Source organism: Trichosurus vulpecula, chromosome 9 (assembly GCF_011100635.1).
Source record: "Trichosurus vulpecula isolate mTriVul1 chromosome 9, mTriVul1.pri, whole genome shotgun sequence".
Taxonomy (NCBI): domain Eukaryota; kingdom Metazoa; phylum Chordata; class Mammalia; order Diprotodontia; family Phalangeridae; genus Trichosurus; species Trichosurus vulpecula.
Genome location: NC_050581.1, coordinates 51952672 through 52024760, shown reverse-complemented (window position 1 = coordinate 52024760; position 72089 = coordinate 51952672). Strand labels below are relative to the sequence as shown.

Below are 72089 nucleotides of genomic sequence, written 5' to 3'. Positions count from 1 at the left end.
AACAACACATTAAAAAGGAGCAGAAATGTAGGTAATTGGAGGAGGAACTTACCTGGAAGTATGGTGGTGAAAGCCCATAGAGTTAGAATGAAGGATGGCTGACTGGGATGTTCCTCAAAATGAAGATTCCAAGAACTCAGCAGTGGGAGAAGAAGGTAGAGGTATAGAGGGATGTTCCAGGCAGAGAAGGGGGAAGAAAAGGTAAGGAAATAAGCATTTATTAAGCACCTAACATTTACCATGCATTGTACTAAGCATTTTACAAATATTATCTCATTTGATCCTTACAAAAAACCTGAGAAAAAGGTGCTATTATTATCTCAATTTATAGTCAAGGAAACTGAGTCAAACAGTGGTTAAGTGACTTGCCCAAGGTCACACAGCTAGTATGCATCTGAGGTCAAATTGGAACTCAGGCCTTTGTGACTCTAGGCCCAGAGCTTTATCCAATATGGCACCTACCTACCATCTAAAAGGCCACAGGGACCGAGAAAACTACCTAAAGTCTAAGGTAGCATTCCAGGGACCCATGGGGGAAATGAAAAGGGAAGAAGTCCAGAACGCTACAAGTATAATACAAAAAAATTCCCTCACACCCTAATGTGAATGATTTTTATCAGGTGCTTTCCTAAGAACAGAGAAGCTCTGGGCTGTAGGAGAACCCTGAGTCCTGGAGGTGAGACAGAGGGAAAAGGAATAGAAACAAGGAGGGTGTGGAAAGGGTAGAGTAGAGAAAGGAAAGTAAGAACTTCACTAACCTAACAATTAGGGCCTGAGGTCCTAACTAGTCAATGACCCCCAACCTTGTCTATTCCTAGGATAGAATTGGTCAATTCATCAATAGTCATTGTGGACTGGTAGTACCAAAGGTGACTGTGAAATACTGTCCATATAGAGGCGTTGATGCCCAGAGGAATCAGAAAGGGGCTGTCAGAGAAGCCACTGGAGGTGGAGGCCCTTAATGGTGCTAGATAACTAAGGAGTGGCCAATGATGCATTTACCCTTGAGGAGTGGAAAATGGACTTCAGAGCAGCAATGAAAATTAGGCCATTTATTGATAGAAGAGCTGAGATAGTACAAGCAAGTGGCTATGTAGTCCCTTACTCCACTCCTGGACAATTCTCAAATTGAAAGACCTGTCCCCAGATAAGGACTCATTCATTCATTTATTAATTTACTTATTCGCTCATTTATTCATTCATTTGTTCATTCTTTCATCCATCCGTTCATTTGCTCACTCAATGGAGTGGATTCAAGCAGTTGATGGCTTCATCTTCTTGTCATTGGCGGAAGTGAAAAGCAACCCAGAATGGTACTAGTAGGTGTTCCTCAGTCCTGTAGAACAGAGCTCACTCAAAAAAATGGAGGAACATTAAGAATTCTCTTACCGTAATTATATATAACCAATTCCCTCTACTACAACCCCACCCCCCCAAAAAAAACAGCAGCAGCTGTTTTCCAGTTGACTGTTGTTGCTGTTTCTCCCCAACCTCTGGGTTTCTGGAAACAATCTTAGCTTCCCAATTAAAAATGAGCAAAGGTATTGCCCCAGAAAAACTCCCCAATGTCTGCTTTTCTTTTACACCTCCCAACTGTGCCAGCCTTCCTCTGTTAGGGAGCTGGAGAGCTTGCATCCCAAAGGAGGCCTGAGTCATTTGCTATTTATTGTTACAGGCGGCTGGATTACCAGCGGGACTGAAAGACATTTCGAACAACACATGCATCACCAAGGGAACATGCCCTTTTGCAAATACATCTTTTCCTCTCAGCCCTGCCCCCGGCACTGGCACCCCAGGGCATCCTCTTTATCAGAGACTGCAGACACCTGTTATGCAGGGGATTAAAAAATTCCAGAACCTCTGTTACTTTCTACTCCACCTGCCAACTCACCTCTCAGTTTCCTAAGGGCTCTGTCACACTGAATCATGGCTCATCAGGAGCCGGAAACCTTAGCTGGAAATTTACTCAGGTCCTAGAGCTCCTACCCTAGTGAGGTCCCTTTCACTCCCTTCTTAGTCACACAAGGGTAACTGTGGTCATGTAGAGTGATTTTAAGAAGCTTGATTGTGGAAGACAGGGATAGAGAATTACTCTGAGTTCAGGGAAAGATTGGGCAATTTGATAGAGCCCTTAAGATCTCACCAACATGCCCAGGTTCACACCCCATTCCCTATAGTTCATCTGCCAAAGCCAATGTTCCTTTTTTTTTTTTTGCCAATCCCCAGGAAACCAGATCAAGTATCTGGCCACACAACTAATAACATTGACCTTCATCTGGCTCTGGACATCACTGTTCATAAATTAAAAAGAGAGCCATTCTCCAAGTGGTTCTCTCCAGACCTCCTCTATCATGCCTCAGCTCTTCATCCTAAAGACCCACACCATCCATGGAATTCACACCTCAGCAGTCCTATCTCAGCCCCTTGGGCCTCTGTGCACCCCCTACACACACACATACACACACACACACACCCCACTCTGACCGATGGCTCCCAGAACCTCCATTTAAGGAGAGTGTCCTGACTAGCCATGTCTCATTTCTCTCCATGGCACCTTTAGAATTTCTTTCACCACAGACCCTTCTGCTACCCCACCCTTTTTGGTTTCCATTTATGTGCCACTTTTCCACCATTATAATGTAAGCTCCTTAAGGGTAGGGACTATCTTTGTTTCTGCTTGTATTTATATTCTTAATCACTTAGCATTAGAAATATGTCTGCCCCACAGTAACTGCTTAATGTTGTTGTTTGTCCTGCATTCTGGAAAAGGACCATACATCAGGGAGGTGGCACCATGATACGCAAATGAATTGGATTTAAGTGAGGGAGGGCCTTTCAAAGTCACCAACCTCACTTTCTCCTCTAGAACTGATGAAGTTAGGGGTTTAGGGGACCCCAAAATACAGACGCACCAAGTCCTGCTCGAATGAATTCGACTCAAACCTTCTTTCAGCCAAAGAGAAAAACAAAGTTTATTAAAGGTTTGCCATATTGGGTAGAGTCTTAAGAAATCTCACCATTTGTGACCTTGTCTTCCAGTGGGGGAGACTCAAAGGCTACTTGGAGATGACAAACAACAGGGTAACAGACTTGACTATAGATATTTTGATAGGATCAAGGGTGGGAAATGGCCAGAAGGCGACCTGGAGATAACCAGACAATGGAAGGCTAGGTTAGGCTATTTGATCATGAAAAGCCAGATCAAGTGGGAAGATTCAGGGTGGGGTTCAAGGGGGTTCTCTATGTCTAAACCCCATCATTACCATCAAAGTCCAGTGGGGAGATGTAGATCTGGGCGACTGGAGATGGCATTGGATGCAGTGGGAGACCTGGGTCTTTTTAAGCTGAGGTCTTTAACAAGTTTCAGTCTGACCAAGGCAAGGCCCATTCAGTGATTAAGGCTAGCCGGAAACCCAAATCACTCTGGCTCTCACTGATTGGCCAAAATAGGTCCAAGCCCAGCCCCACTTGGTCATTATTTGGGCCCAGATTGGCTCAGGATGAATGTAAATAGCAATTGTTTCTGTTTTGGCCAGAAACCCTGAGGGTCTTTCCCTCCCAGATCGATTTTTTTTTTGACAAGGTAAAGAGATGTTCTGCTAAAATAGCCTTGAAGAACCCAGAGTACAACACATGATGCACTTTTACAGCCTATTTACCATTATTTATACTAACAAGTAGGATCAAAACATTAACTAGACTTAGATTTTTCAATGCATGCAATCAAACTTTATAGTCAAAATGTAGTAAACAATACAAATACCCCTTTCTAAAAACAAGCCACTAACTTGAGACTTAGAGGTCAGTCTGGGTGTTCATAACAAATTTCCTCCTCTGCCCAGGCAGAAGCTTGTGGGATCATCAGGCAAGTCTCTGCCAATCAGCACTCAAATGAACATGGGGATGTTTCAGCCCCAAATCCAGGAAACCCAGAAGCCAAGCTCCATCTTGCCCCAGGAGCAGGGTGAAGACTGAGGCACCTGACAATATTCTTATAGGTTTTAGCTAATTTGTTTACCACACAGTTTCATAGTTTATCATAAAAATTACCGATGAAATTGTTTTAATGGTTTTCTCATGGTGGTCTGTTCTATCAGTTGCTTAACAACATACATGTTGTCTATTACCTCACACCGCACAAGTGCTTTATCTTATTATTGAAAAAACTTAGACCCACACAATCACAAAATGAAGGCTTGGAACACATTGGAGTTAGTTATGCTAAGTTGACAAACTTATTCCTACTATTCTTATAAAGACAATAAAACTAGTTCCTGCTATACAAGTTCGCCTCCATATCTCAATGAGAGGCAGCAATGGAAAAGACAATGGTTTTAGAAAATACACAGACACAATTCTGGTTCACAATTGTTTATTAGAAGTCATTTTTGTTTCTGTTGTTTTAAGACACAACCTTTGACCTAAAAGAAACAAATGGAACATATTTCCCCTTTCTTGATAAAGAATTGGAAGTCCAGAAGAGCTCACATGCTGTCTGACGCTGTCATAGTTCCTGTTGGTTTTACTTATCTATATTCCTTCATTGATCTAGAGCTAGAAAGGTCATCTGGTCTGACCTCCCTCATTTTGAGAGATGAGGCCCCAAGAGGTTGAGTGATTTGTCAAAAATCACAGAGATGGAGAACTCAAACCCTCCAACTCTAAACCCTGTGTGTTCTTCATGGAACCACACTGCTTTGTTCTTTCTTCTTTTTTTTTTTGGTGAAATCAGGGTTAATTGACTTAACCCAGGGTCACACAGCTAGTAAGTGTCTGAGGCTGGATTTAAACTCAGGTCCTCCTGACTCCAGCGCTGGTGCTCTGTGCCACCTGGCTGCCCCACGTTGCACTGTTACAAGAGATGATTTTATTGGGGAAAAGGTAAGTTGGAAAATGAAAGGCACCAATAAATCTTTGAAAATAAAATAAAATACAGGGCATGGTTTTCTGTTCAGAAAAAAAAAGGATGCTTTATTTCAGTTTAAAGTTCAATTAGTGTGCCTTCTTGCTTTTGATTCACAATTTAGCTTTGCTGCCTCTGAAAATGGGATCCCACATTCAGTGGTCCTTTATCCGGGAGTACAATAAAGGCTTTGGGGAAAATATGACAATGACTACAACAATCTAAGCAAAGTCAATATGGAGACGCAGCAAAACTTTTGTCACAGATCAACAATCAATTCTAGTACCACGCTACCAAAGTTACTGGGTGTATCTTTCCTTTCTGTTAACAATCAATAAGCTGTTTGAGGAGAATACGCGTTGTGGGAGGAAAGATCACTTCAAACATTTGCGGGGAAAGTGTTTGTTGAGTAAAAAAGAAAATGTGCCAGTCCTTTCTTTTTTTTAAAGCAGTAAGTCTAGCAGCCAGATTGCAGAGGGTTAATTGGCAAGAGGCAAAATAGGGGCAACAGATATAGATTGCTTTTTCTAAGAGTTTGTCTGTTAAAGAGGAGAAACACACAGTTCGATATCTTGAGGAGACAACAAAGTCAGGTGAAGAGTTTTTTTGTTCCCTTGTCTTCTATAGAACAACAGAGACACAGACATGTTTGTAGGCGGCAGGGGAGGAGTCAGTAGATGGGAAGAGATTGGGAATTAGGAAGGGGAGAGAAGGATGAGTGAGGTAGCAAGCTACCAGAAGAGATAGGAAGGGATGGGATCATGGACACAAGTAGATGGAGTGGTATTGGCAAAGAGAAGGACTACTTCATAAAGGGCTAGAGTCAAATAGGAGACAATGGGGATGAGAGTGAGAGGTTTTTAAATATTGAATAAAGGAGAAGTGGATGTGACAATGCACACCTGTAATCTTCAACTACCTCGTAGGATAAGGATAATAGATTTCTTGAGCTCAGGAGTTCTGAGCTCTAATGAGCTTTGCATATCATATGTCCAGATGAAATTCAGCATCATTTTGGAGAAACTTCCAAGGGATGGGAACAAGAGGACCAACCAGTTGCCTAAGGAGAGGCAAACCAACCCAGGTCAGTAATGCTGTCCCAAGTTCCCAAAGGGTGATGGGATCAGGCATGAGTAGGCACTGCCCTTCCAACCCAGGCAAGATGGGGAGACTTATTCTTAAAAAAAAACACACACAGACTAAGGAAGAAGGAGAGAACAGATGGCCTCTATTTTCTCAACAGAGTAGAAGGCAAAGTCCTCTGCTAAGAGGGAGGAGATGAGTAATCTAAAAAGTTTGAGGAGAGGGAAAAGTTTAGAACAGCTGCTGTGGGGATTTTAATAGAGAATCAACTGGAGAAGAATAAAAGGATTGTTGCTGAGCAGCAATGGCTCAGTTGAGATTAGATAACATAAATTTACAGAGGACCCAGTAAGCACCATTGTTAGGCTTCCTCCAACATTGTTTAAAAAGCATGAAGAAGGCAGATTGTGGTGTATACCAAGGTTGGGGTTTGTTAAATCATGCATTCTGATATGGCAAGAGGGCAGGACAAGGGATTTGAATGTTGAATACAATGTTCAGTTGAACTAGTTAGATAAATAGTTGTGGTTAGGAAGCCAGGAAAGTGTGGCCAGAACAGGAGTGAGGGCCTGAGAGAGCAAAAAGGAGTGGCGTGAATGATGATCACAGTGAGACCAAAGAATAGGTTTCCGAGGGTTGGGGCACAAGGAGAGGTGAAAAGATAAGAGATTATGGCCAAATGGACAAATTTTAGAGTTCTAGACCACGGAAGTGAGATATTTGTAGAGGGCAAGATGAAGGGCCTAATAATCCATCCCTGTGTGAGAGTGAAGTAAAAGGAAGGTATGACTCATGAGACTTGAAGAGACTGAGGAATTGGGAAACCAGGTTATTTTAGGGATACATCAACATGCATATATTGAAGTCCTCCAGTGTAATGGCATGTATTGAAGCAGAGAGAAAGATAATGAACCAGATGCTAAACACCTTAAGAAAAGAGGGAGAATCCCTTTGACCCAACAATACCACTTCTAGGGCTGTATCCCAGAGAGATCACACAAGTAGGAAATGGACCCATATGTACAACAATATTTATAGCAGCTCTTTTTGTGGTGGCAAAGAATTAGAAATCAAGGGGGTGCCCGCCAATTGGAGAATGGCTAAACACGCTGTGGTATATGAATGTAATGGAATACTATTGTGCTATAAGAAATGAGGAGCAGACGGACTTCATAATAACCTGGAAAGACCTATGTGATCTGATGCTGAGTGAGGGGAGCAGAACCAGGAGAACATTATCCATGATTACAGACACACAGTGTCTGTGATGACTAACTTTGATAGACTTAGCTCTTCTCAGCAATAAAAGATTCAAAGACAGCTCCAAAAGACTCATGATGGAAAAAGCTATCCACATCCAGAGAAAGAATTTCGGAGTCTGAATGCAGATTGAGGCAAACTATTTGTTCTCTTCTTTTCTCTTCTTTTTTGGTTTTATTTCTTCTTTCTCATGGTTCATTCCATTGGTTATAATTCTTCTTTACAACTTGACTATTGTGTAAATAAGTTTAATGTGAAGGTATATGTAGAACCTATATTGGATTATATGCCATCTTGCGGGGGAGGGGAGAGGAGAGGGAGGGGGAGAAAATTTGGAACTCAAAAACTTGTGGAACTGAGTATTGTAAACTAAAAATAAAAAAGAAATTTTAAAAAAAGAGGGAGAATGACCTGGGGTATAATTGATTGTTTCCACCAGGATTGGCATAGGGCATATGGATATTGTCTGTCTTTCATACTCAAAGTGGACCAAATGATATCATAATGTTGGGGTCAAGGTACAATGTGTTTGGCTGTGGCTGATAAGTCCAATATGAACTCAGAAGGCTTTACCACAGGTTGGTGACAAATAGTCCATTTGAACATTTCGGAGAGAGATGTCTCTAGATGTGCGCATTTCATGTTTCTTTTGTGCTACTGCGATTCTGCTTTGCTTATAAAGCACAGCACCTTCTCTAATGTGGACTCACCATGCTAAGCGGTCCTATGCCAGCATCTCCCATGTCTCACACTCAGTATTAAAGTTCTTCAGAGATACCTTGGGAGTGTCCTTGTACTGCTTCTTCTGACTTCTGTGTGAGCCTTGCCTTGTGTGAGTTCTCCATAAAATAGTCTTTTAGATAAATATCTGTTTGGCACCAAGACTACATGGCCACCCCATCAGAGTTGCACTCTCAACATTCAAAGAGGGAAGACTGCTGGGATAGAGAGAGTTTGGAGGTAGCAGTGAGGAAATAAAGAAACAAGCATTGAGATGCCTACTATGTGCCAGATACTTAACAAATATAATCTCAACTGATGCTCACAATAACCCTTGGAGGTAAAATGAGGATTATTACCTCCATTTTACAGTTGAGGAAACTGAGGCAAACAAACATCAAGTAACTTGCTTAGGGTCTCACAGCTAGTAAGTCTCTGAGGCTGGATTTGAACTCAGGTCTTCCTGGCTCTAAGCCCAGCACTCAACCCACTGTGCCAAGTAGGTCTAGGTTAGGAGCAACAAATTTGTCTATCCTCTGGCCCAGTGTATGAAGTAGAAACTGTGTGTGAGGGAGTCAAGAGGAAGGTGAGGAGGAGGAGGAGGAGAGAATGTGAGAGAAGTGAGGGGGAAGGGTGAGCTAAGTTTCTGTGAGTGCAAGAATATACAAGGAGTTTAAAAGAAAAAGATCTAAGAAGACCAGAAGTTTGTTAATACTGGAATGAGTGCTCCAAAAAGCACAATGGAAGAGGGGGCAGAGCCTGATGGTAATTCAGGAGGGCCATGGCAGATAAAGAAGCATAAGCAAGACAACGAAGGTTTTGTCTAAGCAACTAGTGAACACAAATCAAAAAGACTGGGAGAGGAACGGGAAGAGTGAGAGCTTCCTGGCCACAGGGTGGAAATGTTGATGGTTTGACTAGGGCTCCCATCCGCAAGAGTCCAACGGCGGCAGAAAAGCAGCATCAGTTAGACTCTCTTTCTCTCAAACACCAGTGAAGAAGGAAGATGGACCCAGCATCAGATTCTCCACTTCTAGACAAGGCCATGACAGCAAGACGCATGGTGAATAAGCCTATGGCCTTGGCCTGGGTACAGAAAATTGCCCCAACTCAGTGGTAATGGAGAGTGTAGTGAATGGTAGAGGGTGAAAATTGAGCCCAACTTTCCTGGCTCACAGCTCAAAGCTTTTCTTTCCATATCCCTAGTGTTTAGCATAGTGCCTTGCATATTGTAAGCACTTAATAAATGCTTGCTGATTGACTACGCCAAAGTGACTTTTAGAAGCTAAGTATAGGGGCAACTAGGTGGTACATTAGATAAAGCACTGGCCCTGGAGTCAGGAGGATCTGAGTTCAAATCCAGCCTCAGACATTAAATAGCTGTGTGACCCTGGGCAAGTCACTTAACCCCAATTGTCTCCCCCCGCCAAAAAAAAAAAAAGAAGAAGAAGAAGCTGACTGAAAATGTGGCAAAAGTAGACAGCCATGAAAGGTCACAATGCATAAATACCTCTCAAATACGAGGGATGTAAGGCTGTGAGCCCCTTGAGAACAGTCGCTGTCTTTGGCTTTTCTTTGTATCCCCAGTGCTAAGCAATGTACCTAGTACATAGTAGGCCCTGAATAAATGTTTACTGACTGACTGACATGGTCTCCAAACACCATGGAAGTTAAGGGATATTCAGGTAGCTTCTCCTCTGCCTAAAAAAAAAATAATAATCTTTTAATTGATAAAGGCCCAGCAGGTTTGTGAATCAATCAACAAGTATTTGTAAAAATGTGCGAGGCACTATATTAGGCATTGAGCATACAAACACAAAAGTGAGGTGGCCTCTGACCTCAGGAGTTTATATTCTATCAAAGGAGAAAATATGTGGAGAGAGAGAGACAGAGAGACAGACAGACACAGAGAGAGAGAGAGAGAGAGAGAGAGAGAGAGAGAGAGAGAGAGAGATTCTTATGGAGTGTAATACCCCTGCAGACCAGGGATCTGAAACTAACTCTTTGTAAAATTCCTCACTCCTTACTTCCCCTTACCTCTTTTCCCTCAAAACTTCCCACTCATTATGCTCAGGTAGGAAACCAGGTTTGAGAATGGAAACATCATTTATGCCATCTGCTCCTGAAGGGAAAGAGACTTCAACTGTCTCTGGGGGGTTGAGTTTGTCAAGAAATCTACCCCCTTCCCCATTAAATTTATCATTTCTTGTATAGGTCTCAGTGTTGGATTGCACAGTGCCTGATTACTTCCACCCTCCCACCTACTTTTCCAAATGAGAAGCATCTATCATAGGAAAAAAAATTTATGACCCCAAAGGCTTTTTTCTGGTCCTGATTCATTAGATCCCAAAGTGTTCTGGAAATTAAAAGACACCCCCATGTGAGGCAGTCCTCTCTCTCTCTCTCTCTCTCTCTCTCTCTCTCTCTCTCTCTCTCTCTCTCTCCCACCCATATGTCTGAGAGAGGAGATTCACTTGTAAATATTTGAAAAAGAGCAGACTGTTGTTGGAATAAGGCGAGAATTATGAATCCTTTGGAAATGTTCACCAAGGCCTAGTATTCACAATATTCCAGCTGTGGAATGTCATGGGCAGAGGATATGATGTGGAGAAATTCTTGGTGAGAAGCAGAACCTCTGGGTTCTTCTCTTGTCCTGTAGGGGCTGAAGCCAATGTGTTTTGCCAACCTTAGAGCCTATATAAATGTTAGCTATTTTTAGCAAAGCAGGGAGGGTGGCAGGGGCAGGGGGAGCAGAGCATGCCACCAGGAGGTGTGAAGCAAGGTAAAAATGTAGGCCATGTCACTAGAGAAGACATCCAGCAGTTTAGGAAAATAAGACCTCCCTCTTTTCAGGATTTCTTTTTCAGAGCTTAAAGGGACTTTGGAAGCCCTGTTTATAAATGAGGAAATGCAGGCCCAGTGAAATTAAATGACTTTTCCAAGGTCACATAGGTAGTAAATGTTGGAGGCCAGATTTGAATCCAGGTCCTCTGACTCCAAACCAGTATTTTTCCATGGAACAATCCTGCCATGTTTCTTCCTTTTTATACACACACACACACAGACACACACACACAGACACACACACACACTCACACACACACACACACATATCCCTCCCATTGTATCTTTTGTCCCAGAACATAAAACAAGGCTTTTCTACAGGGAGAAAAAGAAGAGGGAGAGGTGAAGGGGGAGAAGGTATAAGAACAAACTGTATGTTTGCTGTGTGGTGGGGAAAGGAGGGGGGTGATTTTAAAAGACAAATATGCTGGGTAAATTACGTAGAGGCAGTGCTGGAGTCATCAAGTATATTTCAAACGTCTCTGCTTTCCAAGCCTGCAGATTCCCAGCTCCCATCCACCACCTCATATACCCCTAAATCTCTTTCTCTTCTCTGAACCTAAGCTCTTTACCCTGGGGGGGTCAAACTCCCATACCTCACTTCTCTCCCCAACCCAGAATTCTGCTCCTCTATTCCATCATTATTCAGGGATAGATAAGAGCCTTAGAGATAGAAAGAGGCAAGAAAGCATAGGATGTGTGTGGCGGAAAGGGAGAATTCCCAGTTTTGCTCCATTGTAATGTGTATTGTAGTAAATATGTGAGATGAGGCAAAAAAAGTCAGGGGGTCCAGATTATGGAGGGCTAAGACATTTGGGCTTTTATTAGGTAAACTGGGGAATTACTGATGAGTTTTGAGCAGAAAAGTGACCCATCCAAAGCTAAACATAGGAAAGACTAATCTGGCATTAGGGTGTCTGGTTTTTTAGTAGCGTTGTAGGAGGCAGAAATTAGAAGACTAGTTAGGAGGTTATTACAAGACCAGACAAGAAGTAACAAAGGCCTGAACTGGGGTGATCACATTGGGAATGTGAAAAGGAAAGAGACCAGATTTAAGGACCATGTTCTAAAAAAGTGCTATCCAGCATCTTTAAACATCAAATTCAAAATCTTATGTCATTATTATATAGTTTCACATAATTTCTTACCCAGAAAACTAATCCCCCTCTTAAATACGGAATCAACGAGAGGCTTTCAGGCCACCTACATGTCCACACCCCCACCAACCTCCACAAAATCTCTCCCCATATACACACACGGTACAAATGGAATAAAGACTCAAAGACATGGGGCCCCTGAATCAACAGCCCAAGAGCCCTGAATAATTTTCATAAATTCCTTGTTTTTGCTCATTGCATTCCTTTACACTAGAGTGACCCACCCTGCCCAAATTCTGCCCATCCTTCACATCCTATTAGTTCTCTTTCCTCTGGCTGGACAATAGCATTTATTCTCCCTACTTTTTCTTTAACTAGATTATAAAACTCTTTGAAGATGGGAACTGTAAATTAAACTTCTTTCTCCTCCACACAGCACTTATGTCTATGCAAGCAGTCAATGGACCAATAACTAGGTAGTTTTATTGCTCTAGTTACAAATCGTGACCATCAGGTGGCAGCAAAGACCATCCATTCCATGATTCAACTGTCTCGCATACCATTAAGTATCTTATCCCACGGCATCATTGGTATTGGTCTGTCAACAGGGTTGTCAACAGGCCCTTGGGATCTTGGGAGCGAACTACACTGTTTGCGCTTTTTGAGGGAAGAAAGAAGCACTGATGACCCAAGTCTCCAGACACTGAGTTAGTGGTTCAGCTTCCTGAGAATGTGCCCCTTCTTATTTATGAACTTTATTAGAGGCACCGACTTTTTTTTAATTTTTAAAATTTTAACAAGCACTGAAGTGCCTACTATGCTCCGGGCACTGTGCTAAATGCTTTGCCAATATTGCCCTCATTTGATCCTCAGAACAATCCTGGGAAGCAGGTGCTGGTATTTTACAGGTGAGGAAACTGAGGTTAAGTAACTTGCCCAAAATCACACAGCTAGTAAATGGGGGCAGACTTGAAGTCGGGACCTTCTGACTCCAAGTCTAGAGTTCTATCTACCATGCCCTCTAGCTGCCCCTTCAGAGGTTACTGAAGACAAAGGGTGACACCATATATTCTTCCCTCTTATCACTGCCTCTACTCAAGCTTCACCATTTCTCCTAATTGTTTTAATTTACTCTTCATTGGTGGTGAACTCACCCTTTTCATTTTTTGATACTAGTAATTTGGTTTTCTTCTTTCTTTTTTTATCTCAGTTCCTTATCTATAAAATGAGAGAATTGGATAGGATCAGATGTGTCAGAAACATCCCCACCCCCACGCCCAGCTGTGACACTTCCGAGTATGGTCTGAACCAGATTGAAATGTAATGGGAAATATGTTACAAAATAAATAAAATAAAATAGAACATAACTAATGCTAATTTGTGGTTTTCTAAGTCAGTAAGTAGCCCGCTGGGATTCTAATGTACAGCTTAATGACCTTTGTTTTGATTTGAGTTTGACATCCACTGGGGTGGATGATCTCTTCTAGCTCTAAATTTGTAATTCGATGATTAAGCGCCACCTTTCCTCCTATTAAGCACCACCCTCCTCCAAGCCCTAGAAGTTAGATAGTCAACTTTTAGGGACTGGGTCTTTATTCCCAAATCCACTTTCCATTTCTGGATAGGTCTCCATTGGCTTTTTGATGAAACTGAAGAATTTTTTGTAAGCAAATGCAAGTTATGTCTTGCTAACTTTGCAACTGTCTTGGATAATCTTTCTGAGACCACCCCTTCACCCTACCCCCAGTCTTCATGGACTATGTCAGAAAGAGGAATAAAGAAGGGAAGAAAAGGAACAATCTCAGGGATCTACTAGAAATAGGACAAAATAGAAATTTCTCATTGGGCAGAAGGAGATAGAAATAAGGAAACCATACTTTGTAGGGAGTAGAAGAGGGAATAAGACACCTTAATTAAGGACTCATTGAATCATGGAAAAACTCACTGCATCCATCCCTTTCCATTTGGGATGAACTGAAACAAGTTTTGCTAATAGAAACATAGATGTGGAAGGGATTTTGAAAGGTCATCTGATTTTTTCATGAGGTTCACATATTAATATTCCAAATCTGACACCAACTCAGCCATATGACCTTGGAGAGGTCCCTTTCAATTTCTGGGCCTATTTTTCCATCATTAAAGTGAGGAGATTGTACCAGATGATCCTAAGGTCCTAAACCAGGGGTGGGGAACCTGCAGCCTCAAGGCCATATGTGGCCCTCTAGGTCCTCGAGTGAGGCCCTTTGACTAAATCCAAACTTCACAGAACAAATCCCCCTGTGATTTTCTAAACATCTAAACCATAAGCAGGTGTCAAAAATTACTCCCATTTGCCCTAAGAGGGTAAGCGAAGATATCCACTTTCCATATGAGGTGTTGAGTAGAATATTGGTAGACTCAGGCTACCTTAATGCAGCCTGCATATCAGTCCTACACAGTGAGCTTTCTCTGAACTAAATCTGACTTGATTCCAAGCTTTCAATCACCACCCCAGGGTGAGAGACAATGAAAAAAAAAACTGAAGAAGAAAACAGAGTCATTTACACATGTGAGAGTTTAATAAATGTCAAAATGTCTGAAGCCAAGTTGGATAGAACAAGATGTTAATGAAGTCCAAGTCATAAATTTAGTCCCCATAGAGACCAACGGATTTGGGCCAAGAAAAGCTATTTCCTGGCTGACTACAGTATGGCAGATGGTCCCATTAGCCACAAAGAAGACTAAGCAAGAATGAAGATGGCTCAATGAATTCTGTTGCCACTCCTGTGGAAACAACTTGAATTGCATGTCCCTACTGAAAAATAGGCCAAGTATGTCATCTTCCTATATGAAGGTCAGACCCATATCTCTAGATATAAATATGGCCAGCTACATTACCATGTAAATCAGCTTGTATCATAAAATGTCAGAACTGGAAGAGACTTTAAAGTATCTACAAATCCTCATTTCAAAGAAGAGGAAATGTTGGCCCAGATTACAGCTAAAAATCATAATGCCTAGCAACCCTCTTTCTTGGGGGCTTGTCGCAAAGTAAGCTAACATGCATGTGAGAAGAGAACCCCAAATTTATCATCAGTCTTAATTCAGAAATGCTCTCCTCTTTATGCTCCAAATAAGGTAATTGTGCATTAATATAATAGCTTCTGTCTTGATTGGAAAACATGAACACGTGTGCAGGATCACTAGTAAAACTAACAAAGTCGTTGTTCTTTTTATTCAGCCATTTTAGTCATGTCCAATTCTTCATGACCCCATTTGGGGGTATCTCGGCAAAGATACTGCAGTGGTTGGCCGTTTCCTTTTCCAGCTCATTTTACAGATAAGGAAACTGAAGCAAACAGGGTTAAGTGACTTGCCCAGGGTCACACAGCTAGTAAGAGTCTGAGGCCAGATCTGAACTCAGGAGAATGAGGCCTGGCACTCTATCCACTGTGTCACCTAGCTGCTCCAATGTTAAATATAACCAAGATCAATGAACACTTCCACAGGGAAGCACCTCTGACCCGGCCACAGAGCATGATGCTAACACTTCACATTTGAATTGAAAAGTAAAATAGGACAGATTTATTATGAGTTTATGTATTGTTCTTCTGCTCATCGGGTCACAAACTTAGAACTAGATAGAAGGGACCTTGTGGGTCATAGCATCATAGATTTCGAGTTGGAAGTAGATTTAGAGGACATCTTATCCAACCCCTTCGTTATACAGATGAGGAAACTGAGGCTCAATGAGATTGAGCCACTTGCCCAAGGTAACACAGATAGTAAGTAGGACAGTAAAATTTAAGATAGAACCTCTAATTTCGAATGTAGTACTCTTTCCATGAGACCTTAATGCCTTTCACTTTCTAATTAGGAGTTTACTAATTGTTTTTTTCTGGCTGTTTTACTAAATGTTTTCCTGCTAAGTATTTACTTATTGCTCTTCCTTTATAATTGTGTTTGCTGATTTTTCTTTGCAAAATTGCTGATTGTTCTTCCCTGCTCCAAATATTGGTCACTATTCTGTCCTTAGTTGGAATCTAGACATAAATTTGAAGGATAATTATGAGATGAAACTTTTAGAAAACACAGACTTAGACTGCAGAGCACTCAGCTCTCAAGAATGAATTTAAAGAAAGTGCAGAAAGTTGGGGTTTTTTTCCATGTGATAAACAGAAATTTGCTCCAAGCTTCTTAGGTGGCACACAAAAAAACTGTATTTATACATTTCAATTCTAACTTACCCCCAGAATTATTACATTTTGTATTATTTGATAACCATCCTACTACTGAAAACAATTTTCCATAATTTATTGTAAAAATCCAGGGCACCTCTGTTCTTAATAAAGAAAAACCTGAGGCTCAGATTTTAAGGCATGAAGAAATGGACTTGGAATTGGAATTCTAATAAGAAGGATCTAGTTTAGGCATAAGGAAACTCTTCCAGGCCACAATATCTGGTTGTCACACACTGGAGCTGTGTAATCTACTTCCCAGATATGTTGTCAAGGTAGGAGCATATTCATCTGACGGCACCTGTACCTTCCGTCTAGGCACAGGGGATGTACTCTTTGATTTTCTACAATCTTTTCTTCCTAGAGTAAGAGTTCTTAACCTGAACTCCATGAACTCCTTAGCTTTTCCAGTTCCCATAAACCAGATGAGAAAAATTATATCTTTATTTTAATTAATTTTGTGTTTCTTTTGTGAACTTCTGTATTGTTTTATAAATTTAAAAACATTATTCTAAAAAGTCTTCACCAGATTGCCAAATAAAAGTTAAGAATCCCTATCCTAGAGGATTTAATAAATCTGTACTAAAAAGGGTTCAGGTGATGTATTTCCTATCCCAAAGAAATAGAGCTGCCATTAGCTTCCAAAGAATTTGGGTAGTGCTACCAATAAGGGACAATTTTTGTCAGGAATCCACTGCCTGGAAATGTTTTAAGGATTATCTGTTGAGAAGAAACTTGACACATAGCATTTTAGAGAAAGGCAGTCCCCATCCCAGACATCAATAAATTATGACACCAATCAGAATAGCAGCACCCAAGCAGGAGCAGTGTAGCTATTTCACCAAGGTGGAGGTGTGTTTCTTGTCTGAAGCACAGAAACCACAACACTTAATACTGTCATTAAAGCCCCTCTGAGTCACAGGTACACCTCACTTTATGCGCACTGGATGCGGTGCTAAAAAGTAGTCTATAAAATCAAAACTGTGTGCACGGAATTCTATCCTAAATTTGCTAGACAGATTGACTACTTGAAACACTGTAATAAACTTTAGAGCAAAGTGAAAAATCCTTTTTTTAATGTGAATAAACACTCCTGAATGCATCAGCCTTCCAAGTTCTGATATTTGCATATGGGGTATACTAAAAATGGGGCATACTTAAAAATTCAACATATCTTAGACAGAATATGTGTGTGTATATATATATATACATACATATATATACATACATACATACATATATATGTATATATATACATACATATATATGTGTGTGTATATATATATATATATGTCTCAGAATCCATATATCTCAGACTTCAGACAGAAGCTATGAACACAATTGGCAGACAAGGAATTTTAAGAATTTTTTGAAACATAATGGAAATAGACAAGAGTATCAGAACCTGAAATCTGAAAGACTTTCATTCAAAGGCTAAGCCATACTGTATTTTATCATACTTGCTGGCTTATACATAAGAAATGACCTACATTCCAAACTACACAATTACATACATACATAGACAAATAGATAGATATGATAGCAAGATATGATAGTAGATATGATAGCAAGAGTGGTATACACAACCACTCTAATGACAATGAGACAGTGGCCAAGCCATAATATAAGTCCATTGGGGAATGGAAGACTAGCTTCCTTGCAATCATTTCTGGCTTTTAGGAATAGGAAACAACAGCACATAACATCAGTGGATTCAAAAGCCAATACATAGCCCTGGCCTTTGCTTTATCAAGTGCCTCCCATCAACTCTCATTCTCCCCAGGGCCCCTGCATTGACTCTTTCATATAGCTTGGTCCTGTCTCCGTTTCAAGCCAACCACCCTTGCTGCCAGTAGGAATGCTGCCCCAGTGAGGAGTTCAGAGATGAAGGAGATCCAACCGAGAGCCAAGGACCATCCAAACCTGATGTCCACCTGGTTCAAGAGGTCCTTCTCTTCCAAGAGGCAGACTGCTTCTTGGAAAGCTGCTGCTGAATAGGCAATGTAGACACTGATCCCAGAGAGAGTCACCAAGGCTAAAAAAAAAATCAAAAGCAATTAAAAGTCAAATCGCATAATTACAGCCTCAAAGTCTCAGAGTTGGACCAAACATGAGCCACCATCTAGTCCAACCTATGCCCCTCCCCCTCTCCAAAAAAGAACCCTTCCTATAACATGCCCAACAAATTGTCATTCAACCTCTGCCTGACTATCTCCAATGAGGGGAAACCTATTACCTCTCAAGAAAACTTATTCTACTTTTCAATTCCAGATGAAGATTAAGTGACTGTTTTTAGTGATTTGTTCTGGCATGTCAACTCAAAACTGTATTTTAACATATGACATTTTTCTTGTTCAAATTCCTGTGAATTGTCTCAAGGTAGAGAGATGTTTGAGGGCTTTCAGGAAGGGAGGGATGGTACAGAACTATTTCAGTTTGCAATTTCTCTCTTGAAGCTAGAAATACTTAGATATATAATAGAATGTTTAAGTAAAATTATTTCTGGAATATTTATACCTAAAATACCAAATATTACTATTTCTTTCTTTAACATTCATATGGCATAGACTCAGAGTCTTTCACTATTTGGTTGCCTTCTTCTGGACATTCTCCAGCTTATGAATTTCCTTCCTAAACTGTAGTACAGAAAACTGAATATGATATTCCAGATATTGTCTGACTAGAGCAGAATGCTCTGCAACTATTGACTCCTTGTTCCTTGAAGCTTTGTCATTTTTAATAAAGCCCAAAATAACATTAGCATCTTTGTCAAACAATGTCTAATGCACATACACATACCACATTCAAAGAGACACGTGCTTGTATCTGGAAAATATAGTTAAATTCACTAATTCTACAGCTAATTTTGTTGCCCTAAAAAGTTTTTATCTCACTTCTAGACTATTAACTTCTCTCTCTCTCTCTCTCTCTCTCTCTCTCTCTCTCTCTCTCTCTCTCTCATATATTGGTGTGCATGTGTGTGCATGCACACACACGTGTGTGTATGTATATGCATGTACAACACACACATATACATACATACACACGCGCACACATACACACACACATATAATTACAGAATCACAGAATCTAAGAACTGTAAGGCACTTTAGTGGCCAGCTAGTCTAATTCATACCTATACAATATTTCTTCTGCAATAATCACAGCATGTGAGTCATCTACCTTTGGTTATTAAAATAAAAATAAATTTAACATTAGTTGGAAGGATAGGAGAAGAATCACTTCTTGATTCCTAATGCTAGTACAAAAGTACATGTAGTAGAAAGTATACTGGAGTAGGAGACTGGACACCTGAACTGTAGGCTTGGACTGTTGGCACTAGGTAGCTATGTGACCTCACACAGATCACTCCACATCACGGGTCCTCAGATTCCTCCACTCCAAAATGGGGGCGGGGGAGGGGGGCGAAGGTGGATTTAGCTGATCATCCCTCACAGCCTTGAAGTTCTCTGCTTCTGGGATTCCTTGATACTAAACTCTAGAGACAAATCATCTTCACCAACAATCATCTTCCTCTGTCATGAAATTTTATAGGCAAAACTATCCAAACCCCTCAGAGCTATACAGATTATTTGAATTCTCCATTGTAGTTAGGACTATTTTAATAGGCCCTTTACTCTCCCAATTAAATAAAAGATAAAAAAAAATTCTTACCCTTCATGTTTATTTCCCAAAAGGGAACATGTGGAAAAAACTCACCTCTGGGGGAGAAAGACTAGGTTGACCCAGAGAATTTCAAACTCCAGGAGTAGAGAATACAGTAAATTCAGGTCTCCTGTTCTATATAGTAATGAGTACCCTGGGCAGAGGTGGGAGTGGAGGATGGGGGTCCCTACATTCAGAAACTCCCAATTGTTTTATAAAAACCTTCATGCTTACCCCCTTTTGCTACTTGGAGAATTCCAATTGTCTCCTTTTTATAGGATATTTTCCACCCATCTGTGATATTTGCCATCATGTAAAGCTTTCAGGACATAAGGACAGCTATACTATGAGGACTAATTACAGGTACAACCTAACTTAGTTAATTGATTAGCAAGAGCAAATTATAATTCCATAGGAACAGAGCAAAGTGGAGGCGGGAGGTAAAAATCACACTGAACACAAACTAGGCTGGTCTCAGTTGATCCTTGGAGTAGGGTGTGTTGTGGTAAGATGAAGTCATAAGGTCTTAATGATATCAATTGGGGAAAAGAGTGTGCACATTAAGCTTATATTTCCCCCTGGGCATCAGAAGTCCAATGCCAGCCAACAGAGAACGGGTAGTTGGTGTGTGCTAGAATCCATATCTGATTATAGAGGCTTACTGAATAGGGTCTCTTCAGTTAACTAACTGAAAGAAAAAGGAAAAGAACACATTTTCATACCCAAATTTTATTTTGAAAAAATGTTTATTTAGAGTTATTGCTAAGAAATAAAATAAAAAATTCTATAAGAGATAAAATAAGAGATTCTATGAAACAAGAATTAAATAAATATGCAGTGCAATTTAAATATTATCATCCACTAAACTTAGCTGTTTTGAATCACTGCTTAATTTGGCTTTTCTTTCTACCCTCAAAATAACTTTTAATTTACACCCTGGACATAATCTTATAAAGATAAATAAGTTTGAAAGACTTAAGAATTCTGATTAATACAGTAACCAATCATGATTCCAGAGGACCAATGGGGAACCGCTACCCACCTCCTGACAGACAGGTGATGAACTCAGGGTACAGAAAGAGATACATTTTTGGACATGGCCAATGTGAGAATTTGTTTTGCTTCACTATGAGTACTTCTTATAAAGATTTGTTGGGATTTTTTTTTCTTTTTTTGTTATTGTTACACCCACTTGGGGAAGGAGAGAAAATAAATTCTTGTTCATTGAAAAACAATCATTTTAGCTTGTTTTTGCTTTTTTAAAAATCCTCATAAGCCAGGTATTACTTATCTACAGATGGCTCTAGCCCCACTTGGGCTAATTTCAGGCTCCTGGGCTTTAGAACTTAGCCTGAACTAGCTATCAAAATTCTTTTAAATCATTCTGTTTATGCTAATTATTCCCTGTTAGGACCTTATCTGTTTTAGTTCTGTAAGTCCAGGAGATCTCAAGTTTTCTAGATGTTTCCCACAGATAAACCAAAGTAGTTCCACACCTACATATGACTTGTCTCCACAATCACCTACCTACATCTCCTCACACTTATGGCCTGTAGAAAGGGGGGAAAAAAGGAAAAGAAAAAAAAGAAAAATAGAACATGTTATCAGGTACTGTTCCATTTCTTTCCATTGTTGAGGGAGAAAGAAAAGTTCCTTCATTTTTCCCATCCGAATGACAAATTCAGCATGGGTACAAAAGTTATTTTGCATAGCACTGATAAAGATTACATTTTAACTAACTATTCAGACTTCTCGAAGTGACTTTGTCTCCTCCCCTCCTCAATATTTTAAACACAGCTGGTACATAAAAGAAATTTTTTTTAATAAAGTTATGCAATGGTTTCCTTACACAGTTTCTTAAAAAGAAAAAAACCAAGAAGCCTGGCTCCAGTTGGGATGAATCTACATCGCCTGCTCTATCTTCTGAAGGGCCACCTTCTCTCCGCAAAAGAGATTGTACACGCTCCTTTCTGGACTCTTCGGAGTGGCTGGCACATAGTAGGTGCTTACTAAATGCTTGCTGACTGATGTGTTCATTTATTCCCTCACTACACACACACACACACACACACACACACACACACACACCCCGCACACACTGTCCCTCCCTGTGGGGGGAAATGTCCCTGTGGAGACGTGATGGTCTTTAAGCAGTCCTGAGTCCTCCTCTAGATCTGAGGCTGAGTAATGAAGAAGAGGCATCCCCAAACATTCCCTTCTCTAGATTCTTACTAGAAAAGGTTTGGCTTACTGCCTCATCGAATGCAGTTTTTAAATGTGCATGCAAAGGCTGATATACCACCAAAAAAAAACAAAAAAGCATGGAAATAGAGTACACTGAAGCCATCTGTCTCAATTGTGTGAGGAATATTTATTCTCTGTTTGAAAATCCACATTTCTAATTGTTTCCCTTATGAGTTCCTCAAAAAATGTAAAAACCTCCCCTCAAGCCATTTTCTTGAAATGAAGCCATTTAAGGTCCCTCAGTCATACCTCTTTGCCCTCAGCTCCTCCCCTCTGGTTCATAATTCTTAAGTATTGTCTAGTGATTGACACAGTGGACACGTGAAAATTGGTTTCCTGTTTAATAACAATTGGGTTTTTTGCTAACTTAAATTTCCTTCTAATTTGACAGGATTTAGTATAAAGTGATTCCCACTGTCGAGTGGTTCAGCCAATGCTCAAAAAAGTAATCATCCTTTCACCTCTACAACCCATTCTCCCGAATGAATATGGGCAAGAACGGACCACAGCCACATCTTCAATTTCCTGACCAGCTCAAGGAAGGAGAACATATTGCCCAGCTATATGGATCACACCAGTAACAGCTGGATTTCTCATGTGCCACTCACAACAGGAAAACTTGAGGACTGCAGGAATTACCGTTTTCTGATTTGAAGAACAAAATGGGTATTCATTCAACAAACATTTATTAAGTACCTCCTATGTACCAGGCACTATAGCATAAAGACAAAATGAAAGGAACCAAGACAAAAAAAGTAGAGTCCCTCCCTTCAAGGGGTTTTGCATTCTCTGGGGGGGCACGATATGAACATATATAATTATATACAAAATGTATAAAACATAACTCTAGGTTGAGAGATCACTAGCAACTGCAGGGGAGTGAGAATTAGGAAAGGCCTGGAATAGGAGGGGGCATTTAGGCCTGGTTTTGAAAGAAGCTAGAGATTCTAAGAAACAAAGGGGAAGGAGTGCATTCTAAGGCATGGAAGGACAGCTTTTGCAAAGGATATGTAATGGGTATGTACTTTGTGCTCTGACTGAGGAATTCTGAGCCAATACCCTGGAAGTGAACCACTCGGAGGCTCTAAAGGAAATATGGAAGCTTGGTCTAAGGCTCATGTTTCTACACAGTTATTTCTTATAGTTTAGAACCCCAAAAAGGGTTTAGTATAGTACCTCCAAAAAGGAAAAGCATCCCAGTCATGAGGAGGAGGAGATAGGCTCTGGCGAGGATGCTTATAAATCCTGTCATCCCTCCAAAGACCATCAGGATCAGGCTGAGCGGCAAAAGAATCACAAACGTCCCATGCATCGCTTAGGAGAAACACACAAACAAAAATGAAACAGAAATGTCAATTGGGTGTGCTGAGATATTATATTAATAAGAATGCCAGGTCAGGCTAGGTGGTGCAGCAGATAAAGTTCCAATCTGGCCTCAGGTACTTACCGGCTGTGTGATTGTGGACAAGTCACTTAATCTCTGTCGGTCTCAGTTTCCTCAATTATAAAAACAGGAACAGTAAAAGCATCTACCTCCACGGGTTGTTGTGAGGCACAAATGAGATTGTATTTGAAAAGCACTTAGCACTGTGCCTGGCACACAGAAGGTGCTTAATAAATGTGTGTTTCCTTCTCTTTACTATGACATTAGGCCCCTGGAATCACATCACTAAACTAAAATTCCCATTTTACAGATGAGGAAACTGAGGCCAAGAATAGCAAAGTGACCTGCCTAACATCACACAGCTAGTCAGTGGCAGGACCAGGATTGACCCCAGGTTTAGTGCTCTGTCCGCTGCCCCAATCTGAGACCTATGGAGTATCCAACGTCTCAGACCACTGTTACTTCTGCCATTGTTCCCCACCTAAGATAAAGCACATAGTAGTAGGTTCCCTTCCACCACCACCACCAGCCCCAAGATACCACATGCCCCCATTGCCACCCTTTGACTTAGTCTGAGAAGAAGATTTCCAGGTGACCACAGTGCCGGAGGTGAGGTTGAGATAAAACATATATGGATCCAAAATCTTTCAAGGAAACCATGTGTTATTATATAGTAGCTCTGCCCGTGGGCCAAAAAACAAAATAATACTAATGAACATTAGATGAACATTCACATTTCCAAATCAGAGGAAGCAACTGTTTTCCTGAGACTCTGTCAGAAGTATTCCTCTTCTCTTTTCCCTGCGCACTGTAGGAAAGCAATTCACTTCAACTCCAAATCACGGAGCTTCCCCTTCTTTAACTAGTGCAAGTGTCTAAATACCTTTCTGCTTGAAAACATAATGTTTACAACATACAGATACTTTTCCCCACCACCAAAGAAGGGAGGGAAAGGCAGTCTGTGTGATTCTTTATGCTGATGATAACCCATAAAAGACAGAAAGAACCATTGGTCTCTAGGGACCAAGCTAGGCATGCCCTCACCTGCAGACCTGCCTGTCCCAAAAAGGACTTGACCCAAAAAGGAGTCATTAACAGCTTAATGTCAGCTTGGAAGGAGGTCTCCAGCAGAGCAACCCCGGGGGAAGGAGGTCTCTGCAGTTTAACATTTTTATAAATGATCTGGCACACTTAGAAAATTTGTAAATGGCTCAAAGCTGGGGAAATTTCCAACTCACACTGGAGACTGCTAACATTGGATAACAGGGTCGTGATTTTTTCACAGGCTAGACAACGGGACAAATCTAATAACATAAAATTTCATAGAGATCGATGTGAAGTCTCAATTTGGGTTCAAAAATCAAGCTACAAATATTAAATGGAAAGGCACAGTCAGTTTTCCTGGACTAATGTGAGTCAATATTGTGATACACCAACATGCATAATCATGAACATAAGACCCTAGCAATTCGGAGGTTCAAGAAAGGCCTTGGGAAGAAGGAAGCTTCTCAAGAAGGCTAAAGCAGACTTGGACTGCTTTCAAGAGGCAGTGCCCAGGACTAGGGAGGCCATTGTCCCACAATACTCTGACCCAGTCAGACTACCTCTGGAGTATTGTGTTGACTTCCAGAGGCCACAGTCTAAATAGGCTATTGATAAGTTGGATATTGTCCAGAGGAAAGAAGGAGGATGGTGATTCAAGCTAAACCAAGGTTTGTTGGAGGAACTGGAGATGTTTAATCTGAGGAAAAGAAGATTTACATGAGGGATGAAGGAAACGTGCCAGTCATGGTGCTAAGCTATCTCTTTGTGTTATCTCCATGTGACACAGCAGGCTTTGTGTAAATGCTCCTACAATGCGACAACAATATTTCTTCAAATGCTCCAACAACTCTGGGAAGAAAGTTTTATTTTCCCCCTTTTATAGATGAGGAAACTGAGACAGAGAGGCTAAGTAATTTGCCCAGGGTCACTCAGTTAGTAAGTGTCAAGGTCAGATTGATTCCAGGCCCAGTTCTCTATCCACTGCATCACCTAGCCGCCTCTGAGACCGGGAGACATCAGAACTATCTTCAGCTCTCTGAAGTACAATTATGTGGAAGGGAGATTAGCTCCAGAGAGCAGAACCAAGAGCAATGGGTCGCGGCAGGGAGAGAATTATGGGAGTAGTTACAAAGAAGCAAATTGAGGTTTGATTTCAGGAAAACCAGGACTGCACCAGTAGAGTGAATGATGATTATAGCTATGTCAAAGAAAAATGGGCTGCTTCAGGAAGTTGTGAGGAGGCTTCCCCTTTACTGGAGATCTTCAAATGGAAAGAAGCTAAATGGATGACCACTTCCTAGGATATTGTTGCAAGAGAGGGATTATTGTTTCAGCCCAGATCTGAACAGAGGGCCCCTCAGGTCTCCTTCAATTTGGAGAATTCTGTCATTTTGTATCTTGCCTACCGACAACTGCTTTACTTCACTGCCATATTCTTTCTCTGCAGTGACATAGCAACCTTGTATAAATGCTCTGAACTCTCCCCCCACCTTTTTTTTAAAGATTGGAGTCCCTGCAGCTACTATTCCTAGTGACAAGGGAAAGTGCTTTGGGGAGAAAGAGGGTAAGGTTACATCCTTAAAGCTTAGGAAGCAAAGCTTCACAAGGCTAGACCAAAGTTGCTAGAAGCCGTGCCCACAGCTGCTTCCTCCCTCACTGAATGCACAAAAATTTCAAGTTGTCCCTAAAGGTCACAGGGCAAATGCCCACATGCCCTCTGAATAGAAAGAATACTGGATAGGGGTCCAGGAATCTGGATTTTGGTCCTTGCTCTTTTTCTAACTAACCTTAGGCAAACTTCTTTGCTCTCTGGGCCTCTGTTTACTTGTCTGTAAAATGAAGGGACTGGACTAAATGATCTCTAAGGGTCCTTCCACTGCTTATATTTCATAATTCCATGACTTCCTATCTCACTTTCAGTAACAACCTTTTGGCTGGGTAGGGTGGGCTCCATTGGTGTGATTTGAGAGAAGAGAAAGCTTTCCTTATCTGCCCCCCACCCCTGCCCCAACTAAAAAATTTCTCCCTCATAGGTCTACCTCTGGTGCCTAAAATTACCCGATTCTGGTTTAGTTTGAATCCTTGGATTTGCCTGATCCTTTGTGCCTGGGAAAGCAGATGCATCGTCATGTGTCTCTTACTGAAAATGAGTTCATCAGATCTCTTCCAGATGACAGGTAGTTTTTGATAGAAGGAAGGGTAGAAAGAGCATAAGGGAACTGAGTCAGAGCCAGGACAAAGAGAGCAGAAAATATATACAGCCAACTGTGGATAGTAGGCTCATCAAAGAGAGACACTCTGAAGTCAGGAGCCCTCACTCCTTGTGAACCCATGGATTTGTCCATGCGGTATTCTTGGCAAAGATGCTGTGGTGATTTGTCATTTTTCTCCACTGTGTCCCCATTTTACAGATTGAGTCAAAGAGGGCTTAAGTGACTTATCCAGGGTGTCACAGCTAGTGTCTGAGGCCAAATTTGACCTATTGGTCAGGAAGACTAGGGTTCGAATCCTCCCCTCACACAGTTACTAGCTGTGTGTCCCTGAGCAAGTTGCTTAAGGTCTCTGGGCCTCAGTTTCCTCACCTGTAAAATGAGAAAGGTAGACCTTTATGGAGCTTTCTGATCTAAATCTATTATCCTAATTGCATATTAAGGTGTGAATAAACAAGTATCCAAGACATCTTTCCAAAGTGAGTTAGACTCAGCCAGAACGGCATCTTGTTAACAAGACAGCAAAATCAAGTCAAATTTTTTTAAAATCCCCTACGTTGAGCCCTCACCATGCTAAGTAAGCTATTTAAAGAGCCAGGGGAAGACCTCAAGCATCAAGTAGGTTCATGTATGGAGAATTTATGGAATGAAATGGGTAGTAATCACACTGTTGAAATGTGGAGATAGTGTGATCTGCTCTGATTGGGGTACTCAGTGACCAAAGTATAGCCCCACCAAAGTGTCTGTAGGGAAGGCAGCTTATTGATGGCCTTTCTCCAATTAGATTTTAAGGTCCCTAAAATGGAAACTCTTAATCTTCTTTGTATTCCTCACAACACTACTTCGAAAATCTTTGTTGTTTTAGATGGATAGATGAATGAATGAATAATAGCTAAAAGATTTGATTTTTTAAAAGTAACTTGGACTAAGCTGAAATGGTGGTGTTTTAGGCATTTCCATTAGCAAAAGCAGAATCAGGGTAGTACTGCTTTCACCAAAATCAACTGTTCTTTCCCATTGGGTCATATTTTGTCACTGTGGGGATATCACTTTCCAACTTTGCCCAGGACACACAAGTGTCTTCGTCTGGCTCTGTGTTGGGACAGAATGCCGCTGCATGAGGGAAAGGGAGAAGGTAGAAAGGGACAAAGCAGTGAAAAGGTGACAAAAGGGAAGGTCTATTTGGAGCTGGGCCTGTCCCCTTCAATCTACAGAGAGTGGGTTACCAAAATGCAAGATACAATTCTTTACTTCTGTTTTCCCTTCTATTTCTTAGACATATGTAACACAAATGTTACTAGCAGCTACCGTGGAGGTATAAGGCCAATAACACCAGCACAGAAGAGTGCTGCTAGCACAGGATCTTTGATCTGCTTTTCTAAGGAAAGCAACTTTAAGGAGTTTATAGTCTCACTTTAATTAAATGTACATACATCATTCACTTAGTTTGGGGGGAAATTTCTCTGAACTTCAGAGAAAACACAAACAGAAATTACAAGCAGAAATTATGTAAATAGAGCAAAATAACACAAATCAGCAGACAGGGCTTCTAAATGTCTGACCATAGCAATACATGCATACATAGTTACCAGAGAGAGAAGCACCAACATCTGGGTTTTCAAAGCCAGGGGGAAGGGGGGGGGTGCTCATTAACAGTTACACAGCTTTTTGTCCCGCCAAATTGTACAAAACACTCTTTGAGTGAGCCCCCAAAACAAAATGTTAACCACAGAGTATATATACACTTCCTCAGGGTCAGAGGGAGTTGTAATCATGTGACTCAGGCTTTCTTGTGACTTAAGCATCAAAGACTCTTGATTCAATCAAAGACTCTTGATTGAAACAAAGGCAAGACTCAAAGGCACTTGATTGCCTTACAGCTGAGAAGAACTCCGAAAGAAAAAACAGCAAAAACTTTCACCCTGCTTGCCATTACAACATAAAATGCAGATCTCTTGGCAGGGCCGTTTCTAAAGGGATGCAAGCCCAGGGTGAATCACACTGTGTATGTATATATAAATATATAGATACAGATATATATGCATATATATAATATATATACACACATATACATGTGTGTATACATATACCTGTGTGCACACACATACATGTGCATTTACCCATACACATATATTTTCAATATATACATTCACTATACCTAAACATTTGTACATGCATGCACATACATATATTGTGTATGCATATAAATGCATATATATATATAAACATATGCATGTATATCCTTATACATATATATGCATGACTATGTATACATATACATGCATGCACATATATACATACATATACAGACTGCAACTCCATTAGTGAGGAAACTCCTTCAACCACTGCAATTTCTGCAATGTAGTCAGAAAGAGATGACTAGAAATTTAAGAGGTTCTATGACTTGCTCCAGGTCACACACAAATATGTGTCAGAGGCGGGCCTTGAACCTGGGTCTTCCTGGCTTTGAACCCACTCTATCCATTACTCCAAGCTGCCTCTCTTACATACATGGGTCTTTTTTATCTCCATGTACTAGAACCACCCCCTCCCATCCCTATAAGACCCCAATCTTTCTTCCCTGCCACAGGGCCCAAGACCATCCATTATTTTAGGAGGACTCTGCCCATGGAACACAATGTTCTTTGGAGGAAGAGAAAGAAGTATGCACAGTGAGGAGAAAAGGCATGGTTTCACAAATCCTACCCCCCACCTACACAAAGGCTATAAGACCAGGTGAGCTTGGCTGTCTGCCAGGTTTCCTGTTGGGAGCCTGAGGTGGTTATGAAATCATTAAGGAAACCATGAAATTACTCCATTCCCATCAGCCCCAGATCCAGCACTGCTATCACTCTATTTGACCAAATTATTAAAAATGAGGTTCTTTTAATAATATTGATGAGAAAATCCATATCCTTTCACTGTCGCCATAGGAGGGAATGAATATAGAAGATCACCCTCCTATTAGTTCAAAATAACAACAAAAGACATCAGAACTTATAATGTGGGAGCTGAAAAGTCAGTGCAGCTGGCTTTTTGTTAATAATACTACTGATAATAATTTATATAAGAACTTTAAGCTAGACAGTCCCTGCTCTCAAGGAGTTCATATCCTATTTGCTCCTGCTCTAATTGTTCATGTATTAATGCAAATGGAATGATTATAAAAATCCTCATCCCAGTTTTTGGCCTCTGGACTGCCCTTCTCATTTTTCAAAACACCTCATTGAGATTCTCATTTTAGACTCATAACATCCTGGGGAGGTAGATGGAACAGATAGATCATTTGAAAGAAGAAGAAACTGAGGCACTAAGTGGCTCACACAGTTAGCAGTAAAACTGGAAATGTAAGTGCAACCTGAGAGGTCCCGTGATGTGGTGGAAGGACCCTGTATTTGGAGCCATAAGATTATAGATTTAAAGCTAGAAATATCCAATGCTTTCAGTTTTTTTTGAGGGGGGAAGGCAGGGCAACTGGGGTTAAGTGACTTGCCCAAGATCACACAGCTAGTAAGTATGTCACGTGACCAAGGCTGGATTTGAACTCAGGGCCTCCTGACTCCAGGGCTGGTGCTCTACTCACTGCACCACCTAGCTGCCTGCCTTCATTTTCTAGATAGGTTAAATGACTTGCCCAGGGTCACATAGCTAATAAGTGCCTGAGGCAGGATTCAAACCCAGATCTCCTTGACTCCAAATCCAATGCCTCTCCACTATACCACCCTGTCTCTCTTGTGAGAAGACACTGGTTCAAATCCTGGTTCTGTTCATTTTTAGCTGTGTAACTTGAGCTGGGATGTTGGAAATCATATTCCAAACCCCTTATCTTACAAATGAGAAAAATAAGGCCTAGAGATTAAGTAACTTATTCAAGATCACACAGCTTGTAACAGTAAAGCCAGCCCTAGAATCTAGGTCTAGCCAGTCTCAGGATTCTAACAAATCTTATTTCTCAAACCATTCTTCAGATTAGGAGGGTCATTAACAGGATCTGGAATGATAGGAACATCACATGTAGGGTAGTTTTGATGTGAAAGAAAAGATTTTGAGAAGATCTGGAGAGAGTGGGGATGGAGGGGGGTGGGGGATGGGCATCCAGGGAGTAAGAAGGGGGCACTGGAACCCTAGGAAATTTAGAAACAGCATCAGTATAGAGCTGGCCTCAAGGTCAGGATGACCTAGATTAAAGTCTATGACATATCCCAGCTGTGTGACCCTAAGCAAGCCCCTAAACTGGTCCTTGTGCCAACTTGCTAAGACTAAAAGTTGCCAAGCAGGTGCAGATCTACATTGGCAAAGAAAGCTTCCTCACCAGGGAACTCCTTACAATGATTAAATCACACGTCTGGATTAAAATGAAAGAAAATTGAAGCAAGCAAAAGGATTCCTGAAAATAAATATACAAATTCTATTCTGTTCTCATATTAAAGGAGGTGTGATACTTCCAGTGCCAAGATGGCAGAGTGAGGAAGGAATCCTCTGAAGCCTGCCCAAATTCTTCTCCAAACTGCCTCAGAATTGATCTAGGAGCAGGGAAGCAGCTTACCAGCAAGGCAGGAAAGGTCTGTCTCACTGGGGTGAAAAAGCAGCAGGAGCAGCCAGCCAGCCAGCCTCACACCAGGGGGCCTGCAACAAGGCTCCAAGACTGGGGCAATCCACTAACAAGGCCCCACCCTCCTGCAAACCAGCAGCCCCCTAGGCAAGTGAGCAATCTGTGCAAAGCAGCGAGGCCCCACCTCATCAACTCCACCCAAGAAAAAGCTACCAGTTAGGTCTTGACCCCACTTCGGACCAGTAGTGAAGCCTCAATCTGAGGCTGGCCAACAGCAAGACCCTGCCCCTGGGGCCTAATAGCAGAGAGACTCTGTTTCCATAGCAACTCAGCAGCAGGGCCCATCACTGGGACTGACCAGTAATAAGATCCCTCCTCCAGGGCCAGCCACCAGAAAGACTGTTACCATAGCAGCAAGGCCCCACCCCTGGGGCAAGCCAGCAGCTAAATCCCACACCAGGAGAGGCCAACAAGGAGGCCCCACCCCACCAGGACAAGCCAGAAGAGAAGCCTACCCTCCAGAGAAAGCAAGCAGCTAAGCCCCGAAGCCCAGTCTAAGTCAGCAGTAAGATCAAGAGCCCCAGCACAAAAAGCTTGGGACAGTGCAAGACCAGAGCCCAGCTCTCACATAAAAACATCATTTCACCAAAAAACAAAAAAGGCTGAAAAAATGAGCAAAAAAAAACAAAAAAAGAGTTTGACTATAGAAAGTTACTATGGTGATAGGGAGGAACAGAACAAGGCATAAACTTAGAAGAGGACATTAGTGTCAAAATGGCTACATGTGAAGCCTCAAAGAAAAATGTAGTTTGGGCTGGAGATAATAGAAGGGGGATTGGGGACCAATGAAAAGGGAGGGTATATTGGGGAAGGCAGTGATTAGAAGTAAAACACTTGCGAGGAGGGAAAGGGTAAGGGTAAATGGGGTGGGGGGGAGGGGGTAAATAAGTGAAAAATAGCATGGAGGGAAATAAACAGTTAGTTTGAACAAACCACCAATGAACTTCCTAAGAAAAATCTCCAGGACCAGATGGATTAAAAAGTGAATTCAACAATTAATCCCAAAACTATATAAAACATTTGGAAAAATAAGCAAATAAAGAGTCCTACCAAATTTCTTTTATGACACAAATATGGTTCTGATACCCAAATCAGGAAGAGCAAAAACAGAAAAAGAAAATTATAGACAAATTTCCCTAATGAATACTGATGCAAAAATTTTAAATAAAATACTAGCAAAGAGATTACAGCAATATATCACAAGGATCATACAGTGGAGGGCTGATTCAGTATTAGGAAAACTATTGGCATAATGGACCATATGTATAATGAAACCAACAGAAATTGCGTGATTATCTCAATAGATGCAGAAAAAACTTGTGAGAAAATACAGCACCCATTGCTATTAAACACACTACAGCACATAGGAATAAATGGGGCTTACCTTAAAATGATAAGTAATATTTATCTAAAACCATCAGCAAGCATTCTCTGCAATGGGGATAAGCTAGAAGCCTTCCCAATAAGATAGGGGTTAAACAAGGATGCCCATTATCACCTCTATTATTTAATATTTTACTAGAAATGTTAGCTATAGCAATAAGAGAAAAAGAAATTAAAGGAATTAGAATAGGCAATGAGGAAATAAAGCTATTATCTTTGCAGATAATATGATGTTATACTTAGAAAATCCTAGGGAATCAACTAAAAAACTACTTGAAATTATTAAGAACTTTGGCAAAGTTGCAGGATACAAAACAAACCCACATAAATCATCAGCATTTCTATATATTACCGACAAAACCTAGCAGCAAGAGACAGAAAGAGAAATTCCATTTAAAGTAACTGTAGAAAATATAAAATACTTGGGAGTCTACCTGCCAAGACAAACCCAGAAACTATATAAATGTAACTATAAAAACACTTTTCATATAACTATAGTCAGATCTAAACAATTGGAAAAATATTAATTGCTCATGGGTGGGCCAAGCCAATATAATAAAAATGACAATTAATCCTTTTATTCAGTGCCATACCAACCAAACTATCAAAAAATTATTTTATAGGGCTAGGGAAAAATAATAAAAAATTCATCTGGAAGAACAAAAGCTCAAGGATATGAAGAGAATAGATGAAAAGACAGTGTAAAAGAAGGTGGTCTAGCCATACCAGATCTCAAACCATATTATAAAGCGGTAATTGTCAAAACAATCTGGTACTGGCTCAGAAATAGAATGGTGGATCAGTGGAAGAGATTAGGTACAAATTACATTATAGTAAATGAACATAGTAATCTAGTATTTGATAAACCAAAAATCCAAGCTTTTGGAACAAAAATTCATTATTTGACAAAAACTGTTAGGAAAACTGGAAAACAGTATGGTAAAAACTAAGTATGGGCCAATATCTCACACTATATACCAAGATAAGGTCAAAATGGGCACATGATTTACATATAAAGGGTGATACCATAAGCAAATTAAGAGAGCATGTAATAGTTTATCTATCAGATTTAGGAATAAGGGAAGAATTTAGGACCAAAGAAGATAGAGCATCACAAAATGTAAAATAGATAATATTGAATATATTAAATTAAAAAGGTTTTGCACAAACAAAACCAATGCAATCAAAATTATAAGGAAAACAGAAAACTGGGAAACATTTTTGCAACAAGTATCCCTGATAAAGGCCTCATTTCTCAAATATATAAAGAACTGAGTCAAATTTATAAAAATAAAAGTCATTGCCCAATTGATAGATCATTAATGGTTATGAACAGGCTGTTTTCAGACAAAGAAATCAAAGCTATCTATAGTCATATTGAAAAATGCTTTAAATCACTTTTGATCAGAGAAATGCAAATTAAAACAACTTTGTGGTACCCCCTCACACCTATCAGAGTGGCTAATACTACAAAAAAGGCAGATGTTGAATGTTGGAGGGGATATGGGAAACCTGGGACACTAATGCACTTTTGGTGGAGTTGTGAACTGATCCAACCATTCTGGAGAACAATTTGGAACTATGCCTAAAGGGCTATAAAACTGTGTATAGCCTTTCGTCCAGCAATACCACCACTAGGTCTATATCCCAAAGACATACAAAAAAGGAGAAAGGACCTATTCGTACAAAAATATTTATAGTAGCTCTTTTTGTGGTGTTTAAGGATTGGAAATCAAAGGGATGCCCATCAATTGGTGAATGGCTGAACAAGCTGTGGTATATTATTGTAATGGAATATTATTGTTCTATGAGAAATGATGAACAGAATGCTCTCAGAAAAACCTAGAAAGACTTACATGAATTGATGCATAGTAAAGTAAGCAGAACCAGGAGAATGTTGTACACAGTAAATATTGTTAGATGCAGCAATATTGTTAGATGAAGAACTATGAATTAGCTATTCTCAGCAATCCAGACAACCCCAAAGGACTAATGATGAAGCATACCATCTACCTCCAGAGAAAGAACTGATACTGATTGAATACAGACTGAAGCATGCTATTTTTCACTTTCTTTCACTTGAATCTTCTTGTACAAAATGACCAATATGGAAATGTTTTACATAACTGTACATGTATAACCTATATCTGATTGCTTGTCATCTCAGGGAGAGGGAAGAAAGAGAGGGATAGAATTTGAAACTCAAACTTTAAATAAAAATGATTTAAGATTAGAAACTAAATTTTTAAAAACAAAATTAATACATCAAAAAATAAAGAAAGAAGGTATAATATAATAGAAAATCCAAGAGTGGGAAGGCAAAAACTTTACACTTGAACCAAATATCTGCCATGTACTAGTTCTGTGACCTTTAACAAATCACTTCTGAACTTTCATTCCCTCATCTGTAAAATGGGTGTAAGAATCTCTGCCTCCCTCAGTAGTTGCGAAGATCAAAAAAGAAAATATATGTAAAGTATTTTTAAACTGCAAAACACTGAACATTGTTACTGTTTCCTTCTCTCTCCTCTTTTTTCCTTCTTTTCTTTTCTTTCTTTTTTCTTTACTCCTTCCGTTCCTTTCTTGACTTGGAATCAGAAACCTGGAGCTGAGTCCCACCACCACCAACTGCTGAATATGTAACTATAACAAAGTTAACATCTCTGGGCTTCAGTTTCCTCGAATAATCATTTCATTACCCACCTCACAGAATTGCTGTAAGGGGAACATTTTGTGAATTGTAAAGTACTGTATCAATTCCTTCCTTCCCTTTCTTCTTTTCTTTTGGAAACCAGATTAAATGCTGTGAAAGGTCTGCACAATTAGGGAAACAGATTGTGCTGTATTCAAAGGCATTTACCCATAAAAGTGATTTAGTTGCGGTAATAAGCAACTAAGAATCCTATTAATGCTAATGAAGTCTATTCCTCCTAGGGTCTTATAAGAATGTTTATTCTTCTAGAACTGGGGTGGAGAGTGGAGGAGTAGGGGGGTGGGGGGACACGTAGATGGGAGGGATGGAGGTATGAGCCAGTATTTGGTAAGTGGCACTGCCACATGTCACCGTAATCGAAAGGCACCATTACCATCTTTCACAGTGAGCTGTCTCTGGGGACACCTGATGCCTGATTTGGCTGTTACTCCCCTCTGTTCCAAGCACTTGATGTGGGAAAGGGCTTTTTCAGCCAGACTTTCCAAACAGAACCCCTCTCTCACTGCCAAGGAAATAGTTTTAATGATCAGCAAAAAGCTTCAAATGGAGAAAGAAAGAGCTTTGAAAGGAGCAAGGTTCCCTTGCCCTTATAATTGGAGTCCAATGTCGGCAGCCTAAAAAGAGAAAATTCACCCGGTAGCCTGGTGCCACATATTTGTTTCTTCTAAAGTTACATGGTGATTCAAGAGAAAGCTCAGAAAGAACCCAAGTCCTGGCCTCTGTGCACCTTCTTGGAAATTATTTGTCCATTCTTTCCAAAGAACAAATAAATCCCCTCTCAAATATTTTAACCTCATAAGATGCTGCTAGTCTTTTTTTCAGAGAAGGCTGTATACTGCAGAACCATGTTAAAATGAAATCCTCCTGGATGTACCTCTCTCTCCAATTTTCAGAGGTGGGGAACTATGGGAACATCATATTGCATACACTATCATTTGGCAAGTTAATTGGTTTCACTGAACTCTTTCCCCCACCCTCTTTCTTTTTAAAATCTTCGTTGCAATGGATGGCCCAACAAGTGAGGAAGGAAGGATTCAAAACTGAATTCCATTCGCAATTTTGAATCCTAGAAAACCAAGGAGGGTAGCTTATGTAAAAGAAATTAAGGTGACATAAAAAGAAAAAGTTATCAATAAAAGTAAGACTTTTTTAAAAATGAGATCTTTCTAGAATTCCTAAACTACCTGAGACAGAGACTTTGACTTTAGCACTACAAACCTGAGCAAGTTACCACCTCTGGCTGGTTCAGTTTCCTAATCTTTAAGACAGAGATAATAGCATCTTCTCTATCCTCTTCTTTTCATTTAAGGGACTCTGGCCCTCTCCTTCCAGATTTAGCGCACACTGCTCCCCTCCTCAAACTCTGTGATCCAGTCAAATGGCTCTACCTGCAGGCTCCCTGAACCAGGGATCTTCTTCCACTTATGTCTCTGCACAATCTGTTTCCTGCCTGAAATACACTCCCTCCACCTCTATCTCCTAGAATCCCTAGTTTCTTTCCAGGATCAGCTCATATGCCAGCTCCTGTGGAAAGCTTGTTCTGACTCTCCACCTTTTGTTTTTTACATCTTTCACTCCCTCACCCAGTTTGTAATCTTCTCCCCTTCCTCAAATGATCAGGTATGGACTTGCCTTTCTACATATCTCTCCCCAGAAGTATCAAACTCTTTGGAGACAGGGCAGCTAGGTGGCGCAGTGAGTAGTGCACTGGCCCTGGAGTAAGGAGGACTTGAGTTCAAATGTGACCTCAGACACTTGACAGACTACCTGTGTGACCTCGGGCAATTCACTTAACCCTAATTGCCCTTCCTTCCCCACTCCAAAAAAAAAAAAAAACTCTTTGGAAGCTAAGATTTTTGTTTTGTTTTGTCTTTGTACGCTTAGCATTTAACACAGTGCATTAGAAAAAGGAGGCGCTTAATAAATGCTGACTAGGTTAGACTGCTGCTGAAATTTTCCTTGTGTCTTCCTCATTCAAATGTTAGCTCCGTGAGAATAGGGATTGTCTTACTTTTCTATTTGTATCTGCAGCCTTAGCACATTGCTTTGTACATAATAAGTATTTAATGTTTTTTTCCATTTTTTCATCGGATTTGATTGAGCAAATAAAATGAGAAAATGTGTGTAAAAACGCCTTGAAAAGCATAACATGTTCTAAAAATGCTGCCATTACGCTGTGTACTCGGTATAGTGAATTGTCTTCACGGAATCATCATATTCTAATTTGTATTATCTTTATCTCTGTCTCTCTTCACATGTTTTCTTACAGAAGAAAAGAAGTGAATAGTGTTTGGTAGACAGCTACCTAATTTCTTTAGATTTGGAAAGAAGAACTCTGTGTACAAGTTATATTTCCCCTCCTATACTACAAGCTCTTTAAGAAGAGTGTATCTCCTTCATTGCCCAGCAAATACACTACACATGATGTGTGTTTAATAAAGGTCCACTGATAAGTGTCTGAGGGGATACAGAAAAAGAGGCACATTGAGGCATCGTTGGTGGACCTACGAATGGATACAACCATTGTGGAAAGCAATTTGGAAATATACACAAAATGCTACTGAACAGTATATGCCCTTTGATCTAGCTATACCACTCACTGCTAGGCCTAAATCCAAAATAAATCAAAGAACAAGGAAAAGATCTTATATTTACAGAAATATCTTTAGCAACTCCTTTTGAGGCTACAAAAAAAGCCCTGAGACTAAAAGGAGGCCCCTCAGCAATTGAGGAATAGCTGAACAAGTTGTGTTATGTAAATGTGATAGAGCACTCTTGTGCTGTAAGAAATGAAGAAATAGATGAATTCAAAGTGACAGGGTAAGACTTGTGAACTGATATAGAGTGAAGTGAACAGAACCAAAAGAATAATTTATATTATCATACCAATATTACAAAAATGAACAATTTTGCAGACTTATATAAAGTGATGAAGAATGCAATTAGCAGAGCCAGAACAATTTATACAATAACAACATTTTAAAGTCAAACCATTTTGAAGGCTGGTAAAAATAAGATCATGCAATTAGCATGCATGATTCTAGAGGACCTATAATGAAACACGCTCTCTACCTCCTGACAGAGAAGTGACAAATTCAGGGTGCAGGATGAGCCATGTATATTCAAATAAGGGAATTTGCTTTGTTTTACTATGCATAATTGTTACAAGTAATCCATTCTTTTTTTAAATAGGACGAGGAGAAAGAGATAACAGATTTCTGTTAATTTTTTTAAATGTGGGGGGCAGGGTTGCTGCCAATGTGGAATGTTGCATGTACTTTCAGATGAGGTCACCATAATTGTTAGTTTTGCTTAATTTTTTTTTTACTATCGCAAGAGATCTCGGAGTAAAGATAATTGTAACTGTTGGTAATGGAAAAACAAAACACCACTAACATGTTTAGGAAATAAATAAATGCTTGCTGAATGAACAAATGAATGCCATCGTAGTAAATAATGTAATGCTATGCCAAACTACCTATTTTAGTGGGCTCAACAGGGAAGCTAGCAAGGTCACTGTATAACCCAGATAATTTCTCTGTTCCACAGCCAGCCCACTCTCATCTCCCTTACATGCTTTAGAGCTTGAAAAAAACCTTAGAGGTCTCCTAGCCCAAACCCCTTCTTTACAGTTTAATGAAAATAAGATTAAAAGAGGTTCAGTAACCCACCCAAAGCTGCGCAGGAAAAATAAGGGACAAAGTCAGGGTGCAAATCCAGGTCTCCTGACTCTAGATCCAATGCCTGTTGAACCAAAACATACTGCCCAGTAGGTATGTAGGGAAGAGATCATCCTCATTTTACTGGAAAATAAACTGAGGCACAGGGAGAGGGAGGCAGTGAAATTATTTGTGAAAGCCCACACAGCTAGTTAACAGTAGACTTAAGCCAAAAATATATATTTTATTACAGTAATTATAATAGATATTATATTTTATTATTATATTATATATCAATAAATAGAATTATAATATGCTAATTATATTTTTACTTCAATAGTCTTTGCCTTAAGTTGCTACCACAATATTGAAGTAATATTTGAGATCTTATTAGGTTCATCTGTTGGTGTATCAATGAATTATAACTTATCTCTTCTGCAGAGTTCCTCCCTCCAAACCTTGAAATATTAGATTAGCTCCCTGCCAAGCACTATTCACTTTTTTTCTTCTAGTAGAAAGTACCAGGAGAGAGACAATTGCATTTAAACTGATTTCCTGAGTTATCTAAATGTTTTCAAATCAACTGAAGAAAGCTTGAGGCAATCCTAAGAAAAATACAAACATATTAGTTTTCACATCTATTAAATTACAGGGTCCAATTCGGTGATCCCTAAGATCCATCCTTTCCTGCCATAAATCCTATGAACGCTATGTCAGGCAGCATTCATACCCTGAACTGTGAAGGTGGTAGAAATTACATAGTCACAAATGTGAAGATACAATTGGGAAAGAAGTTAAATGTACTGGTTCTCTCTCTTCTCCAATATTTCTAAAGTACTGTATCTTATCTCTCCTTTGATCTCATCACATTCTACTTCATATTATATTTGCCTATACATCTTATCCTCACCCTCACTTCTCCTCTGTAAAAAATAATCTCCTTAAAGGCAAGAACTATATCATTTTAATCTTTGCATCTTCAGTGCCTTGCACAAAGAATCGACATAATAAATGTTTGTTGGAATGAAATAAATACGACAAAATCCATTTTAAATGGTGGGTAAGAACAATCACTTTATGTTTGAGTATTTTTCAAAGCACTTTCATATCCATAATTTCATATAATTCTGATAACAGTCCATGAGAGAGGAAAGGGAGGGATTATTTCTCTCATTTAAAGATGAGGAAATTGAGGTCATCTTAAGAAAACTTGGCATCAGAGTGCTTTGGAAGCATAATGTTTAATATCAGGAATGCTAAATATTATGTTACTTAAAACTTGTCCTAATATTTCAAGGCCATAAGCTTTTTGTTGAACACTGAAAAACCTCTTTTAGACCATGGCCTCAGTGGAGTCCACCACCGCCTGTCACATTCCAGTTTTACCGTCTCTTAAGGGAATAAAAATACCTTCCCTACTTATCTGAGTGGAATGCTAAGAAAATCAAATGAAATACTCTTTGTGAAGGTGCCTTGAAAAATATTAAGTATTCCACAAATGAAAGAGATAGTATCAACATAACAGTCTCAGTGTAGATACCTTCTCAATATTCACAAGCCAGGAAACATCTCAGAAGACGAAAAACCCTTATTCAAGTTACTGAAAGGAATTCAGGTTTGAGTTCTGGGTGTGTCCTTTAAGGAATTAATGAAAAGAACTCCCTCGGAGGGGATTCTGCATCATTAGGGAAATGGATATGAAAATGTCTAGTTCTCCAAAGTCTCTGAATTAGGGATTCCGAAAGCTTTTTCCTATAGAGTAGACATTTGTCACTTCACTGAGGCTTTGACATCATTGAAGAGGTGAATGGTAGAAGAGAGCAGTAGCTAATTTGGTGGGAAGTAAGAAAAGCGGGAGACAAGTATCAGTTGTATTTCACTTTCATTCATGAAGCCTGGAAAAACATGGAAGACAGGCTGATATACAGAATAGCATGTGGATAGCACCCATTCTGAAGATCTGTCAGGAATGGCTTAAAAATCACAGAGTCAGAGCCAGGTTTGGTGACAGATGGCTATAATCCCTGCTATTGCAGGATTCTGAGGCTGGTGGATCTCTTGAGTTCAGGGATTCTGACCTACAGTCAGTCAGGCAATCAATAAACATTTATTAAGCACCAACTGAGGCGCTGACCTAAGCACTGGAGATACAAAAAGAGGCAAGTGGCAATCCCTGTCCTCAAGGAACTGACTGTCTAATAAGGGAGACATCAAGCAAATAAATATACACAAACAAGCTAATAGAGGATAAATAGGAGATAATTAAGAAGGGAAGCACTAGAATTGAGAGGGATTGGGAAAGGTTTACTACAGAAGATGGGATTTTAATTGTGACTTAAAGGAAGCAAGGAAGTCTGTAGGTGGAGATGAGGAAGGAGAGAATTCTAAGTATGAGAGACAAAAAAAATGCTAATAACCAAGAGATGGAAGATCTTGTTTGTGGAGCAGCAAGGAGGTCAGTGTCACTGGGTCGAAGAATACATGGTGGGGGGTAAGGTCTAAGAAGACTGGAAAGGGGAGAGGAGGCTATATTATGAGGGGCTTTGAAGGCCAAGCAGAGAGTTTTCAATTCTAAAGGCAATCAGGAGCCACTGGAGTTTATTTGGTGGGGGCACACAGTCAGACCTGTGCTTTAGGAAGATCGCTTTTGTGGCTAAATGGAGGATAGATTGGAGTGGAGACAAACTGGAGGCAGGCAGACCTATCAGCAGGCTATTGCAATAATCTATGCATGAGGTGATAAAGGCCTGCACCAGAATAGTGATAGTTTCAGAGCAGAGAAGGGGACATATTTGAGAGATGTTGCAAAGGGAAAGTTGACAGACTTTAGCAACAGATTAGATGTAGGGGTATCAGAGACAGTGAAGAATTCAGGATGACACCCTAGGTGGTAAGTGTAAGGAACTGAGAGGATGGTGTTGCCTTCAATAGAAATAGGGAAGTGAAAGGGGATGGGGATTTGGGAGGAAAGATAATGAAATTCAATTTTGGACATGTTGCGTTTAAGGTGTTGTAACAGTAATGCTACTAGCAGCTACTGTGGCTGTGCAAGGCCAATAACACCAATGCAGAGGAGGGCTGCTAGTGCAGGTTCTTTGATCTGCTTTTCTAAGGAAAGAAACTTTAAGGGGCTTACAATCTCACTTTAATTAAACATACATATATCATTCACTTGGTTCAGGGGAAAAGGTCAGCACCCTGAACTTCAGAGCAAATACAAACAGAAATTACAAGCAGAGAAAATATAAACAGATCAACAGACAGGTTTCTGTCTCACCATGGTAATACATACATAGTTACCAGAGAGAGAAACACCAACATCTGGCTTTTCAAAGCTGGGGGGTGGGGCTCCTTGATGGCTACCCAGAGTCTCCACACCAATATTCTTCCAATGAGTGTGCCCCAAAGCCAAATGCCAACCTTAGAGCATAAATATACCCTGTTTAGGGCCCTGGGGCTTAGTGCCTACTTAGCAAAAGGGTGTAGGCCTGAGGCTTAGCACCTGCTTAGCAAAAGGGTATGGGAAAGATCTCTAATCACTAGCACCACATCATATATATTGTTTCCAATCAATGACTCTTGATTCAAACAAAGGCAAGACTCAAAGGCACTTGATTGCCTTAGTGCTGAGAAGCACTCCAAAACAAAAGACAACAAAAAGGTCCAACCCTGATTGTCATTACAGGTGTCTATTGGACATCCAGTTCAAGATGTCTGAAACATTGTTGGAAATGAAAGCTTTGAGGTCAGAAGAGAGATTAAGGTAGGATAGGTAGATTTAAGAATCACTGGCATAGAGATGGCATTTAAGTCCATGGTGGCTAGTGAGGTCACCAAGTGAAGTTGTGTAGAGGGAGAAAAAAAGAGTGTACAGGACAGAACCCTGTGGAACACTTACAATTAGAGGGCATGATCTGGATGAGGATCCAGAAAAGGAGACTGAGAAGGAACAGTCAGATAGATAGGAGGAGACCCAGAAAAAAGTGGTTTCTCAAAAACCTCAAGAGAAGAAAGTGTTAAGGAAGAAAGGCTGATCAACAGTGTCAAAGGCTATAGAAAAGTTGAGATGAATGATTCAGAAAAGGCCATTGGATTTGGCCTTTATAACTTTGGAGACAGCAGTTTCAGTGGAATGGTGAAGTTAGAAGCCAACTGTAAGAGGATAAGAAGAAAATTACAGGAGAGAAAGGGGGGGCAGGGTCACCTATTATAGACCAAGGAGGAATGAAAAGGTTTGGAAGAACTACAGTACAGAGTGAGATGGTGAGTTGATAAGGGAAGAATAGTAGGTTTGCTTAGCAACAATGAGGACCCAGTTGAGGCTGTGTGACATAAATCTGTAGTGAATTCAACAAGAATGTTTGCATTCAGCAGCACATGTGTAAGAACACAGGCAGAGGATAGCAGTGGTGATCCAAGACTGAGACTTGGCAGGATATAAGCAGCAATATGGTAAGGGATCTAAGGACTCAAAAGAAGGGGACATTGTAGAATTGAAAAGGTTCATCAAAGGGCAAAGATGAGGAAAAGATGAAAGAGTATCAAGTATGGGGGAGATGGTCTGAGACATCGAGATATTGGAGGACATAGTATGGATGAAGAGTAGGCTTTGGTAAGAGAAAGTATAGGAAAAGCCAACATATTATGGTCATATAAGGAGATTTGGGGATTCTTGAACATGGAGGTAGTACATTTGTGGTTGATGGCAAGATCAAGGGTACGACCATCTTTGTGTGTGGCTGAACTAGGGTGGAGAAGTAGATCATGAGAAAATGAGTGGGCTGAGGAACTGAGTGGTTAGGGGTGTTTCAGAGGGAGTATATACATGTGTATGTGTGTGTATATGTATATATGTATGTGTATATGTATATATATGTGCATGTGTGTGTATGTGTGTGTGTATGTTGAAGTCCCCAAGTATAAGCAAAGATATTGGAAAAGAGAGAAAAATTGTGATCCATGTAGCAAACTCAGAGGAAGAAGGGGAATGCTCCTGAAGACAACAGCTATCAGGATTTTGATTGGGTGGTAGATATTAATTGAAAATTCAAAGGAAGGGAAGTGACCTAGAGGTCTATAGACAACAGCTACCAGTATTTTAATTGGATGGTAAATATGAATTTATTAACTGCAAAGATGAAGAGGTTACTGAGTGGTAGTGCCAGTGAGAGCATTTGGACATGGCAATGAGAAACAAGGACTACCCCAATTCCCCCTTCCCTCCCACTGAGCTGAAGGAAATGAGTGAAGAGTGCAGCCAGTATGGGCGGCCAGAGAGTCTGTGTCATCAGGGGAACGCAGGTTTCAATGATAGCTAGAAGATAAAAGGAAGCCATTTTATCTCAACTGGGCACAAGGTAGGAGGGCTAAAGTCAATTGGGTATCCACACTAAGCCTGGCACCAATATGGTGAATACCCAGAAGAAGGACCTCTGAGTTGTCTAAGAAGAGTCAACCCAATCCAGGAGAGAAAAACAAAGCAGGTTAAAGCTTCCATGCTGATAAACAGTAGGGTCAGCCTAGTGGGTGGCCACTGCACTTCTAGTTTAGGTAAGAAAGGGAGACTCAGTCTAAAAGAACAAAAAAATTAGAGTCACAGAATTTAAGAGTTGGCAGGGAAGTTTCCAACTAGTCCAAAGAAGCTGCCATCTAGTCTAAAACGTACACAAAAGGAATTCCCACTTTAACAAACTTGGCAAGTCATCATCTAACCACAGCTTGAAGACCTTCAGGGAAGAGGAAGAGCCCTTCACCTTACAGGCCATTCTACTCTGGACAGCTCCAATGGTAAGGGACTGTTTTCTGATATCAAGCTTTAATCTGTCTCTTTGCAACTCTACCTCTTGCTTCAGATTCTCCTCACTGCAGCCAAACAGACAGAAAATGACAATAGTTATAGCATTTCTATAACACTTTAAGGGTTGCAACATGCTCCGCATTCATCATCTCACGTAGTTAGTAAGTGACTGAAGGAAGATTTGAATTTAGGTCTTCTTGACTCCATGTTCAGCACTCTATTCATGCCGCCACAAAGAACAAGCTTAACCTCTCTTCTACATGACAGCCCTTCAAATACTTAAAGAGAGTTATAATCACACTTCTCTTACCACCCCATCACCCCAGTCTTTTCTCCTCTAAGTTACTTAAGGTCTTTCCTCATGCTGCTTGTCCTCCCCTTGGAACATTCTCCAGCTTGTCAATACCATTCTTAAAGTGTGGTGCCAAGAACTAAACACAACCCTCTTGATGCGGTCAACCCATAAAGGAGACAGTAGTGTACAGTGGAAAGACAGTATAGTGCAGTAGAACAAGTCCTGGCATCAGAATTAGCATACCTGGGTTATAGCACAACCTCTGACACTTACTAAATATGTGACCTTGGAAAGTTACTGCTATCCCCTGGGCTTTAGTTCCCTTATCTTCAAAAACAAAAGAAAACTTTGAACTAAATGACTTCTAAGATTTCTTCCAGTTCTAAAATTCAATCGGTCTCAGCTTCCCCTTCTGTAAAATGGAAATAAAAGCATTTTCACTAAGTACCTCACAGGTTCCTTCTGAAGAAGACATTTTAGAAATCTTAAAATGCCCTATAGATGTGAAGCATTATTATGATGATCCTAAACTGCTGGTTGGGAACATCTGCCTTGAAGGGCAGAGACCAACCATAAGAGTACAACTACTATGGTTTTTGTTAGGAAGAGAGAGAAGAAAACTTTTCTGAACCAAAGGGCATTATGGCAGGTGGTACTGAGAAACCCTGGATACCTAGATTTGTAAGCCACATGGCATTCAACTCCAAATTACAGGCTGAGAAAATAAAATCATTTCTCATTTAGAAATTAATTAGGTTTCCTGGTGTCGGCTAAGCCCTGGTTGACTTTGTGTATTTTTTTCCAGACACATTGCAAGCTGACTGACTGTGCATGTTCAATTAAATGTCTGGGTAAGAGCAGGCTCCCTGTGGAATAGTTGTAAAAGCTCCAGTTGGAAAAAAAAGGTTAGGGTTTTTTTCTTTTTATTCTCAGATTTTCAGGACCAGGCTTTTGGAATACGAATATTGATTCTTAATTCTGTTCCCTTTTGAAATTAATTCATCCTTTACAAGGCTACAGAATGTGCTAATGTTTCAGACAAGGCTCATCCTTTGGAACTCTGAGTTTGGTGAAGTGCTAAATATTTAGATCCTAGATCCTGGCCCCACTGGACAGAATTGCTAACCATCCTCTCTTACACGTCAGACATGGAAAATGGACTGCCTGGTATAATCATCCCTCACAATTGTACAGTGCTTCAGAAATCTCAAAAGCCTTTTACATGCATTATCTAAACCAGCAGAGAGTTTTCAAGCACAATTTTGTTATGGTTATGTTAGAAGGATTGAATGAATGCTTTTATCTCCCTAGAAAATTAAAAGTGGGATCACCCACCCTTGAAGAGAGAGGTTGAGAACAATGTAGTAAAAAGAAGATGGACCCTGAGACCTGGCTTCTGATTCCAGATCTTTTCCTAGCTAGTGCCTAGCACAGTGCTTTCTGCATAGTAGGTGCTTAAAATATATGTATGTATGTGTATATACATAAAATCGTATATATATAATCATATATAAAAATGTAATAATATATATAAAGTCTCCTGAACTGTGTGATTATGCGGTCATAGATTTGGAGCAAAAAGAACTCTGGAACTCTTCTAGTCCAATTGACTTCTTTGCACAGATGACACGTTTGGGGTAGTTATATGGCACAATGGATACAATACTAGACTTGGAGTCTGGAAAGCCTGAGTCTCAAATCCTGCCTCAGACATTTATTAGCTATGTGGCCCTGGACAAGTCATTTAACTTCTCTCACCCTCTCAGTTTCCTCAACTGTAAAACGGAGCTAGTAATAGCACCCACCTCCTGGGACTGTTGTGAGGATTAAATGAGATAATATTTGTAAAGCACTTTGCAAATGTAGCAGTGCTATATAGATGCTAGCTATTATTACAGAAGGCAAGAGAAGAAAAATTACTTAAGTTCATATAGATAGAAAATGACGTCAGGATTAGAACTCAAGTCACAGTGATCCATCTTTTCAATGCACCACACAGTCTTGGGCAAGAGAAAGCATACGTAGCAGAATGTACCTCAGGGAGCATGCCTGGGAGTTGTTCAGAGGCACATGGTGCCTGAGATTGCTTAGATAGGTCTATTCATTCAGACACACACACACACACACACACACACACACACACACACACACACACACACAAGACTGGGTATAACCTCCTTATACATAAATCATGAGGTGCTTTTCTCCTTGAAGAACCCAAGATCCATGTGTGTCTTCTAAAAGAAAACAAATTTCCAGTCTTTTACCTTCATCTCAGCAATACCTTTCAAGAATGTTTATTGAAGGAAAGGGATGAATAAAAAAAGAAAAAAAAACTCAGAAAGATATAACAGGCTACTGCTGAGAGGAAATGTGTTTATATGTCTATCCCTTTATTGAATATGTTCAAAGAGTCTTTCAAAGTGAAAATCTGACTTCCATAATCTCTGCAAGGTCAGCGAGACCTAAGGTTATTAGCTGAATAATGCTCATGTTTGTACAGAGAGCTCTAACGTATGCATATGAAGACTGAGCTAGGCAAAGAAGGACTATCCAGAATCTCCTAAGGATGAAAAATGTCCCCCTTTCCCACTTAAAAGTTCTTTGGTCTGATTCTGGAATTTCTAGAGAAAGCTCACTGTGTCTTAGATTAAGGGACAGTGTACAGGGATGGATTCAGTGGTGGGATTCAGCGTGTTTGCACCAGTTGGGTAGAACCCATACCTGATTTTAGGTTTTTAGGTTGATTTCCACAAACTGGTTGTGGGGGTGTGGGGCGGGAGCAGGACCTGTGCCCACCATGTCCGCAGTCAGAGGCAAGGGCAGAGCCTCAGCTGTTAATTCATTTGGATCCCACCACTGGGTGGATTTGTTTTTAATATTCTGTTGCCAATGCAAGAGCTAGAAGATCATTGAGTCTAATCTCCTCATTTTACAGATGAAAAATTAAGTCTCAGAGAGGCTCTTGGGGTTGGGGTAGCTAGGTGGAATAGTGGGTAGAGCACTAGACTTGGAGTCAGGAAGAACTGAGTTCAAATCCCACCTCAGGCACTTACTGGCTGTATGACCTTGGACAATCATTTAGCCTCTCTCCCCCTCAGTCTCCTCGTCTGTAAATGGCCGTAATAATCGCATCTACCTCCTGGGACTGTGGTAAGGATTGAACAAGATGACATTTTTATACCACTTTACAGACATTACAATGCTATATAAATGCTGGCTGCCACTGTCATTATTATGGAAGTCAAGAAAGGAAAAATTATTTACCCAAGGTCATATGGGCAAAACTGGGATTAGAACTCAGGTACTCTGACTCCTGCCTCAGATACTTACTAGCCGTAGGACCCTGGAGATTCACGTAACCTCTCTCACCCTCAGTTTCCACATCTGTAAAATGAAATAATAATAGCCCCTACCCCATGTTGTGAGGTGATACTGTGCTTTGCAAATCTAAAAGTGCTATATAAATGCTGGACTACCTAGGAGTTCCCTCCCAACCAGAAGATGGCGATTTCATTTCTCTTGCAAGGCTTCCCTTCCCTTCTCTGAATTCACCCCCCCAAAAAAATGCCAGTGGGAGAAAAGGAACAGAAGCACCAAGAGATATGGTTTGCCTCCTGCGTACCCGTTTCCACTCCCCTTCCCAGTATGGCTCTAAGCCCTATACACCCACTAGAAACAAAGCTGCCCTCACTAGGAACTGCCTTCCCTCCAGTTCCCTGACCCCCAGCATACACAGTGTTGACATGAAATGATTACACAAAATATCATTCACCCCCATGGGACAACCATGTCCTGGCAGACTTGACTTCTACAAGGAATAGCCCATTTCCAGATGTTGGGGCTCATGGTCCATCCCAATTTCCTTTGGTTTTATTTTGGGGCAATCATTCAAACAAGTACACTTCAGCTTGCATATATAATACCATCTGTTTCAGTTATGCCTCCTGTAATGCGCTGAATTAAATGATACCCCAAGTGGCCTGACAGAGTTAATATACCTCCCAAAATGCCTCACTCATTCCCACTTGTAGCTTGTAGCTTTCACACTAGAACAGAAATAATAGCTTATATTCAGATAGTGCTTTTCACTTTTGATCCTTGAAAGCTCCCTATAAGGTAAGCATTATAAATATTATTATCCACTCAGGAAACTGAGTCTCAAAGAGGTTAAGTGATTTGCCCAAGGTTACATGCAAATAAAACAAAAATCTGTGGTTTCCTGAGTATGTTGAACTGGAAATCCCTCTACTATACATACAGAAACTGGTCAGTAACTTACTAGATAAGTAATAGGGAGATACCTAAGGAATAAAAGTGAAATGACCTACCCAAGATCACTCAGCTAATAAGTGTCAAAGGTGGGATATGAACCCAGGCCTTCCTGACTTCCAGTCAGCCTTCTATCCTCTGCCTCCATGCTACCTGTGTGTCCAAGATTATACAACTAATAAGCTATAGAGCCCAAGTCTTCTTGGGTCACCCAGTGACCTCTCCATTATACCACAGGAGTATTTGAATGATGGAAGACAGCAAAAAAATAAGTATTATGAATCCATTTTCACAGAAAAAAGACCTGAGACTACACATTTACATCAGGTAAGCTAATCTCAGTGTTCCCAGAACATGTCATCCATTCTTCAAAGCCTAGTTTATTCATCTTTCTCCACAAAGTCTTCCCTGACTCCTCCAGGCCACACACATATAGTATAGATATTCCCATAACAATCTCCATTTCTGGCTCCTGATCATATACCAAAACAAATCTTTTAACATTAACATTCATCCTGTGATTCTACATGGTTTCAAATCATAAATTGTCAATCTGAGAAGCATTAAAGCTGAGAGAGGAAGGGTAATGGAGAGGTACAAGGTGGGACTGTGTGGGCTGTGACATATTACTAAGGAAAAAAAATCACAGAAAAGGCAGTATAAAAGATGTCATCAGAGAGCTATAGGACAAACATCAGAAGTAAGTCGGTCACGTAGTGAGAATAAGAAACAACCAATGGTCAGTGTTCCTACTCTAGTAGAACCCACATAATGTCAAGAGAACTAGAGAATGGCCTCTAGGATAATGAGTGGACCCCTGTGGAGAATTTATGGGAGGAAACAGAAAAGAGATATATGAGATGAAAATTCAAGGATAGGTTTCAATCTGCACCATTGAAGGATTTACCAGAGACGTGCTGGTAAATATTTAACAACTAATTTTCCAGGAAAAAAGTTGTGTGCACAGACATACTTTTAGGTTTGACCTACATGGTTAACTCTTTCTTTATCACTTTCTTAAATGTGAACAATCAAGGAAACAAAAAAATCAAGCCCTGATTTGAAGTGGCCACAGATTTCTGAGGTGTAAATATTCACACTGGAAATTTTAACAATGAACTTGAAAGCCAGCTGGCTCCTGCACACATCTGGGGAGTACACACCATAAGATCAAAGATCTATTGAGGTATCAAAATATGAATGATACACTGGTTTGCACTGTTAATCATTTAATATGTCTATGGCCTTCTGGACAAGGATTGTTTATATAGGCACACCCTAAAACTTCCCCTAATGTTATTTCACAATAAATTTATTAACCCATTATAGGAAGACCATGATTTTGTTGCTGACAGGAATGTAAAACAAAAGCATGTATAGTTGAAGTCACCAGATCTGATGGTTCCAACTAGCCCTACTAGATTTCTATGGCAACCAGGGGCAAAGGGGAGAGGGTGGGTGGGGTGAAAAATCCCTTGTCACCTCCACTCAACACAACCCTTTTGAAATTTTACTAATATGGAGTCTCTGAGATATTTTGAAGGCTAAAATCTAACAACCAGGAATATGACAAGAACTGGGAGAAATTTTCTAAGATCAAGTCGTATAGAGTATTTGAGCATGTAATCTAATTCCAACATGAAAAAAAAGCAATGTTAAAAACAAACTAAAATTCTTAAAGATTTTTCTGTCTAGTTGGATTTGTTTGGCTGGCAAGGATGTGTATCACAAAAGAGCTAAAGATAGACCCTATAGTATAAAGCTAAGGAGGTGATGAGTTCTTTCCTTTTATGGAAAAGCAAAAAAAAAAAATGCAGATGGTAAGAGAAAGATATTCACAAGTCCAGCAACAGGGAAGTAAAGTTCAGCAGTGCACCAGCAGAGACAAGTGCATCAGAGAGAATGATGAACCTGAGGACTTCCATCTGAGAAGAAAAAGAAGTTCACCCTGATGATATCACTGGAGGACACTTATGACTTTGCAGCATCAGAAGAATAATTGTCCTGAGCATGCCTTCTGTACAAATGTGCCCCCTTGATACTTTTTCTCTGTGTATGATCCCTGCCCTACAGATAATATGGTCCCTTAGGAGAATATACTCCTAAATGTAGAAAAGAACTCTTTCTTCTTATTTGGTTAGCTAAACTGTTTAATTAAATTTGTTCTGCTTTGAAATCATGTGTCCTCTGATTGGCTAGCAAAAGAAACATATCAACGGAGGCTCACAATCTATGTTTTTGAGTTGAGTCTGACTGACCCATATCCACAATGTTCCCCAAGACTAGGGTAGCATTCAGGGGAGCTTACATGTGAGGAGGACCAAAAGTGCTAAATCATTATAATTAAATCCTCCCAAAACTGTTCTATAATAATTTTATATCATTATTGACAATAATAATCATAATTTATCTTGGCTAATCTCTTATTTATAGTACTCCTTCTATGAAATTTACTGTCCCCTATAATATCATTTTCACAGAGCTAACTATATTATACAGTACATGAGACTGTACATTTTTTTCATTTTTGACGACTAGCACAGTACTAAGCATGAAACAGGGCATGAGGGGCAGAGCTAAGATAGCAAAGAAAAGGCAGGGAATTGCCTGAGTTTTCCTGAATTCCCCTCCAAACAACTTTAAATAATGCCTCAAAATGCCTGGAGGCATAATCCACAAAAGAATGAAGTGAAACAATTTTCCAGCCCATGACAGCTTAAAAGTTCAGGACTAAGGGTCTGTCAGACAGGTAAGAATGGAGCACAGTTCAGCAGCAGGCCTTGGGGGCAACTGAATCAGCTATGGTAGTGGCTTCTGGAGCTCTCAGTTCACAGACAGTAAGGGGGTCAGACAACTGGTCAGAAGGAGATTACAAGGGTCCCTTTGATGGCACAGGGTGCAAGGTTCTGTTGCATTACCCATATGCAATTGTCACAGTCCCAGGAAAAGGAGGAGCACTAGTATACCAGAGCTTGCAACCATAGGGGAGTGGGGACCCTGGTCACAGTATGAGGACAGAAAAGAGTGCTTGCAGTCACTCACAGACCAGAGCATAGACGAAGAGAGTAGTAAACACAGCTCTCCTTAGATACAACCTTGGAAGAACTAAAAACTTACAGACCCCCAGAACTAGCTCTGAAAACAGCTATTCAGAAAACCTAAAGCTTAGGACAGTGCCCCCTCCACCTCAGGAACAGAACTCAATTTTAACACAAAGTTAAAAGTAAAGAAATAGGCTAGAAAAATGAGCAAACAGCAAAAAAAGAAAGTGACCACACAAAGTTACTATGGTAACTGGGAAGATCAAAGCACAAACTCAAAAGAAGACAATAAAGTCAAAACTGGTACAGGCAAAGCCTCAAAGAAAAATGTGCATGGTCTCAGTCTCAAAAAAAATTCCTGGAAGAACTCAAAAAGGATTTTAAAAATCAAATAAGCAAAGTGGAAGAAAAATTTGGAAAAGAAATAAGCATGGTACAAGAAAATCATGAAAAAAACAGCTTGGTAAAGGAAATTACAAAAAAAAAAATTACTGATAACACCTTAAAAACAGAATAGGCCAAATAGTAAACGAGGCACAAAAATCCAATGAAGAGACCACCTTAAAAAGTAGAACTCATAGCCATATGGAAAGAGATGTACCCAGCAAAACTGAGTATAATCCTTCTGGAGGGAAAAATAGATATTTAATGAAATAGATTTTCAAGCATTCCTGATGAAAAAAACTGAATAGAAAATTTGACATTCAAATACAAGACTGAAGAGAAGCATTAAAAGTTAAACAGGAAAGAAAAATCATAAGGGTTTCAATAAGGTTAAACTGTTTACATTGATACATGTAACTTCTAAGAACCTTATCGTTATTATAGCAGTTAGAAGGAGTATATATAGACAGAGCATGGATGTGAGTTGAATATGATGGGATATATTTAAGAAATAAAATTAAGAGGTGAAAAAGAATAATGCACTGGGAGAAAGGAAAAGGGAGAGATAGAATGGGGTAAATTATTTCACATAAAAGGTTTGCAAAAGAGTTTTTACAGTGGATGGGGAAGATAGAGGGTCTAGTTGGAGGGGAATTGGTTAAAAGAGGGGATAATATACACACTCAATTGAGTACAGAAATCTATCTTACCCTACAGAAAAATAGGAGGGGAAGGTGATAAGAGAAGGTGAGGGGGGAACTGATAAAAGTAAGGGTGAATTGGGGGAGGCAATAGTCAGAAGCAAAACTCTTTTGAGGATGGACAGTGTGAAAGGAGAGAGAGAGTAGGATAAACAGGGGGAAAAGAAATATACTGTAATCTTAACTGTGAAAAAATTTACAGCAAGTTTCTCTGATAAAGACCTCATTTCTCAAATATATAGAAAACTGAGTTATATTTATAAAAATTAGAGCCATTTCTCAATTGATAAATGGTCAAAGGATGTGAACAGGCAGTTTTCAGATAAAAGAATCAGAGGTATCTATACTCATAGGAAAAATGCTCTAAATCACTGATTAGAGAAATGCAAATTAAAACAACTCTGAGGTACCACCTCACACCTATCAAATTGGTTAAAATGACAGAAAATTATAAATATTGGGGGGAATGTAGGAAAATGGGAAACTAATGCACTGTTGATGGAGTTATGAACAGACTCAACCATTCTGGAGAATAATTTGGAACTATGCCCAAAGGGTCATAAAAGTGTATATACCCTTTGATCCAGCAATACTGCTACTGGGTCTGTATCCCAAAGAGATTTTCAAAAAAGGACTTATATGTACAAAAATGTTTACAGCAGCTCTTTTTATGGTGGCAAAGAACTGGAAATTAAGGAGATGCCCATCAATTGGGGAACAAATTGTGGCATATGATTGTGATGGAATATTATTGTACTAAAAGAAATGATGAGCAGAATGATGACCAGAAAAACCTGGAAAGACTTACCTGAATTGATGCAAAGTGAGATGAGCATAACCAGGAGAACATTGTACATAGTAACAGCAATGTTGGTATGCTGATCAACTGTGAATTACATAATTATTCTAAGCAATACAATGATACAAGACAATTCCAAAGGACTTATGAGGAAAAATGCTATCCATCTCCAGAGAAAGAACTGATAGAGTCTAAACACAGATCAAAGCACACTTTTTAAAATTTTTCTTTATTTTTCTTGTTTGTTTTTTTGTTCTGTTTTCTACCACAACATGATTAATATGGAAATATGTTTTACATGATTGCACATATATAACCTACATCAAATTGCTTGCCTTCTTAAGGGGGAAGGGAGAAAAAGAGGGAGAAAATTTGGAACTCAAAATTTTTAAAATGAATGTAAAAAATCGTTTTTACATGTAATTGGAATAATGAAATAAAATATTAAATTTTAAAAAGAACAAGACAGCTAAGTGGCACAGCAGATAGAGTGCCAGGCCTAGAGTCAGGGAAGCTCATCTTTCTGAGTTCAAATCCAAACTCAGACACTTGCCTTGAGCAAGTTACTTAACCCTATTTGCCTCAGTTTCCTCATCTGTAAAATGAGCTAAAGAAGGAAATGGCAAACCACTCTAGTATCTTTGCCAAGAAAACCCCAAATGGGGTCATGAAGAGTTGGACACAACTGAAATGACTGAACAACAAGAAGAAACACAAAACAGACAAGCATTAAAAAACTGAATGAATTGTCAACGGTGAATCTTTAAGTCCACTGAAGAACTGGTCTCCCACTGCCTTCAGTGAGGAGACACACCCTGAATAATGTCAGAGGACACAGAGTTATAGCTCTAATTTTTAGGTTAAAGACAGAGACAATGTGAGATAGTGGCAAAACATCAGTCTCAGCTCAGGAGGTCTGGATGTTGGACCTAGATATTCTCCTCACTAGCCACCATGACTCTTGACAAATAATTTATTATGAACCCCAGTTTTCTGAGAAAGGTGATAGAAAGTTGAGGACTAGCTCCAACTCAGCCACTGACTTAAAGTCTCTTAAGGCAAATCACGCATTCATGATCTGCAAAGTAGTGATAGTAACCACCACCCCTATATACATCTAAGTGGTGTAATGGATAGAGTACTGGGTTGGGAAAATGAGTTCAAATCCAGCCTCAAACACTTACTAGCTGTGTCACTCGAGGCAACTTACTTAATCTCTCTCACCCTCAGTTTTCCCATCTGTAAAACAGGGATAACAATGACACCTGCCTAGCAGGGTTATTGGTTAGGATAAAACAAGCTAATATTTTTAAGTTGCTTTGCAAATCTTAGAGCAATATATCAATGCTAGCTATAATCATTGTTTGCAATTATTATCATTATTTTTAGAATCAAATTAAACAATTTCTCTCCAAATGTTTTTTGCAACTATCAAGCACTATGTAAATGTCAGGCATTCCTGTTCTGATTATTATTGTCATCATTAGGCTATTCTGTCTGTCTATGCACAAAGCTACTCTAGCTACGTAGGATCTCGTTAGAGACAGGAAAGCTGCCCTAAACAATGCCAGTTATCATTTTCAGGATAGCTCCAATGTCTCTAGCCGCAAATAAGAGCCCAATTACTAGGTTCAGCTCCTCTCACAAAAGTGAGAGGCTAGCCTTTTATTCTTCCCCAATCTCTGAAGCATGGCCCCATACTGACCCAGAACCACAACTCACTTTCTAACACCAATCCCCTAGCACATGAAAGCTTCTTAGACTGTCCCCAACCATTACTTCAACAGAGGCAAAGAAAATGATACCTCAAACTATCCCAAGAGCTAAAATCCCCTCTGCCTGGTTTACAGAAAGGTAAAGAAACTGGCCTACAGAGCCTGAAGTCACGGGAAAACATCAAGCATTGTTTTTCAGATGCTGTATTTTGCATTACTTCCAGAGAAAAGATGAATAGAGAGAGGACATATTCCCTCTCCACCAGGTAACCTACTTCTTGTACATATATGGTATTTAGACTGCCTCCTGAGCTCTGAGAGCCTGTAAATGCAATTACATATCCAAATCCCATTTTCACTCATGGCAAGTACCACACTACCATTTAAGAATCCCTTTTGAGGCTATTTGGGAGATGTATTTTTTTTATTTTCTGAATCAAAGCAAACTATCTAATCATAGTTTCTGTCATTGCTAGGACAGTAAACAGTAGAACTATGAAGCAGTAAGACTCTTTCTTTTGAGGTACACCCAAAGTCAGTTTCTTTTCTTACAGCTATACCTCCTCAAGACATGAGTTCTAGCCCCACCCATCTCTGGTGCTAACTTGCTGTGAGAGCTTGGACAAATCGCCCGGCAACAACAGAGTTTCAGAGCTGAAAGGGACTTTAGAATCCTTGCTCCATTATTTTCTACTTCTGTGGTATTATGTAAGTCACATCACTTTTCTGAGCCTCAATTTTCTCATCTCTAAAATAAAGGGGTGGGAATGGATGATCTCTGAGGTCCTTTCCAACACAAATTTTAGAATCTCACATTTCTATTAAATTATCTAGTTGAAGTCATTTATTTAATAAGTTAGGAAACTGAGGTTCAGAGAGTGACTTGGTGAAGGTCACAGAGCTGCTTAGTGGCAGAGCTAGGTCTTGCAGGGGTGGAGAACCTGCAGCCTTGAGGCCACATGTGGCCCTCTAGGTCCTCAAGTGCAGCCTTTTGACTGAATCCAAATTTCACAGACCAAATCCTTTTAACAGAAGGATTTGTTCTATAAAACTTAGATTCAGTCAAAAGACCACACCCAAGGACATAGAAGGCCACAGGTTCCCTCCCCCCTCATCCTCCACTAGAGCCTAGTTCTCTGTTCTTTGTAAAATGATTTTTTTCAACTCCATCACACTACCTCCCCTGAGTAAAACCTATTGTCTTATCGGTCAAATCTATTGCCTATTACAAATAGCCCAAATGAACAAATTTTATCCTTTCTTGCCCTTCCCCATCCCCACCTGAAAAAGTTGTAAGTTTTTCTAGATGAAGTTTGTAAAGTGCCTGTTTGCAAACTGGCAACTCCTCATCAGTGAACTGTAACACAAAGACTCAATGACTTCATTCACTCACTGTCATCTCTCTCCAAGGCAAGAACAAAACTGAAGTTTGATCTCTATTTGATGTTGCTTCACTTTACTCTCCTCAAAAAAAGCAGGAATAATAAGACGGGCCCTGCCTATCTCGAAAGGTTGTTGAGAGGATCAAATATGAAAACGGATGTTACAAGAATTAAGTATTATTAAATGTAAAGCATTTTTAAAAATTTTCTGGACTGGTGATTTCTCTGTTGTAGAGAGAGCTCCCTTGTAAAGAAACTCCCTCCGTCACTGCTGATTTGCAACTGTTCTGCAACTTATAGTCTTGCTTGGGGCACTGAAAGGTTAAGTGATTGGTTGAAGGTGAGTCAAAGGCAGGATTTGAACCCAGGTCTTTACCCACACTGCAGTTTCTTTTTTTTCTTTCCTAGATTTTGTTGTTGCTCAGTCATTTCAGTCACGTCCGACTCTGTGATCGTATTTGAAGTTTTTGTGGCAAAGGAACTAGAGTGGTTTGCCGTTTCCTTCTCCAGATCACTTTATAGATGAGGAAACTGAGGCAAACAGGGTTAAGTGACTTGCCCAGGGTCACATAACTAGTAAGTGTCTGAGGCCAGATTTAAGGTCAGAGATATGAGTCTTTCTAAGTCCAGGCCCTGCACTCTTCCACTCTATCCACTGTACCAAACTATTCCATACCACTATGATTATCATCTAGAATTCAGAAGTTCTTAACTTTGGGCCCAGAAACTTGATTTAAAAAAAACATATTTTAAAAGTATTTCAATATAATTGGTTTCCTTTGTAATATTATATATTTTATTTTAAGCATTTCAAAGTATCACTCTGTGAAGGACTTCATAGGCTGACTCACCATGACATTAAAAAGGTTAAAAATCCCTGGTCTGGATATAAATCTAATTCTCAAGGCTACACAGAAGTGTGGGTTTGCAAATACCTTGTTGTTCAGTCATGTCCAACTCTTCATGACTCCAAGGACCATAGAACACCAAGTCCTTCTATCTTCCACTATCTCTTGAAGTCTGTCCAAGTTCATATGTGTTGCTTCCATGACACTATTTATCCATCTCATCCTCTGCCATCCCCTCTTCCTTTTGCCTTCAATTTCCAATATCAGGGTCTTTTCCAGTGATCCTTGTTTAATCATTATGTGGCCAAAATATTTAAGCTTCAGCTTCACTATTTGACCATCCAGTGAATAGTCTGAATTAATTTCTTTAAGAATTGACTGATTTGATCTCCTTGTTGTCCAAGGGACTCTCAAAAATCTTCTCTAGCACTACAATTTGAAAGCATTGATTCTGCAGTGCTCAGCTTTCCTTATAGTCCAAATCTCATGGCCATACATTGCTACTAGAAAAATTATAGCTTTGGCTATACAGACCTTTATCAGTAAGGTGATGTCTTTGTTTTTTAGTATCCTGTCCAGATTTGCCATAGTTTTCCTTCCAAGGAACAAGCATCTTTTAATATCTTGGCTGCATTGCCATCTGAAATAATCTTTGAGCCCAAAAAGATAAAATCTGACACTGCTTCCATTTCTTCTCCTTCTATTTCCCAGGAAGTGATGGAACCGTTACTAAGATCTTAGTTTTTATATGTATTAAGCTTCAAACCAGCCTTTAGACTCTCCTCTTTCACCCTCATCAAGACGCTTCTTAATTCCTCTCCCCTTGCAAGCATATTTGGAAGGAAAAGTGTATGGGATTCAAAAAGAAAAACTAACATAAAGGGGTAACCTGTGACAAGAACAGACCTTGTCTAGGTCATAATTTTGGCCAGAGCTAGACCATTTCTTAGGGGCAAATGCAGTCACTAATCATTAGTGATTTGGAGACATAAAAAAGAAAGAGTCATAGGATCATAAATTTGGAGCCGGAAGGGACCTTAGAAGAGATTACTTAATATAATCCCCTCCATATTATTTTACTGGTAAAGAAATGAGGGCCCAGAGAGGTCAAGTCACTCACCAAAAAAGTCCCACCAAAAGGTAACTAAAGTAGGATGAGAATCAGTTCCTCTGACTCAAAATCCAACATGCTTTCCACTACATCATGTGGTCTCTCTGGTTTTCACTACATCCCCTACAATGCTGCTATGAATGCATAGAATAGACAATCTGTTGTTGGGATTTAAAACACTGAGTAGGTTCTGCCTCACCAGGAGTGGATATACATTCACAGCTACGTGGATGCCTTCCCAAATGTTTCCCTGAAGTCTATGTGTTTTATATTTACTTTGCAAATACTTAATAATAGCTGCCATTTATATAGCATCTTAAGGATTGCAAAGAGCTTTATGTATTTTGTTTCATATGATCTTCACAACAACCCTAAGAGGGAGGGGCTTTTATTATTATCCCCATTTTGCTGATGAGGAAACTGAGGCCAAGAGGTTAAGTGACTTGCCAGTGGTCACACAACCAATAAATGTCTGAGGTAGAATTCAAACTCAGGTCATCCTGATGCCAAATCCAGGACTATGTGTTCTGAGCCACCTAGCTAGGTGCCTACTGACGTACGTATTTATGTGTATGCTTGTGTGTGTGTGTGTGTGTGCGCGCGCGCGCGTGTGTGTATGTATAATTTTCCAAAAAAAAATGTAAATTCCTTGAGGGCAGAGACTACTTCATTTTTGTCTTTGCATCACCACAGCCTAGTAAGGTATCTGGAACAAAGTAGGTGCTTAATAAACGTTTGTCCATTTATTATTCGATTGACTACTGACTCCATTGTACAGAGAGACTAAAAATCTTTCTTGTTAATAATAATAGTTAACTGGCATTTTTATAGGATGTTCCAAAAGTCTTAGTGCTATTTCAAGCTTACAAGTTTGGGGACACCCTCCATAGCGCTTAAAAGTTTACAAATCGTTTCACACGTTACCACAGGGGTCTGAGATTCTGCCTCTCAGTGTAGCACCTCAAAGTTTCATTCTCATATCCCAAACCAATTGGATGAGCATTTAATGAACTCTTCCTTCCCAGCCAGCAGTAATTCCATCTTCTATTCCAGCTATCTCAAGTGCTCAGGGCTCATTTGAAAGATGATAAAAAGACAAATACTAAGTCTAGGTAGTCATTTGCCTAAACAGAAGCTGCTTCTTAAACCTAGACAAAAAACTTTACTTCTCTCTTCGGCCCTCATTTAAATAAAGGTCGTACCATGAATACCTTCTCCATTCATCAAACCAATGTTCCTATTGAGTACCATTTACGGAGCTGCTTTAATAAAATTAGAGTATTAAAATAGATTATGGGTTATGATAAGGCCTAACAGCACTCACTATTTGCCATCTCATCTCAGTAGATTGCTTGTCACTGATGAATTCTCTGAAGCAAAAAGAAGCATTGTTCATGGAGCTTCCTCCTTCCCACAATGACTTCAGAAGGCTGAAAAGCGATGGGAACTTCTGGTGATGCCTTTTCATCTCTTTTCTGACTTCTTTAGCTTCATGGAAAAGGGTGGGGTCTGAAAATATTCCTAGTATCCAAGAGAGATAACTGAAATAGTGAAGGAGTTTAAGTCAAATTTTATAACTTTTGGAAAATGAGATTTGGGAAGAAGCTTTCTCTGAGATGACTTACTAAGGAGAATGGGTTTGAAGAGACACTCTGCTCCTACCCTCAGATAAGTCATAAATTTTCATCTGATCTTAAAGCAACCTCTTGACCGAGCATCATTATTTTTCAAAAGCACAGAACAGTGAGTGAAATTTCAGTATAATTTCCTTTCTACAGAAATGTTGACCCTCAGTCCTGACTTTGATTCTTCAATGAAGAAGTCAAGAGAGCATAATGAATTGATAAGCCTCTATTGACCAGGTAAAAGCCTGAGCAGTGTCCTGCATTTAATTCAGGACACAGCTGTTCCCTCCCATCACCCTGGAACAGTGGAAAAGCAAAGATTACCTTCTCTACACCAGATCTCACTGAACTGCAGAGGACATCCCCTACCAATCAATCAGTAAACATTTGTTAAGTATCAGGCACTTCATCCTGCCTCAGGATACTAGGAGAACATTAGGAGTTCTCAGAAATGTTGTCAGATGCCTTCAGTGAGTGCAAAACAAACATCAAAGTCAGCTACTGCACTGATGGCAAATTGTTTTAACTTGAAAAGGCTACAAGCCAAGACCAAAGGGGAGGGAGAGTTAGTGCATGATGGTTTGTTTGAGGATGATTGTGCACTCAATGTGCCCACTGAAGCTGAGATACAACAAAGTATGGATCGATTCTGTGCTGTGTGTGCTAATTTTGGCCTAACAACACCAAGAAAACAGAGGTTCTCCACTAGCCAGCACCACATCATCCACATGTGGAACCAACAGTTACAACAAATAGAGGAATTTTGAATGCTGTGGGTAAGCTCACTTACCTTGGCAGTGTACTTTCCAGGTATTTACACATTTATATGAGGTTTATAACTCATTGCCAGAGCTAGCTCAGCATTTGGGAGACTCCAAAGAAAAGTGTGGGAGAGAAGAGGCATTAGACTGCCTACCAAACTGAAGCTCTACAGAGCCATTGTGCTGACCTCATTGTTGTATGCCTATGAAACCTGGACAGTCTACCAGCGCCATGCCAGAAAACTGAACCACTTCCATTTGAATTGTCTTAGGAAGATTCTGAAGATTACCTGGCAAGATAAAGTACCAGACACCGAGGTCCTTTTTCCAGCTGAACTGCCAAGCACTCAAATTCTACTGCAGAGAGCACAACTCTGATGGTCTGGACATGTTCAAATGCCAAATGTTTATTAGCCTAAAAGACCATTTTATAGAACTCACACAAGGCAAACACTCACACAGAGGTCAGAAGAAGCAATACAAGACATTCTCAAGGTCTCTCTGAAGAACTTAGATATCGGTTGTGAGATGTGGGAGGCGTTGGCACAGGACCACACAGTATGGCATGCCTGCCTGTGCTGTATGAGCAAAGCAGAATTGCAGCAGCTCGAAAGAAACATGAGATGCACAAATGTAGAAACATCTCCACTCCAAATATTCAAATGGACTATGGTAGAGCTTTCCAAGCTCATATTGGTCTGATCAGTCACAATTGAACACACTGTACCTTGACCCCAATATAGTGATGGCATTTTGATCTTTTTCAAAAACAGAGGACAACAACCAACTAGGAGAACATATCTTCTGCTTTAATTCAATTCAACAATATTTGCTGTGCCTACTCTATACCAGGCAGAGACGGTATGGCATAGAGAATAAAAAGCTGGCCTAAGGATCAGGAAGACAAGTTCAGGTCCTGCCTCTGATATCACCCTTGCTGTGTGAACCTGGATAAGTAATACAGTTTCTCAGTATCCCCAAGCACAGTGTTGATTTGCATTGGTAGAAGAAGTTTCCCCATCAGGAGCTTCTTATACCAGTAAAATCAATGTTAGTCCCATCTCATTAGAATGGAAGTTTCTTGTGAGTAGAAATTGTTTCTTTGTCTTTGTCTCTCTGATGCCTAGTACCTAGTAGGCACTTGAACTCTAGGAGACTGAAGAAGCACAAAGCTAATATAATAGCTTACAATTCAATAGATAGCATAAAGCTCAAAAATATGGTAATTTTGCTTCCCTGACTAAACTGTAAGTTTTTCAAAGGCAGGAGCTATGTCTTATCACTCAAAATAGCTAACATAATACCAGAGACAAAGTAGGCACTCAACAATTATTTGTACTGAACTACAAATGTTGCCAGGACTCCTAGCCAAGACAAGAAAAAACAAGATTAGAAAAACCTAGACACTATATTTCAAGAAATCACAAATGAAAACTGCCCAGATCTATTAAAATTCAGAAGGCACAGTGAAAATAGAAATAATCTGATGTTCATTTCCTGATACTACTAAAGTAAATGTTGTAGCCAAAATACAGTTTCCACATCAAAGAAAAAAAATACATCAAACATACAGAAACAAACAGTTCAAGTTCCAAGAAACCACAGTCAAGATCACACAAGACCTGGAAGCATCTATCAAAAACAAGAGCAGATCTTGGAATACAATGTTACAAAAAAAAACCAAACTATATAGATTTGCAACCAACAATAACATCCTGCAAAGCTCAGTTTATTTGGGGCTGAGGGAAGACAGGAAATGGACCTTTAGTGGATTATAGGACTTTCAATACAGACTCTCTGGTCTGTATAAAGACCTGAGTAAGAACTTTAAAATACAAACACAAGAGTTCAACAAAATTTAGAAAGGCAAATAAATTTGAACAACTGGAAGGGGCTATATGATGATGCAGTGCTAACATTCTAATAATTACTTTCTGATGAGAAACAAGTGTCATTTTAGAAACTTAATTTTTTCAAGGATTTTTGAGGGAGTTAAACAAGAAAAACAGAGAACTTGTGGGGTGAATTCTTCCTGTACTGATGACTTAAGAGAACAAGGAGCAAAAGGAAAGCATTAAGATAAAGTAGAGGAAGAAGGGGGTAAAGCTTGCTATTTCTCATAACTGGAATAAGAAAAGTATACAAACATGAAGAAACGTACGAGGAGAGGAGACATTAAATGTACTTCACTCATATGAAATGGAAAAAGGAGGATTGAACATACACATACAAAATTTGATATAGAAATACATCAAACTCAATAGGGAAATAAGAGGGATGGGAAGGTATAAAGAAAGAAGATATTATCAGAGAGGGAATAGTCACGAGCAAAACAAACTTCTTAATCATTAAAGGGAGACTATAAGGGAGGGAATCAAAGAACTAGAATTAAGGGGGTATCCATCGGTTGGGGAATGGCTGAACAAACTCTGGTATACGGATGTAATGGAATATGATTGCACAATGGAGAATGATGAAAGAGACAAATGCAGAGAATGGTATGTAGTATGAATAAATACAGAATGAAATGAGCAAAAAGGAAGAAAGCAATTTAAACAAGGATAATATAGTGAAGGGGGAAAAAACTTTGAAAGACTCAAGAACATTATCAGTGCAATGACCAACCAGTGCAAGGACCTATAATGAAACATTTTACCCACCTCCTGACAGAGATAGTGGACTCATGGTGCAAAAGAGACACACATTTTTTGCACATGGTCACTGTGAGGATTTGTGTTGCTTCACAATGCTTTTTTTGTTATAAGAGGTATTTTTTTTCTCACAGTATTTAAAGAGGGGAGAAAGGATTAGTGACACTGATGTCCAAAAAAGAGGACCATTGAAACATTTTTAAATGCACAAAAGGAAACAGAAGGAAGTTCAGAAGGAAGCACAGATAAGGAGGACAGTTTTAAAAGTGATGTGTGCAATTTCTAATATATTTTTAAAGCAATATGAAATGGATATTCATGGTATCATAGACAATCCTTTTTGTGTTTCACTGTATATATGGAAATGCTCCTTGGACAAGGGGCAAGCTATAAAAGTTTAAAATTTTAAAAAAATGTCCCCAGGCTCTGGGACTGAACCCATGTACTGTCATTCTGAAGGGAGCTAACAGTCTCTTCCCTTTCTATTATATACAATCATTTCTTCTCCACTCTACCCCCAAGCAGATTAGTTGTCTCTCCTATCCACGGAGAACACCACACTTATTCTATGCCCTAGACATCAGTTATTCTGTGACTAAAAGCCTGCAGTGGCCTGGGTGGAAAAAAAAAAACCCTCAGTGCCTCAGTTTCCCCTTTTGTAAAATAATATGTTCATAGAATGGTGAGGAGAATTATCCACAGCCCCACACTATGGGCAATAAATCAACATAAATTAAAGAAGAAAAGCAACATGGTAGTAGTACAAAGCACCCCAGACTGGTAGGACAAGTCTAGGGCAGCTAGGTAGTGCAGTAGACATAACACCAGACCTAGATCAGGAAGACCTGAGTTCAAATCTAGCCTCAGACACTTACTACCATGTGACCTAGGGCAAGTCACTTTACCTCTGTTTGCCTCAGTTTTCTCATCTGTAAAATGTAGATAATAATAGCATCTATCTCCCAGGGTTGTTTTGAGGGTTAAATGGGATGATAATGGTAAAGTATCTACCACATAGTAAGCACTATATAAATGTTAGCTATTATTATTATTAAATATTAGTGAATAAAACTGAGTTCTATCATTTCTCTCTGTAACTAGTTGTGTAACCATGAGCAAGTTCATTTCCTTATGAAGGGCTTAGCCTAAGACATCTCTCTGAGGCCCTTTTCAGCTCTAAAAGTCTGTGAATTTCTAGTGTGGATTCCATGGCACATTTAGTAGACAGATTATTTTTCTTTGATGGTACAAACTTCCTCCTCCAGGACTGGCAGACAGATTTGAGCCCGGGCATTACTTAGTCTCCTCTCGCACTTAGTCTCCCATCCATCCCCAGTATTTCATTTCCATTTTATCTAGATGGGAGAAGAGGTGTGAGGGACAGTTTGTATTATAACACTTTCAATGGAGCAAACACATGATTTATGGAAACTCTGACTCATATTTTAAGGGACCCTCTCCCTCCCTCCCACCCCAAGGCTAGGATCTATTCCCCACTACACACACAAACCTCCTTATAGGTTAGTGGTAGCTGGAGAAGGCCCTAAGGTGCTTGTATCTCTAGCTTGAAAATGTTCCACACACCCACCGACCGTTCAAGATACCTGTAGAATTTCCCATTCGCACCGCAATCCCTAGAGTAAGATACTCACTGAGAAGCTGTCTGTCTGAGTCGGAGACTGTCACGTTCTCCTGCCAGAAGGGATTCATCAGGGGTGTGCACTTGCTTTGGACTATTGATGGAGGGAAGGTAGAAAGAATGTAAGCAACATGAGAAGTCAAACTGTTCAGTGGTAAGTGCACGTGCAAACTAGGAGTTCCAACCCACAAATTAGGGCACTGGGCGGGGAGGGGAAGCGGGGCGGGGTGGGGGGAGGAATCTCCAATTGTACTCATTTATATATACACACACACACACACACACACACACGTGCTCTTCACCAAAAAGTTCCCTTAAATCAAGACAGTGAGTGTAGGATTTTCGTGGCTAGGACTCCCTCTTCCCTAAACGCTTACTTATCCCATCAATAGCCCCCGGTGCTTTTCATCCCCCAACCTACTCTCATCTGCCAATTCCCCTTAGAAGTTCTCCGTTGGCTCTGTGGGGTGAGATGTTTGAGCTAACAGCCCTAGGACTTTTTAGCCCCAAAACTAGAGCCCTGGGGAAAACCTGAGTGTCTGGCTAGAGGACTGAGCAGAACGAAGACCGAGGTAGACCCCCAGCAGGGGAAAAAATGAGGAAGGTCTGAAAAGCTTAGCCTGGGATAGGGCCCAGTTGGGCTGGATCGCAGAGGTGGTTTTGCAGGAGAATGCTAGGGACCCGCAGGAGAGATGGGGAGATTTGAAGAGCTGTCTCAGGAGGACGGGGAAAGTGGAAGCGGAGCAGGCACCTGGTTGTGTCTGGATTCCCCAAACTTGTTACACACACACACACACACACACACACACACACACACACCACACACGGACCCCTTACCCCGGCAGGTCCTCCAGAGCCCAGAGTGAGAGCTGAGCGGCTCCAACTGGCTCTCGTTGAAGCCTCCGGCGTTGCCACTATCCCGGGCCCCGCCCGCCCCCGGGCCGCGCTGTTCCAGTCGGGCAGTGTCGATGATGTACCAAAAGTCTGTGCCGATGGCAGCTGCCAGGAGGACAAAGCTGAGCGCCCCTGACAGCGCCGCAGCCCCGGCTAGGGCACCCAGGCGCACCCGCATCCCGCACTGGACCCCAGTCCACCTTCTGGTTCCCTGGCCAGACGGTACTAGAAAGCTGGAGAGGTAGCAGTAGGAATCGGAGCGGGAGCAAAAGCCACCCTCACCCGGGGGAGCCTCAGCCCGGTGCGAAATAACCCCTGCACTCTTCCAGGTGTCTTTGCTCTCCACCCTCACTGCCTCCTTCCTCCACCCTCTCACTCTTAGCCCCACCCCACCCTCCACACCCGTTCTCCGCCCCTTCTCCTCTTAAGCTCTCTCTGTTTCTTTACTTCTCTGGAAGGCCCTGGATAAAGCTCCTATCTCCTCTATCCCATCCACCCTACAGCTCCTCTCTCCAGTCTGCCTGCCTCCTCCCCCCTTTCCTTCGTTTCAGCCATGGGCCAGCCTGACCAAGGTAGGAGCACCTGCTGAGGGTGGGATCGTCCCTCAGCCTGGAGCCATCCTGGAACGGCTTGGAGGCAGCGAAAAGTACCAGCAAAGCACAAACTGCAGGCGGTAAATAGCGGTCTTCTGGGGAAGAAGAAGAAGAAGAAGGAGGAGGAGGAGGAGGAGGAGGAGGAGGAAAGGAGGAGGAGGGAAGGAGGAGGAGGAGGAAAGGAGGAGGAGGGAAGGAGGAGGAGGAGGAGGAGGAGAAGAAGACCATATCTCCCTTATCCCTTGCTTACACAAACAGAAACACCTCTCTGACTGCATAGAATCTAAGTGATGGGAGGAAACTCAGGGATCGTTTGGTCCAAACCAGAATCCCTCTACAAAGTCCTCATCTCCTGGCAGAGGGAAATTTCAAATGTGGCATCAGAAAACCAAAATACCCCAAGCTAGAAACCCAATCAGCGTTCTAGCAAGGCAACAGTGTTTGTGTTTGTTTTTTTCAGTTCCCCCAAATAATCTGAATTGCAAAGAACTTCCTTCTCATCCCCATTTTTCCCAAATTCTGAAAATCTTAATAGGGTCTATGTCTAAAACAACATAGTTAAAATTCAGAGTTGGGAAGAATGCCCTCCTTGGCTAAGAATCAAAGAATTTCAAAGAGACCTTAAAGGTCATTTAGTCGAACTTGCCTCCTTTTACTGACAGTGGAACTGAAGACCAGAGAAATGAGAGTCTTGCACAAAGTCTCAGTTAATGGCAATCTTAGTTAGAACTCAGAGAGGCCACTGCGAATATGGAGATGACCTCCAACATCAAAAAGACCTGTGTTCAAATTCTGCCACTGACATACTATGACCCACATTTGAGTCTGGGCAAAACATTTAAAATGTCTAAGAACCCTGTCCTGTAACTTGGTAAGACTAAGTTGGAGGACAGGTGTCAATATGAATTGGTTTATAGAATTTCCTTACCTAGAGTTCCATACATCAATAAAAATCATAGGTCCCAACCCCACCCCACATCAAAAAAAAATCTAGTCTTCTTACCACTATACCATACTGTACCTCCAGTCTAATACAGACACAAGTGCAGATGGATAAAACTCAATGGTTCCAAAGGATCATTAAGGATCATGCTGAAGTATTTACATGGTACAGGTCAAGAGTTTGATGAATTGCAAGGTTATTTTTTTCTGATGGATACAACCTGACCTCATTGTGTTCTTTTGCTTTTAAAAAAGCACAGGTACTAATGTGTTGTTTTTTGTTGGGTTTTTTTAAGGAATTCAAGGTGTCCTTTTAAAGAAAATGTCAGATCTCTCAACAACTTCACCATTTAATCACTCAAAGAGGCATGGAACCCTAGAAATTTCACCCATAATCATCAAAACAACTTGGATATGAGTGGTGATCACTGAAGGCCACTATGTTCCCTCCAACTTCCACCTTCTTTCATATAGAAGACAAAATTAATTTTCTCATGGCCTGATGGCAAACTAGCCCCCATACAATGAAGATCAAAGAATCATGGAAAATTAGAGCTAGAATGAAATCTATTTTATAGATTACCCAGAGTGGATGAGTGGCCTGCCTAAAATTACTCAGAGAATTAATAACAGAGCTGGGAAGAAGATAAGAATGTTGTAATGGAAAGAACACAGGGCTTAAAGTCAAAAGACTTTGTTTTAGTGGAAATGCAATGTTACATAAGTCAACAGAGTGATGTGGCAGCCAAAAAAAAAGATAATTCCCTCCTAGATTATAGTGAGGGTCCAAAACAAGGAAGGTGATGGTATTACTACATTCTATCCTGGTCAGACCCCATGTGTAGTATCATGTTCAGTTCTGGTCCCTATATTTTAGGAAGGATTCTACAGATAAGTTGGAAAGTGTCCAGAGGCAGGCAACTAGGACGGTGAGGGTCAAGCCATATGAAGATGAGCTTAAGGAACTAGCAAAATTTACACAGAAAAAGAGAAAACTTGGGTGAGAATGTGACAGCTGTCTTCTAATATCTGAAGGGTTGTGACATGGAAGAGGAATTAGCCTTGCTCCACTTGGTCACAGAGGAAAAAAAGTAGGAATGGTGGGTAGAGGTTGCAGAGAGGCAGCTTTAGCTTCAATATAAAAAAATGACTTTCCAAAAAGCAGAATTTCCTAAAAAGAGAACAGATTGCTTCAGGAAGTAGCCAACACCCCCTCAAGGTAGGTCTTAAAGCAAAGGCTAGATGATTACTTTTTCAATATGAAGTAGAAGAGATTCCTGCCTGTGTATAAAGTAGGCTAGAGGACCTCCTGGGTCATAAATTGAATGAGATGGCTGCCCAGGTCCTATGTACACACACAGACACACACACTCCCCTTCCTAACAAGGGGGATTCACTTATGGCAGAGGTAGGGTTTTTTAAGTGTAAAAACCACAAACGGCTGGACCATAAAGTCATTAGGGTCATTGAACCTTGGGGTTGTTCAGTGGAGCAAAGAACCAGGGTTAGCATGGCCAGGAGCAGCAGTGGAGCGCTTGGTTCAGTTCGCTTGGCAGTTACAAGCAAGGGGGATTATTAAGCATGTCAGAGAATCTGATCATTCACTTCTGCTGCACCCTCAGCTTCTAAGTTAGGGTCCCCTGGAAAGTAGGAAAGTAGGGAAACTCCAACAATCATACTGATTGGCATAGATATTATAGATCTCACTTCTGCATTATATACGTATATACATGTATGCATATGCACATGTATATACACATATATAACATTTTCCCCAATTACACATTAAAACATTTTTAACATTTGTGTTTTTTTTAAGTTTTGAGTTTCAAATTCTATCCCTCTTCCTTCCCCCCTCCCTAACTGAGATTAGGTGATTCTGGTTCACGTTAGGGTTCTACAGAGTTGGAGGATATCCTTGTGATCTATCAGTAAGTACTCATCTTCTCTAAACTTCAGATTCCTCATGTTAAGAAAAATGGAGGATTACTATACTTTCTCATTCTACATCTGAACAATATTTCAGTGCTCTAAAAGTTCCATGATGTCATAGATGAGGGCACTCCCTCCCCCTCTGTAGATTGCTACCCTTCTATGCTTTGGTAGCTGGATTCATGAGTTGCTATGGCCAAAAAGAAATCTTATGAAAGCTGATCTGGTGATGAGCTTCTCGGAATTTAGCTAGGTAAAAACAGCTTTCTGGTGATGAACTTCTCAGAATTTAGTTCGGTTAAATTAGGACATAGTTCATCAGTGATATTCAAAACCTTTCCAGTTAGGTAGGACTTGGCAAAGCATATGTTCCTTTGGTATATAGCCTTTGAGGGTCATTCTCTATGTGTAGTATTAGTCATCTCTGGTGATCCCACCCTTCTCCCATTTACCCCTCCAAACCTTCACTCAACCCAAGCTTCCCACCAGGGTGACTTCATGCTCCCCAACCCAAGAAGAGTGCCACAGTGTTCTCCTGCTCTCCTACCTTCCCTCCCTCCAAAAATCAGAATCCTCAGCTGATGGGAAAATGTTTCACGTATCCTCATGCATGTTCCTCCAGCCCCATAGCTCAGGCTGGGGGGCCTCATTCTCCTCATCCCTCTCCCTCGGCTTGCTCCCCTCTCTGTCATCTCAGTTCCCAAAGTCATTCAAGATGATGATGGTTATGGGGTCCAAAGATGAGCTGCCCAAAAGGGATGTGAAGACTGACTAATTCTACCAGAAGTGTGCACTTTTAGGGTGTCCTTGGCAGAGGCATAAGCTCTGTGGTTTTGTGCTGTGTTCACTATCACTGGCCAGGAGTTTGAAATGAAGACCATGGGGGTGACCTCTAAAAGACTGAAACCTAGATAGCTGAAAGAGAAACAGGAACCAACTAACAGAACATGACCCACATTTTGTACCAGGGAAATGTTTACCCTTATGTTGGTAAGGCTTCACTAATTTCTCTAATTAAAAAAGGAGGGAGGGAAGTGCTTACTCTACACCAAGCAATGTGCTAAGTTCTGGAGATATAAATTGAAAATCAAGATAGTTCCTGCTCTCAAGGACCTTACACTCTAATACAGTGACACAATATGTATAAGAGGGTTCAGCAACAAGATGGATGGAAAGACCCAAGGATGCTGAGGGTACAGTGGCATGGAAGATAGTAAGGACTGGTGGTCCTCCTGTTTAACAGAGGAATTGTATTTGATGACTCCCTGCTCATTGAAATTGTGTGAATCACCATGCCCAGGGCCTTCAATGGGCCCAATACACCATCACTGGGAAGAGGAAAATGGGCCTAAGAGTCTGATAAAAAGAGGGCAAGTATGGGTGGCTGGGGTAAAGAAAAGGAGGAAGGTCTGTCAGCCCTTTCTCCACTGGCACCCAGCATTACTTCTGCTCCTTTCTTGAGGTTCATCCCATTTTTCTGATTTTTTTTAATCAAATCTTTGGTCCCTATCTCCTCTTTCTTATCTCCTTTCCCTTCCCTATAATAATGACCATTCCCTCTTTATACTTTTTTTAAATGTGTCCCCTTCCATTTTTTATATCTGTCTTTCCTCTCCTTCCTCAATCACTTTCATCTATTACTACAAGCCTTCTAGCTTCATATGCCTG

General features: G+C 40.3%; 1 protein-coding gene across 2 annotated transcripts; it reads right to left on the bottom strand.

The window, feature by feature from the left end:
- Positions 1–17926: 17926 nt before the first annotated feature.
- TMEM114 (transmembrane protein 114) lies at positions 17927–67132 on the bottom strand. Of its 2 annotated transcripts, XM_036737406.1 has the most exons (4): positions 66898–67132; positions 66074–66154; positions 23211–23348; positions 17927–18159 (listed from the first exon to the last, which is right to left on the bottom strand). In XM_036737406.1, the coding sequence occupies exons 1-4, from the start codon at positions 67130–67132 to the stop codon at positions 17927–17929; spliced, it is 687 nt and encodes a 228-aa protein (XP_036593301.1). The 2 variants fall into 2 exon arrangements, with proteins under 2 accessions (XP_036593301.1, XP_036593302.1); XM_036737407.1 differs by lacking the exon at positions 23211–23348.
- Positions 67133–72089: the final 4957 nt, after the last annotated feature.

Coding starts and splice junctions, on each gene's coding strand:
- TMEM114 (XM_036737406.1), bottom strand. CDS start 67,132: ATGCGGGTGCGCCTGGGTGCCCTAGCCGGGGCTGCGGCGCTGTCAGGG. Junction 66,155..66,897: donor GCTCTGGAGGACCTGCCGGG/GTAAGGGGTCCG, acceptor CTCCATCAATAG/TCCAAAGCAAGTGCACACCC. Junction 23,349..66,073: donor CTCAGACAGACAGCTTCTCA/GTGAGTATCTTA, acceptor GTTTCTCCTAAG/CGATGCATGGGACGTTTGTG.